This window comes from Oenanthe melanoleuca, chromosome 2, assembly GCF_029582105.1.
Source record: "Oenanthe melanoleuca isolate GR-GAL-2019-014 chromosome 2, OMel1.0, whole genome shotgun sequence".
NCBI classification, from domain to species: domain Eukaryota; kingdom Metazoa; phylum Chordata; class Aves; order Passeriformes; family Muscicapidae; genus Oenanthe; species Oenanthe melanoleuca.
Window position 1 is genome coordinate 116,833,496 of NC_079335.1, and position 60,948 is coordinate 116,894,443.

At 39.0% G+C, this 60,948-nt stretch overlaps 3 protein-coding genes across 5 annotated transcripts; all 3 read left to right on the top strand.

Annotated features, from left to right (window-relative positions):
* The first annotated feature begins 15,571 nt into the window (after positions 1-15,571).
* Positions 15,572-17,866, top strand: NPVF (neuropeptide VF precursor). Its single transcript, XM_056482857.1, has 2 exons — positions 15,572-15,712; positions 17,441-17,866. Exons 1-2 carry the CDS (start codon positions 15,572-15,574, stop codon positions 17,864-17,866), a joined length of 567 nt encoding a protein of 188 aa, XP_056338832.1.
* A 7,505-nt stretch (positions 17,867-25,371) lies between these two features.
* SPMIP4 (sperm microtubule inner protein 4) lies at positions 25,372-44,316 on the top strand. The gene is given in 12 exon segments (XM_056482858.1): positions 25,372-25,578; positions 37,242-37,270; positions 38,366-38,399; positions 38,401-38,554; positions 39,916-39,935; positions 41,076-41,154; positions 41,157-41,249; positions 41,471-41,601; positions 43,506-43,618; positions 43,871-43,918; positions 44,072-44,246; positions 44,248-44,316. Coding segments are annotated over 12 exon segments (1,152 nt in total).
* An 8,288-nt stretch (positions 44,317-52,604) lies between these two features.
* LOC130250318 (cytochrome c) lies at positions 52,605-55,113 on the top strand. Of its 3 annotated transcripts, none has more exons than XM_056485864.1 (3): positions 52,605-52,770; positions 53,539-53,715; positions 53,863-55,113. In XM_056485864.1, the coding sequence occupies exons 2-3, from the start codon at positions 53,547-53,549 to the stop codon at positions 54,006-54,008; spliced, it is 315 nt and encodes a 104-aa protein (XP_056341839.1). In that variant the 5' UTR covers positions 52,605-52,770; positions 53,539-53,546; the 3' UTR covers positions 54,009-55,113. The 3 variants fall into 3 exon arrangements, with proteins under 3 accessions (XP_056341839.1, XP_056341840.1, XP_056341841.1); XM_056485865.1 differs by having other exon boundaries at positions 52,621-52,714; XM_056485866.1 differs by having other exon boundaries at positions 52,658-52,766.
* The last annotated feature ends 5,835 nt before the right edge of the window (positions 55,114-60,948 follow it).

Sequence of the window (60,948 nt, forward strand, 5' to 3'; positions counted from 1 at the left end):
AGCTAACCACTACTGGAAAGCAGGGTTTTGGCAGGGATATTTTGTGTGTTATAACATGGTTTTAAATTTATGAAAAAGTACAAACACAGTTTCGAAGTAGAATTTGGTTTTAATATTTGTGTACCTGCTTTTATTTCCACTGAAATTAATAGCAACCTGCCACTGACTTCAGTGGAGGAGGGTCTGAGGTCTTTATTCCATAGCAGCTCCAGGAGTAAAATCCAAGGAATTCATTTTAGCTATTATATTTTGGAAGGCTGACAACAGCTGCATGAAGAACTGAACCTGAATCTCCCAGGGAGACAAGTAACACTTAAATCACAAAGCTATTCCCTTTGATATGCAAGCTGTATTATAAAATTAATCTTTTGTAGCAATTAATTAGAGCAGTTATAAGGAAAGTCATGCAGTCTGAGACTCACATTTATTGCTCAGTGTGGCCTTGTTTGTTTAGTCAGATTCCCTTAAGCCATTAATAGAGCTTTATGTTAATTTCCTTAATGCTTCTGATCAGCATGTTCAGAGTTACAACTCCACTAGGGCTTCACAGATTATCCCAACATACAGTACAAGTAAACAATAGAAGCTACTTCCCTCTGCATGTCATTCTCCATGGATACCCTAATGAGATTACATCTATGCCAGTCCAAAATGTTAGCAGTAAGTAAATGGAACTCCTTGGGCTGTGACTGAACTTTCTGACACATTCAGCCCTGAAGAGGTTAAAAATAAAAACCTGCCTGGGTTTGTTGCTGAAATTGTGAATAAGTAAAGGAAGCAAGTACATTCTTCAGCCAGATTTCTTTTCTCCAAAGGTATTTATCTGGAAATGCTTGAAAAGCTGGGTAAAGCAGAGCCCCAATTTTCTTGAAAGGAAGTGAGATAAGAGTAAATCTTGAAAATGCCAGACGTAAATGCCGAACTGGAATTTATTCAAATGCCTTTCATGTCTAATGCATAAAGCCTGGTTATTCCATCAGTCACTTTGAATCAACCCTAGGTGCTTAAACATGTGAAAAACCCTAAGCTCATGTAGGAGATTTTATGTATATAACTTAACAACTGGCCCAAATTTCTCATTGGTTTCAGATTTCAGTAGTGATATGGAAACAGCCCGGCACTTGTCTCAGGATGCCAGAGAATAATCACTACATTTGTTACACTTCCCTAAAGAAGTCAGCCAATGGAAAAATTGCACATTACTTTGCTAAAAATAAATTATTGCACCCCTTAAACACAATCAAAGAAACAAAAATCCCCAGTCCAAAATGAGTGGCTGCTTAATGCACTTGGTTATGTGTGTTTTCTTCTTCCCACTCTAGAGCAGCCTCTCACAGCTGCAAGATTGGAGTAATGATTCTTGTGCCCTTCATTTGCAACCATGACTTCTGAAAGTGGCAGTCTGTGGCTGTTTCAAAAAGCCAGGAACCCCTGGAGCAGCATGGGCATGGCTGTCCAAAGGCTGCAGATCTCAGAGAGACCAGGTGCTCCATCCCACGGAGGCAGAAGCTGCTGGTGCTCAGACTATGGCAGGCCAAGCCCTCTGAGCTACAGAGACACAGGGTCAGGGATCCCAGCATGGACTAAGTGACCTTCTCACCTAAAGAGCCACCAGCAGATCTGTATGTCTCTCCTTTTCTCCTCAAAACCTGCAAGCCACCCACATCTAAACAATCTCGTTGTCCACTGATGCATTTGTCACAGTTACAGTGTGGGCATGTCAGCATCACTCGTGAAAAGAGTTTTTATCCTGAAATGTCTTCACTAAGCACAGGATTAGCTCTTTTAACAGTCTTCTGTCTTGGCCCTGATTAGAAAAAACAATCATAAGTCTGTGGCTCAATTTGTATGCTGCCTTCACTTCCTGTTTACAATGGTGAGTTGGATTTTTTTAATCAATGTAAAAAATCTTTTTTTACCTAATTTAATTTTTCTTCCTTTTTTCCCTGCAAACCTGAGCTCCCTACTTAAACCTTATCCTCTGCAGATATCCATGTTCACTGTAGTTCAAAGGCATCACCTTCCTATCAACTTTTAGAAACAGTCTGCACTAAAAAAAAAATAACTGTGGGATGTAGAAGCGGCTATTGAGCAGTGCATTGAACTCTGAGATCTTTGCTCTGGAGATGAACCTGAAGAAAAAAAATGAGACATATATTCAGAAACAAATGGATATGTGCATGTCAGTGGTATATCAGTTTCTAATCAATATTAAACCTCTAACTGCCAAGATCAATAACAGCTGCAGGGTCATAGCTGTCACATAGTTTCTCAAACATATCAGCTAATAATGATTTTTGCTTTGTGTTTTTTATGCCTGGTGGATGAGGAATCTCTACTTTCATCTTTAATATTTTCAATATTGAAATTCATATTATGTTCTCATGATCAGGTATCAGGACCTGAGTAAGCTTCCCCTCTAGCTTAACAGACAATAAACACACCACAAAGATCCTCCACTCTTTCCAAAATATAGTTCTGGAATGTTGAGGTAATTTGGAGTCAGAGACTTTTCAGTACTGCTATGGTCAATAGCTTTTGGTTTGTCTGCCAGCCCCCTAAACAAAGCTGCAACAGCTCAGCATGATACTTAAATGGGAATTATTCTTTATTACATTGCTTGCTGTACCTTAAAGAATAGCTGGCAATTGTCACAGCCCAGAGATCCTCAGGAATATGACAGCTGCATGTTCTGATAGTATTTGGGTGAGTCACCTGTGATTTTTCATAAGGGGATGTTCACTCCCACCATCTCACAGACCATTGAAGAAGTTTCATTTTTCTGGTGAAGCTGGAGCTTTGTTATAGTTGCAAAGGTAAAGAAGTGAGTAGGGCCTAAGCAAAAGCATAATAAAATTAATGAGATTAATAGTTGTTGTAGGAAAAAAAAATGACATATTTTGGTTACATATATTTTCAAATATCACGTTTAACTGGATAATTGTAATTGTTAGACTGAGAGAAAAAGCTCCATTGGAAAAAGGATGGATTACAAAGCATCAAGTTTTTCATCTGTAGAAAGCTGAACTATCTACCTAAGAAATTCTGAGTGCTCCTTAGCTATAATATTAATGCTCTGTTATTGTAATTATTAGTGTTCTTTTCCTTTTTAGTTGTAATATTTCTGGAAGTCTAGGTATGGGAACATGGAGTTGCACCCTGAGGGAGAAGTGACAGGGGGTTTTGTAGTGCCCCTGAATCAGAAGAGGAAATCAATTTTATGCATTTCTTTCCTGTCTCCTCTCTAATTCCAGTAAGAATGTGGCTGTGTGTCCATTCACTGTGAACAGTCCACCTTAACACAGTGAAAAAGCCCCATACAGTAAGAGCTCTTTGCCAAGTTATTACCCTCAATGCCAAATGCTACACAGTGGAGAAGATAAGATCTTTATTCTGCTATGTCCTATCATGAAGGAAGGGCACAGATTTTGTTTCAATTTTGGATTTTAAAATAAGCAGTTTCTTTGGAGAATAATACTTTGTTATGCACAATAGTCAACTCATTTACATATGGTAGGAGTTATGATGCTTGCTTCTATTGTTTCAATAATAAATATATTACAGGATGATCAAATAACAAATACATTACAGACATGATCACCCCCAAAAGCAATCAAGTTATTAAAAATTTAAGAGCTCAATTTTTAATGTGATCCCTCTCTTCTCCTCTCCTATCTGTGAGTTTGTGTGAAAATCAAAGGTTACAGGAATGTCTGTAAGACATTGTTTTTGTTCAATTTCACAAGTGTTTTGCTTTGTTGGCATTCAGTGGTTTTACAAGAGAAAATAATGAAAGCACATAAAACCTGTAACCATTCCCAGTGGGGCAGAAGTCAAACAAGAGAAAGCTGATGTCTTTGAGCTGACTGAGCCACAATAGACAGGTCTTAACACAGAAAAGAATTCCACAGACTGTGTTAAGGACTGTCAAACCTACCTCACTAACACCAATTAACTGGGAGATATGGGGATCTTAGAGTTTGGATCAAAGCCTTTCTTGTCCAGATGAAAGATCACATCAGCTTTGAAAGAAAGCTACAGATGTCTATGGGAAAAAAAAAAAATCTCTCTTCCATTCAGCTTGTTTTTCAGTGAATTTTGAATTGCTTTGTCAAGAAGAACAAAATAACATCCCAGCTGGAGAATGTGTCAGATGTTTCATTGAAAAACAATGTGAAGTCAGGAAGGTGGTAGCCAGCTTAGAGGGACTGTTTGATCCTTTCCCAAGACTGTGTTGCTTTTGAGGAAAAGCAGTATTAAATCATTCTCTCTAATCAGTTCTTGATTTAAAAACAAGCAATTAAAAAAAAAAAAATCCCAGAAACAAAACCAGCTAACTGTGCTCTCCTGCTTCATACAAGGATGTCATGGCATCAGCACATAGTGCATGATACAGCAAACCACATCCAGGAATAGTGACCTCACTGTGCTGTCACTTACTAAAAAGGTTACAGTGGTTATCAACCAGATTGGCTTAATAGTGTTCCATAAAAAGTTATGTGAATAGTAAATTCAAATGTATTTGATGCATTAGTGGATCAGAAAAGCTTACTGGAAAACAGCATCTGACACCATGTTCATTGCCTCATTCATTTTAGAGAGCGTAGAGGTGAGCTGATAGCTTTAGAGATTATTAATATAGACCAGTGCTTCATTGCTAGCAAGGAACAGACATTTTAGTGAGCATAAAAGAAACACAGTCAAACCTACCATGGACTGTTTTGGGGACAGAAAGTGCACAGATAGTGTCAGTGGACATTTTGCAGGGTAGGGGTGCAGTGTGGACTCATCAGTTCCTCTCAAGTGCTTGTGGTTTAACTCTGACAACACAGTAAAGAGATGTGAGATCCTTTGTGGTACAAGTGGATCAGCAGGCTCAAGTTATTTCAGCATTTTTTGGGAAGGATCTTCAGGCATTTCAGTGCTTCTATAGAGCACTTAAAATGCAAGACATCAAGATTAAACTGTTGGAGCAAACTGAATGGATCCAAGCCTAGGCATTGACATGAGAAATTTTTATACTTAGGAAAAGGTGCCCAACAGCTGTAGTCTGCTAGAACAAATTCTGCTGTGCTGTACAAGTTACATTTTTGTCAGAAATAGTTTTTCCTCTGTCTGTTGACTCTGGGAAATATTTAGACTTTCTTTATATTTACCACAAAAATGGGTTTATACAAAACTAAGGAAAATAAGTACTCCAAGTTTTGGTGAAGTATGGATTGAATTCAGGGATCCTTTTCTCAGTTTTTTCTCTCTGAGAGGAACAAAAGGTCAGCATTCCCTCTCAGACTTGGAATTCACCTGTGTGAAGCAGTCTTGTTCAGACAGACATACTGAATACTGCAGAATGGAAAGCACAAAATGGCTTAAAATATGAGATCTAAATTTATGGCTCCTTTGACCTGTGTGAGAATTAAATATCTGGATCAGAAATGTGCAGAACAAAATCCTGATTTTCTATTTATTTTGAAAAGAAACAAGCTTTCAGGTACTGTGAGCACTTGCTTATGCAGTGGTACTGCTGCTCATTTTTGCTTTGATTTAAAACTACAGGAGCAGAAGCAAAAATATTCCGGCCTTTTAAATACCAATAAAATGTGGGGATTATCTTATAAATAAAAAAAGTCCATATTAAAAAAAAAAGTCTTGGAAATAGCCATATAAATATTCTGCTGTAAACAAACCAGTTGACTGAGCAAAAGAAATTTATAAATTTAGGGGAGAAAAGCAGCAGAAAACAATGAGCATTCAGTCCCTTTGGAAACCAAAGTGGATAAATAGGTTTAGTCATTTCTGTCCCAAGAGAGTCTCAAAGCATGCATTTTTTTTCAATGCAAAGTGCAAAGAATTGCATTGCATTTTGAATTCCATTTTAAAACTAATTAAAGGTTTGATTGTGCTACTTTCTCTGTGTTGGAATGCACTTCAGTACATACTCAGCTTAAGGCATGTGCTCAAGGAGAGCTATTCAAGCACTTAACATCATTAGCTATGATTTCAAGTGCTCTGCTGTATATGTATAGATATAATGTATAGTACTCATCTTGCAAGTGAACGACAAAAATTAATGTCATCTAGGCAATTAATGAAATGGATTTACTCCAGATGTAGGTTGCTATATTTCAGAGCAGCCTCCTTCCATTTAATATAAATATTGAGTTTATGTAAGTCAGATATGCAATGTTGCATGGAAGATTTCAGATTTTGCTCACAGAGGCCCCAAAACAGCATCATAAAAATATATTTAGAGGCCAGCTTAACTAATGGGGATATTTAAAATCTGTTTTGATATTCTTTCCTGTCCAGGTTATATTTTTGTTTGCTACTATATTTTAGGTTAATGTCATTTGCAATAACTGTTTACTAAGTATTTTGATTGCAAAAAAAAAGATTTTAAAAAGCAAGTGACAATTTTGATTCCAATTTACCAGGAAGGCTTTCTTTCTTCATACTTCCCAATCATATGCCTAAAAAGCTCTCTTAAATAAATATCTCATGCCCCCATGTGGTTAAATGGAAACACTACTGAATAAAACCGTTGGCGTGGCTTTTCTCTTTATTTGCACACAGCAACATGTGCCCAAAGGAAGAGGGTGGCCAAACTGTGTAAAAGCCTAATTTAGATATTTTACTGATAGTGAACATCTGCAAATAAACAAAATACAGAAAATTCTGAGCTGCTTTAGGAACAACCATGGACTAACCTATGATAGATTAAAAATGCCTCACCTGAAATTGCAGCATGTATTGCATTGACCTGCAATATGCTTGGTGCTTGGAGGGCACCAACCATAACCTGGGTATAAATTAGACTTCTTAATGTCTAGATATCTTAGGTTTTTATCTATAGTTTAATTAAAAATATGCCCTGAAAACAGCAGCTGATATTCTAAATCTGTAGATTCAGTGTCAAGGACATGGATGTGTGAGCCTTTTCTCAAACGTCCAGTCTTAGGAGTCTTGGCAAAGCAGATATCATGATAGATGTTTTAATATGCTTCTTCACATCCCAGACTAAAGAAAAAGAATTATTAACAGATGTCACATCCAGCACTTTGTTGTTTACAACAAAAAGAAACAAAGGAGTCGCCACATGTAGCCGGTTTTATGACACAATGGTAATTTTCAAGATTAGAATTAGTGGTAATTCAGTATTTGTAATGAAACACATTGTCAATAATTCATATTCATCCAAAATCACAGTCCTGCAGATGTCTGTTATACACCCATTACTCTGCTTGTGGAGACAGGTTCAGTTCCTTTTGGCCTCAGACATACCATAAAATCACTGAGAGTTGTACTGAAAGATGTTAATAGAGACACTGAGTTTTTCTAAATGCCAAGGTCAGTTCTTCCATCAAAATCAAAAGCTTCAGGGCATCCCCTACCTCTGTCTTCAAACACTTGACTCTCCTAAGCAGCTCCCCAGAACTGTTGCCAAGTTTGTGATGCCTTCTCTCTCAGTACTCAGTGTACAATGGGTAGATTGGGCAACTGTGCTGATTGTTAAATGCTTCTATTTATTGATGTGCACTAAGTACTTGGCACCATTACCTGTGGAGCAGAACACGGCTGTGACGCTACAGCAGACAAGCATATGACACTTAAATTACCTGCCTACTGTGCCCATCCCCTTTTGCTGTGACTGCCTCCCTTCCACACTCACAGCTAATCAAATTAACAGTTAGGTCCATCTGTTCTGGACCAAATCCCATGGCATGATGCTAGGGTGGGATCAAGCCCAAGAACTGTTTCTTCCTCAGTCCTGTGGTGATCCACACTGACCTCCCCTCAGCCTTGTATTATCTTGTGCAAGAGGCTGGTGGGATGAGCTTTAATTGAGAAATTAATATACAGCAGGGGGGCAAGGAAGAGAAAGGACAATATGGGAAAGTAGGAGTCCTGCAGCTGTTTGTCATACAGAGATGTGAAATTCGTAGTCATTACCCTCTCCTGCATCTAGACAAATAGTTGCTAAATTAAACAATCTTTAATGAGATAGAGAGGCTGAAAAGGAGCTTTGTTCCTCTGTGCCCAGCCTGTCAGCCTGCTTCTAAAGAAAAATTTTAACTTTTTATTCAAAAACAAATGCAGGAGTATAAGGGACTATGTGGTAGGACTAGGTGACCATTACCAACTTCTCCAGTGATGTACTGTTGTAAACAGGAAAATAAGCAGCTCACTACTGTAAAAAGTTACAGGGCTGTAATTCCACCAGGGGATTGTGGTGAAATCATAAACTATCAGAGCAGAGCTCAAGTGGCCTTATACAGTCACCACAGTGCAGCAATGGAATTACAGCCCTATAACTCAAAATTTACTTAGTTCCCATACTCAAGAGAAAGGAACTGAGCTTTGGGCCGACATCCTGCACAGAATGTCCAGATTTACTCTTCTTCTCCTATGCTTTCTTTCTCTTATTCTTTTACTGCCCTGGCACCACACACAGCTCTAGCACTTCCCTTACAGTGCAGCAATCACCTCCAAAACTCCTTTGCTTTTGGGACTAAAACTCCTTGGTTTTGTCTTTTAAAAAAATCATTGCAAGGTTCAGGAAACTGAGTAGCAAATGATCTGTCTTGGCATTTGATAAGGATTTCAAGGAACAAAATTCCAATAAAAGTTTCTGATGCCCAAGCTAATTTGTCAGGAATTTAAGAGTGACACTTCCAGGCCATTGTCAGCCCATCCCAGAAACGCTGGACACCTCTGATAACTCCTAGGACAAATAAATGTTTTTGATTCATAAAGGCTTACAGTGCTCTGAGTCACATGGTGTGTCTTTAGTGTTTCCTTCACAGGGCAAGGAGTTGGACTTGGTGGTCCTGATGGGTCCCCAACTCATCAGATTATATAATAAGTTAGGGACCCCTAACTGTGTAACAGATTTGAAGTGTTCTCCTTCAAAACAGAGTGAGGGTGAACACAGATTTTTCAGTACACACGGGCCCCAAACTAGCCCAGCAATTAAACCTGAGCAATCCTGATGTTTTCCTCTAGATCCTTTTATTTGAAAATGTCATGTCCCTTCTAGAGTTCTAGATTCAGGTTCTAGATTTGTCCTCTCAGCTCTTTTTTTTTTTTTCATTATTTATTTCTTCTTGGCTTTCCTCATTCAACTGCCCTGATATATCACAGATGAGCTGTACAACAGCCAGTGCACAGATTCCAATACTGACTTGCACCTTACAATTCCCAGGCTTCCCATTAGAAGAAGATCCCATAGTCACACCATAAGGATCAGATCTTCACAAGAATCTGTCCTCTGAATTTCAGATGAAGAGGGAAGCACAATTACCAAATAAATAAATAAATAAATAAATAAATAGGGAGAGAAAATAGAGGAGAAAATTGACACTTTTTTTTTTTTTCAAAAGCCATAAAAATTTCAGTGCTAAAGCAGCCAAACTCTCCAGCAATATCCAGTACAAGTGTCAAAGAAAGCTGCACAAATTGGGCAGCAATGGCCCTGGCAGAAGGCTTGCTCAAATAAGCTGGACCTGCTTCTCCACCTTTGTCAGTAAAATGCTTGCAGTCTTTTTCTTACTCCACAAAACATAGGTGTTTTCCATTAATTTTTTTCCTCTCCTAAATTGTATACATTTTTTCCTAAAGTGAAAATCAGTCCCTGCAACCCCCAATTCAGCTAACATATAATTTACTCTTCAAAGTCCTGTGTTTGTATACAAGGCACAGGGGAACTATTAAAAAAGCATAATATTTCTAAGAAAAAAACCCAACAGTCTGAAAAAGGAGTGAACAAGGAATGAAGGTATTTGTATCTATAACTACTCAAGTCCCAAACTGAAAAAGTGAAGGGGAAACATGGAATAATGAATCTACTAGGAGTCCCTTGGTTAGTTGTTAACTTGGATAAAATCTACTAATGATTTTTTTAAGTCCTGAAGGAGTTCTTAAGGCATAATTTAATGTTGTATTTTTTCTCATGCACTTTCCATTGCTGCCTGTGGACTCTATATTTAATCAGATTTCTTTTTCTTGTAAGACTTTATGAAGTCTTGCTTGATTTGCAGCCAACCAAAGCACTTTTAATAATGTATGGTAAAAGGGTTTAATTTTTAATAGACAAGAATGGGCAAGAGTGCTACAAGCTACAGTAGATTGGTATGTATGGTATTACACTCTGCAGAGTAGTTAGGAAAAAGGAGCATATTTATATCTCAAATGTTATTGAAAACATGTTTATTTTATTACTAGCACAAATGTATAATTGAAGAACCTGTCTAATCTGGAATTATTGTTCACACCTTATTTACCAAGAAGACAAAGTCATTTTCAGCTTGTTACCATAACAGCTCAAGCCTCTCATTGTTTTCCTGTTTCTCATGCTGTCCTGCTGCTCCAAAAGCTCAAGCAAAAATAAAAATTAAAATGCAAAGTTACACATCTGTAGTCTGGATTCAGGGAGTCAAGGGGAAAATATCTTCTAACAATGGCAATTAATTCAGAGGGGTTAACCTAAAAATAAAATTGTTTGTATCTTGATATTTGTATGCATTTGTGCTTTGTTTACTACTATCCATCTAACATGAAAGCTCAGAGATACATATAGGGGGAAATGTGGTTTAAAACTAAAGGTCTGATTCTGCAGATCAGAGAGGGCTGTTTCATAAATGTTATTTTTCCATACAGTACACAAAGAATGGAGCTTTCATAGTAGAATAAGTTCTCCTATTCTTTCAGTGGAGTAGGTTCTCCTGTTCTGCAAAACCCCAAAAGGTGAGCTAATGTCTCATTAATAAAGACCAAAATTGCCACTGTGTCCATAGTAAATTTGTAGATGTTGAGGCTTTATACTTGTGATATTTCTTGATTTGGCATTGGTTTTCTAATGAAATGGGGCAAGTCCGTTCCTTAGTGCATAAGTGTGTGTCTGTCAGTCACCCCTGATAACTTTCAAGTCTGGAAGGCAAGTTCAGTTGAATTTGGCAGGGAAAAAATCTCTCTGAAATAACAGGCATAGCAAGAGAGGCTAGAGACACTGCTCACAGAGAGATCCTACAGTAAGGTCAATCCTTACTGGACCTCAGAGATTGCCCACTGTCATTTAATATTCAAACAGTAAATTATGGGAAAGCAAGCTTCACTGATTCCCCTGGTCACTGAGATATTTATTGTCAGTATAAGAAGGATACCAGGCCTGTATGTGCATACAGAGTCAGGGTGCTGAGTGAAGTGGAAGTATATTTATCTGCTTGGAGTCATATACATTCCAGGCAAATACTCCTTGTATTGTTCACAGAACTGAAGCACAACACAGCAAAGCCAACACAACCCCCTGTATGCCATAGGAGCAGGTGAAAAATGAATAGAATTGCTTGCCAATGAAAAGAGTTACAAATTTTTAAATCTTCTTAAATCTACAAAATGAGCCATAGGATAGGTCATAATGGCAAAATGAATCTATTATGAATGATTTATCATTATGGAAATTCACAGATGCTTATTGGTGTCATGAGTCATATAACATGCAATTTTCACACAATATGTTGTTAATAATGGATAAGAATTTATCAGTATATTCTCATATGAAAAAAGAGCAATATTAAAACTTGTTCTTTCTCCAGAATCAAATAATTGTGCATGGAGTTGCTTATGAAATTGAACTACTTTTGCCATTACTACTAATTATATATTAATGTCAAAATTTTAAAGTAGATATCCATCAACTTGTCACAGATCAGATCCACCTTACTCTTATACCACTAAGCCAAAATGCTCCTACCTATGTGCTACCTACATTAAATGAAGGGAAGACCAGAAGCAAACACTGCCTTGCCCTAGTCTCTAGTATGCACCAGTGGGAAAACTCTAAATTGTCACTGCCTGTGAGCCTTGTTTCACATATAGATGGCACAGCTCATTCCTGTTGAACCGGGGAATTTTCAAAACAGAGTTCCCGTTGTGTTAAAGTCCTATGAATAGCTTGGCTGATGAGTAATGTAAATGGCAAGAAAAAACAAGTATAGGACCAGAGACTAAGAACTCAAAAATCATTTTCAACAATACCCAGAGCTGTTTCCCCTCCATGTGCCTTAATCAGACCCTTTGTGGATCAAGCAGAAACAATTAAAAAATAAACAGCCCACTTCTACAACACAATGTGTCACCAACAAATCTGTCTTCTCTCTGCAAATAAATAATTTTAATAAACCCTGACAAGATGCCTCAGCTGCCTCAGCTGGAAGTCAGCTGGGCCAGCTTATGCTGCTACTGAAGTCATGATCACAGTGATGAAGAGCACTCATGTTATCCATTCTGGTACTTGAGCAGCAGGGTCTGACAAGTCCTTCCTCTGGAAGGTAATGAACAATCACTGTAATTTCTTGACTTGAAATTTCCAAGGAGTTCCTGCTGTAGAGCCATCAAAGGCAAATTGATTCATTAGAAAGTACAAGGGCACACAACTCCCTGACTGCCTGGCCTACAAAACACTTGAAAATTTCACTTTATTTTGATTAGCAAATCAACATACATAGGAGACAAGCTGAATGTCAAGAAAGCCTGATTTGGTTTGGACAACAGCAATACATTTTCTTTTCTGTCCAGGGAAAGTACAATTTGTATTTATGCCAAACAATGTAAGAGAGAATTTTTGAATCTTGCAAATACCATTTAATTTAGTAAGCAAATATCTTCACAGAGTTAATTGCAAGATCATTGATCAAGAGAGGTTCATAAAGCAGCAGCTAGATAAGGAAGGCCCAGTGGTAAATGACCAAATTAGATAGATATGAGAGTATGAATTCCATTCTTTATTGCTATTCTATGTCTTTATTGTTACCATAAAGTAAAGGAGCTTGGAAAATCTGTCTATTCCCACAGATTGAAGCCCCCTGACATGAGGCTCCACAGAGTCAGGAATCTACATTCAGCCCTTGGTGGAGAGAGACAATTGCTGCCCCTGACCTGACTAAGAGGACATGGGCTCTTTCTAGAGGTCATCACTGACATTTTATTCCCTCTGTTTTCCAAAGAATTTGGTTCAGATTTGCAAACACCAACATTTTACTAGATTTCTGGTACCAGCAAATTACTAGAATTCCATTTCCCTGCCATGAATATTATTTAAAAACAGAAGATAAGTCACCAGCTCTGAGAAGAGGGCTCATACCAAGGCATCCTGAGGACAGATGCATCATCATGCATTCTTTCTTCCTGCATGCATGGTTTCTGTGTGCTCATACAAGCCCTCTTCATGAATCACTACAGGTACAGTATCTTTTCCCTCCTTCTCTACCACTCTAAAGCACCTTGCAGAACAGTCTCAGAGAATGCAAGGGGAGCCACTGCCCCTTGAGACTATACAGAGCTGTGCTTACTCCCATCACATGAGCCAGAAAAGTGATCTTGCAGCCCAGAAAGCCAACCATGAGCTGGGCTGCATCAAAACAAGTGTGGCCAGAAGGTGAGGGAGGTGAGTCTGCTCCTCTACTCCACTCTCATGAGATTCCACCTGAATAATGAATTATGGCATCCAGCTCTGGGCCCACTGACACAATAAGGACATGGTCCTGTTGGAGTGGGTCCAGAGGAGGGCAGTGAAGATGATCATAGGGCTGGAGAACCTTTCCTATGAAGACAGGCTGAGAGAGTTGGGGTTGTTCAGCCTGGAGAAAGGAAGGCTCCTTAAGCACCTTTCAGTACCTCAAGGGAGCCTACAAGAAAGCTGGAGACTCTTTATAGGGGCATGGAGTGAAAGGACAAGGGGGAATAGCTTTAAACTTAAAGAGAGTGGATTTGGATTAGATATAGAGAAAAAATTCTTCACTATGAAGGTGGTGAGGCACTGGAACAGGTTGCCAGGAAAAGCTGTGGATGTGGATGGCCAGCTTGGATGAGGCTCAGAACAACCTGATCTAGGGGAAAGCACCCCTGACTATGGCATGGGGAGCTGGAACTAGATGATCTTTAAGGTCCCTTCCAACTCAAAACACATCCATGATTCTATAGTCTTTTTTGCTGGCAGCCAGAGCCAGAATGATTGTACACCACAAAGATACAAGGATTACAAAAATGTAAATGTAAAAAATGTAAATGTACAACAGCAAAGGAAAGTGGCACACAAAAGCCAGTGAATGATTAAAATACACTCTTTTCTCACAGGAGCTCCTAATTATCTTACTGATACAATTCTCATCTATTTTAGCAATTTAATGGTCTCTGTCACATAAAAAATGAGCAGAATCTTTGACATCCTCTCCTCCTGGGGAAGTTCATCCAAGAGATACTGTCCCCTTTTCACTTCCAGCTCTGTCAATGGGATTTCCTTCTGAAGGCTGCTCATGGCTTTCAGGATCTCAGTTTCAGGGAATCTAAGGTAGAAATGACTGCATGCATGCACCCATCAAAACAGCCAACTTAATTAAAAAATGAGTTTACTTGCAAATCCTTCAGCTTCACTGTGCAGCAAAGACAGTAACATACTGTCAACAGATAAACAGTCCATGCTATCCCTGCTGCCCACAGCATAAAACATGTTCTTATGGGACAACACTGCTAGTGCTGTGATGGAATGGACATTTTACAACTCTGGTGTTGAATTGCAAAGTGACATGCCTAGAGTCCAGTTTTCAGTGTGAGCACTTAATGCAAGCAATCAGATTTCCTCCATATGGGGCTGATTTTAAGCACTGATTTAAATCAGTTCAAGAATTTAGGAATAACAAATGGAAGAACAACACAATATGCTTTTTTTCTAATATTAGGCTGGCTCACCAGCCTGTCTAGCCACCAATTCAATGTGTGCTTTAAGGGTAGTTTTAATCTGCATCCTGAATCTCCTTCTGGGACAGAACACTCATGGGCAGTCCAGTGCTTTCACTGTGATCAGCTAAGTGGCAGATGCCTTTTTAGAAACTACTGTTGGAAATTTGGCCTGAAAAATAGAGATGTAACAGAATCTTTGGAATTTTTAAAAATTCACCTTTTGGGCAGGGTTTTAAAAACATGTGCCTAATCCATTTTGAATGTAAATTTTAGAGTATAGACACCATATATGTCAATAGATCACATGGATGCACAACATCTCTTAGGATCTGATCAGCAGCTCTAATACACAGTGCTTGATTTCAATGGGACAAATGTTCCTAGGTGTACATAAGTATAAACAAGCATTCTGTGGTCCAAAAGGATTGTTTTAAAAGAAGAGTGCTTACATGGGGAAAGCTTCCTTTCATAGTCCTTCTGAGAACACCAATAAAAAGAAAGAAACAAGGTGATTTTGTCTACGATGATGAAGCATTGTGGCTATTGTATATCCCTACTGTTGTGGCTCTCAAAATCAGCTAATTAAGACATACTTCACCAGAAGAAAATATTTGTAAAGTCAGCGTGTCCCTAACAAGAAGTTATGTTGTCTAAAAGAAATTCCCAACATTCTTCAAATATATTCAAATTACTTCCCTAATTAATACTGGGAATTGGAGCTTTAGAGACTGATGTCATGGTGAAAAAAAAAAATTGTTTTGTTTTCTGATTATATAAAAAGATGGCAGTTTTATTTTCTGTACAGATTCTGAGCTCTCTAAGTAAGCTTAACTGGAGAAAAATGAAAGTAATTTCAACCAAGAAGTTTATTCTGTTTGCTTTAGCTACAGTGGTTTTTCTCACACCAAACAGCATGTGCCTAAATGAAGCAATGAAGTCCAGGCTGCAGAGCAGAGAGGACAGTGATGATAAATATTATGAGGTAAGATCTGTATTACTATGACATTGCTGGGGGGAACTGTGGGTCAGATCCTGAGCACCCTGGATGTTTTGGCACAGGCTGTCCTAAACTCATCCCACAGCATTCAGCATTACAGCACTAGCAGTAAGAAAAAAGCTTGTTGAAAGAATTTTCAAGAAATTCATTTGCTTAAACACACATGCTGTGTAAATCAACTCATGTTTCATTTTCTTGCAGTACAGCTTTGTGATTAGGCTGTGACTTTTTCTGAAATGCTTCTTACTTACACAGTCAGTCCTCAATTAACATTCCTGTCAGGCATTTTATGCACATAATATAACAGATAGATTTTTAATCCAAAATTAATAAAGGCATGCTTGTAATACTCAAAGAATAATGATAAACAGAGAACATTTTAAATCTAATATAGTTAATGGTCTTAAAATTTTACTCTGGAAATTGCCTATAAAAATTTTCTTTGCAGGGTTGCACATTTATTATGTCTCAATAGGTGCCAGATGAGATTTGCACACTTCATCTGTATTATTTTTCATGTCTTCCCTGCAAATACTCCTTAGGAAATGGGAGCCAACCTCTCTTTTTGACTTATCATCATGGGTATAAGAAACATCCTTCAAAAGAAAGTACAATTTCAATTATGCTAGTCAAATCCTCTGAACTTTAGCTCACTTTTGTATACTTCCAGGAGCAGTGTGCAGGTGCAATCAGAGGGATAGTTTATTTGAAATTTCAATCATGAAGTATGAACTAGAATGGCTCGTTCCTGTTCTCTGCCAGTAACTGGAGAAGTTCACAGGAAAGGCAAATAGGGATGAGGAAGTGAAATTAGGATTAGTAGCATCTGTGCCTTTAACTGAAATTTAAATCTGTGTTTGTACATATTTGCTGTGAAGTGCTGGAAACTTATTCTTGTCACAAAAGAAAGTGATTTTCAATATCCTGAGGGAAGAACACTGCTCTGTAAGAAGGCTCATATTGATAAAGCTATTTTTCAGGCAATAGCTGCCCTTTACATCATGAGACAGGTAATATACTAGGCTCAGTTCTTCACTGTATGACAGCATAGATATAGAAAGTACATTTTGTGCCAGTTGCACAAAAATTAGGAGCACAAAAACTTCCATAGAATCTTGTGTACTAGAGGAGGACTAAAACAATTTAAAGCTCGGGGCAACAGATTTCCATTCCTTCCCTGTCTGTCAGCCTGGATGGATATTGGGTCCAAAGCACCACCCAATGCTGAGGAGGAAATATGAGCTACACCTTCTAGTAGCTTGTTCCATCCTCCTGTTCATCCAGACCAGATGAGGAAGAGTCTGGGTCTGTGTGAAGTCACTAAATATGTTCAGCATCTTCCCCTCCCAACAGCTAATGCTGTCCTGCCTTGACTGATTGCACAGGTACTGACACCTGTGTCCAGAAATATTTCCTACTGACACCATTTGAGCTGAACCATTTGCTGATACTAATATGGAAATATGCCCTTGTGGTCAGAGTTCTGAAAAGGTAAGCAGGACAATGTCAGCATATTAAGTAATCCATATGAAGGAGCTTACCTTACAATGCAGTTCAGCAAATGGAACTAAAAAAAAATTACATATTCAAATAAATAAGACCATTACCCAGCAGCTTTTTAAGGAGGTATGAAATTGAATACTTTGTGTGATTGGTAGCTGGAGTAGTTCCCTATAAAATGATTGTATCCTTTTTAAAATTATTTTTGTTTAGATTAAAGAAGATATTTTGGAAGAAAAGCAGAGGAGTCTCGATTTTGATGAAATGGAAGAATGGGGATCAAAAGATATGATTAAAATGAACCCTTTTACAGGAAGCAAGATGCCAAATTCAGTTGCTAATTTACCTCTTAGATTTGGAAGAAATTATCCAGAAGAAAGAAGCATTAAACCATTTGCTAATTTGCCCCTGAGATTTGGAAGAGCTTTTGGAGAGAACATACCTAATCGTGCTCCAAAGGAATCACACAGGCTTGGGAGATCTCCACTGGTTAAAGGTTCCAGTCAATCACTTCTAAATTTGCCACAGAGATTTGGGAAGTCACTGGCTGTCAATCTGCCTCAAGACATTCAGGAATCTGAACCAGGTATTGCTGCACAAGTGTTCAAGCCACATATTAAAATGTATATTAAATCATAGGTTAGTAATGATTAAATACAGCCAGAATTCCTTTAGGAATATCCCTAAGCATTTCAATATGAGTTCAATTTGCCAAAAGAATGATTGCATTTCATCAAATCAAAAAGTCTCCTCAAAGGTAGTAAAGAATCTTTTTATAAAGCCTTTTCTAATGAGAAGGTGCCAAATAGCCAAATCTGAAAATGTTCATCTGACAGGATTAGATTTGATGATTTTTTAGATCAGGTTTCACTCTGAAAAGCTATGGCTTTGGTGAAGAAGGTTCAGAATCATTAAAATATCCCATTTCAGTACTATAAAATTACAAACTTACCTAAAAATTACTGTTCCATTTTCCAAATTAATGCAAATTAGAGTTTAAAAAAAGACAAAATTCTAAACTTAATAGCAGCATTCTGAAAATTATTTTTTCTCATCTGATCCTGGGGTTTTTTTCATATTTTCTTACTGAGACAATGCTTGAGATTGTGATTTTTCATTCCATGTTACAATGAAAAAAATTATATGACATCTCAGAATTTCTTTCAGGATAGAAAAACTATTTCCTGCTATTACTAAGAATAATTTAAACCAGCTCTTCAGTAACAGTCCTTCTTATCATAGCTGCTGCCTTACTGGAACTGCCCATTTTTCTTGTAACCAAGTTTCTGTTGGCTACCCCTGACCTCCATCTGACATATGCATAAAACAGAAGTTCAGGCCAGAAAAGATAACAGATATATTAGAAGCCAAGGTGCTCCCTCATTTAATTTGATTCCTTCCATTCCTTTCTCACTGTCTCACCTAATTGTAACAGCTTTTGTTTTATTTGTCTGGTATTTCTAGGGATATGAATTCTAACAGTTACATCAATACTGGAATGAAATTATGAAGATGGAATCTGAAAGACTTGGAAAAGCTGCAATGCGTTTTCAAAACTCAAGGTCATGAAAAGGAAATGTGTGAATTGAAATGCAAACCTGCCTTTGTGTATGCATAAAGCATTGTTTCTGTACAAACTCTTGACATATAAGACAATGATAATTGTAGTGATTGTTGTAGTAGTTTCCTTCAGTGGCAGTGTAGTGTAAATTCTATTTATTTCTGTGCTACTTATGTCCTGTTGGTTGTAAAACCAAATTATGGAACAATGGCTGTGTAATTTAAAGCATTTTAAGCAGAATTAAAAGAAGCATAAAATTAATAAAGATGCATGGTTCAAATAAAAAGAAGCCTACAATATGAATAACAATCAGAAGCAGGATAAAAACTGCTGTTAACCTTTGTGTCATAAGCAGCTAAAAAAAATCAAGTGTTGGGAAAACACTTTTCCTGCTTTTCATGGGTCATCTTAGACATAAATCTGAAAGGCAACTTGTCTCTCTGGCATCTGGCTCCTACACCTCTTCTTCTGCTCGCCAGCTAGTCCAGCTTTAAATTGACAATAGAATCACACACACATGGGTACCTTCATCAGCAGCCCTTTGGTCCCATCAAGAAGGGGTTCTGCTCTTTCTTACTGTCCTGTTGCCTCCTCTTCCTCAAGGTTTAGGTATCTGAGAGTTTATTACTTCTCCTGTCTCTTGTCTTAGCCTTTAGGCTGAAAAACCAGTAACCAGATAATCTTCCATTCCACATATCTTTAGAAGAACCTGGGAAAAAACCCTATCAAACTGATCAGATAAATTCATAGATGGGACAGAGGCTGAGTTGCCATTCCTCCACAAAGTTGATGAGGCTACAGGAAACACAACATTCACCTGTGCCTGGTGAATCTGATTCAATCCAAAGGAATCAGATTATAGTCCTGAGAATATCTATTCTCTCTACTCACTCATACCTGAAATAACAAAGAGATAGGAAATTCTAAACAGATAAAAACAGATAAAAAATGAGATTACACTTTCTGAATTTAAGAGTCCCAAATCAATCTTTGGGTTTTTCTCTGAGCCTCAGAAAACACTTTACCTAGCAAGTGCTGTTGAAGGCCTATTTTGCAGTGTAGGACTTGTGTACAGCAAGTCCATGCTGAAGGACACTGGTCAATGAATTATGTGTGGGGCAAGTAAAAGATCCAGGCTATGAAGCAGAAGCCTTGCCATTGCCTACCACCAGAACAGGTGACATTCATTCTTCAGTCAGGAAAACCAGGATCTTTAAGTGATTTACAGTCAAATGGACAGCAGAAGGAAATGCCCTGAACTTTGAGCTGGGGTTCTGGTCCTGCAAAACTCACTGCACATCATGTGAACCAAAAGCAAACAAGATTTGTGAGAAACCCTGAGCAGCAATAGAAGCTGTCTTTTTAAGGCACATATCACCTAGCAACAGGGAAGGGGTGCACATCAACTGGCATTAATGATAGCTGCTGTGGGAGGAAAGCAGAAGCCCAAACAGTGCCCCAGCAGCAGGTACAATTAAGTTGTCCTCTCATTGCAAGCTTCATAGCATGGGTACAGGAGATGGCTACTGATTTATTTTCCCTCAGCAGAGGAACTGCTAGGTGAAAAGTACATAAAGTAGGAATTATGCTATACTGTGCAAAATTTCTGTTTGGCTTGAGAGCACATGAGCCAAGAAAACAATCACTGGATAGTGCAACAGGAGGAGAAGGGGGACAACAGGCAACATACATTGCTCTAACTATCACTCACTGGATTATTTATTATCCACATACAGGTATTATTCATGAATTGGGGAAAAGCAAGGAAAGGACACAAATAAATCAATTGACAGGCTACTGAGGTTTCCTGGCAGGAATTCTTGTAGGGTTCAGGAGCTCCCAGCCTTCCTTGCCATACAGGTAATATTTATGCCTATTATTAAACTCCCCATGCAAAAAACACCAGGCTTATTTTAGGTTCTGACTTAAGCTTATAGAGAAGACAGCTGACAATGTACTGATTAATTTCTAAGTCCAAAGGCTCATCATGGGGTTGATTTCAATATATCATTTAGACAGATTTAGTGGAGTGTAAAGTGACACTCTTGGTTTACCCTTAGAAGAGTAAATGCTCTTTGCATTTTCTTTAAAATATGACAACTGGGCTATCCTTAGTCATGACAACCACTAGAAATTTCCAAACTTTGAGCAAGACATTTTAAAATGTTTAAATAATAGAAACTGGAGCTAAACTTCACATGCTGCATGCTGTAGCACAAATGCATAAACATGCAACAATGCAAGATGAGTGTTGTAGGGCACAGAGAGCCATGAAGATATCTTTGCAAATACCACATTTGTGCATATACAGGTTAACAAATAATAAATAAAAAGTGGTTCAAAACCAGAGGAAAGTATTAGGAATACTGTAAACCAAAACTTTCCTTGGGTTTTGACCCTTAGTTCCTCAAGGCACTCCACCTCACATGAAAAAAAACATTAAATTTGTTTGCATCACTGCAGTTCAAAGTGCATCCTATATCTCTGAGAAGCTTTATATCAAAGTTATCAGTTGAAATCAGATTTACAATTTGTGGAGATGCTTGTGGTGGGCTAATCCAGGGTGGACACAAGGAGCCTACCAAAACCACCATATCACTTCCATCTTCAGCTGGACAGTTAAGAAACTAATTTAACAAAAGTCTCATGGGTGAAGATAAGGAAGATCACTCCCAAATTCTCTACCTGTACCTCCTCCACCTCTGCAGTGCAGGGAATGGGGATTAGGGATTGGGGTCAGTTAATCAAGTAATGTTTCTGCCATCCCTTCCCCCTCAGGACTCCTCACATTCTTCCTCTGCTCCAACATGGAATCCCTCTTCTTGGAGACACTCCTCCATGGGTTTTCCAGTGTGAGTCCTTTCCACAGGCTGCACATCTTCCCAAATATCCACAGTGTGAGTGCCTCCCACGGGGTGCTGTCCACAGGAGCAGACTGTCCAGTGTTGGTCCCCTGCAGGCTCACAGTCCTGCCTGCAAACCCTCTCCAGTGCAGCCTTCCTACATGGGAAGTCTTCCTACAGCCTTCCTACTACAGCCTTCCTACACAGCCTCCTCCTGGCATCCACTTGCTCTGCTGTGGGGTTCTCCATGGGGTGTAGGGGGACAGCCTGCCTCATCTGGGTCTGCAGGATGCAGGGGGATCTCTGCTCCAAAGCCTGGAGCACTTCCTATTTGGATGAATTAGTGAAGGAGAACAGAGGGGAACTTTTAAAAATCATCACTTCTCTTAACTGCTTAACTCTGTGGGTACTTAAAATACATCCAGATTTTGGGGCAATAAAAGTGCTTGGAATTTATTCTATGGCAAATGTAGAGAAATTTATTTGTAAAAGAATGGAGATAAACTTTCTTTGAACTCTGCTGTTGAAGAGAGCGGCTCAAGAAAAACATAAAAGCACATGTTTGGTACTGAGCTTGTCTTTGAGTGTAGTTACCATTTTGACTAAGTACCTTCTTGCCTTTAGAGACCATCATCAATCCTGAGAGGGGCAGGTTTGCCTGTCCCTCAAGACACATTTCAAACAAAATTGTACAGCCCTATTCAGCAGCTGATTTCTTTTGGCAGCTATGAAAGAAAAGTCAGAAGTTTAATTTAGGTTCCTGTGAAGAAATTAAATATCAGTGGAGGTATTCCAGAGGAGCCTCTGTTGTAGTTATACTGGGATCACATATGGTTTATGGAATCTTGAAAGAAGTGTTAACCCAGGTGATTCTGTATTGCTCTTGATGTGTCAGTCTGCAGAAAGAGCAGGGGAGAGGAAAAGAGCAGACAGTTTTCAGAAGCTTCTTCCTGTGTCTGCTCAGCCACCACTGCATGCTTCTGCAAATTCTGTATTTCAAAACATTTCCTACTAAATATGTTCTTGCACATATTTATACAGCATACAATTTTATGAATCTGGGGAGGCTGGAGGATTTCCTCATCTCAAATGTGTAACTAGAGATAAATTCTTTCTAGGTCTTATTTGCCTCTGCTTCTAAGTGCAGATGGTGCAGAGTTTGGTCCTGGCACACCATGTGCAGTAGTGATTTTCTTAGTTACCCCAGAAATCACCAAGATGTGGATACACAAACTTGGGCTGACTGAAAAGGAGCACATAGGTGAAAGTTTGCAGGTGATGTATAAAGTCAAGGGATTATCCCCCATTTTCCAACATGTAACAGAAAAATATTCTCATTTGTTAGTATTATTTGACAGTGAATAATCGATTCTTTTTTTTTTTTAATAATACTTTTGTCTTAAATCTCTATTGCATTATATGCTCTTATATGTGTGCTACAAAATTTCTTGTGCAGACCCTCAGCATCTAATAAGCACAAGAGAAATCACTGTGCATGCATATGTAACTATTCTGTCTCCAGACACCTGGCTATCAGAAAATGTGATAACTGAAACAATTCAACCCTCTATAAGCCTGTAGGGGACAGGACTATTCATACATGGGATATATGATATATGATCTTTCTAAAATACAAATTGACCTTGTGGTCTGATCCTGCCAACATGTGATAAATTTTAAGTAACTCCAGTAGAATCAGTGGATTGATTGATTGACATGACATGGAAACTGAGTGCAATTTAATTTATAAATAAGTTAAAGATTCACTGAAGTTGAGAAGAAGCTGCTGCATGGAATTATAGAACATTTTTCATGTGAACAGACCAAAAGTGGGGCACAGGCCCTAAAACTAAAATAATTTCAGCCACTAGAAAATAAACACTGTTTAACTGCTTCTTGTAACATCCAAGTCACGGCTTCATATTCTGAGCTATGACATCAACTAGAAGAATTTTATGTAATTAATTTGATAATCTAAATAATCAACTATTATATTGAAATTAAAGATATAAATAAATACATTTTATATAGGAAAGCTGACTCAGAGATACAAAACTTATGTCTGTTCTCTAAAGTAAAAGCAATTTGCAATTATTGAAATGCGATTCGAGTCTGGAATTCTCGTCGATGTAAAACTGCAAAATCGCCCGTGGCCACGAGAGGGCAGAAATAACATTCCTTGCAAAGCCTGATTTTGGAGAGAATCGTGTATTCCCTAAATACACGGGAAGTAAATTAGCATGACAAACTCCTGGAGGAGTTAGGAAAATAAAAACCACAGCATTAACTTTGCAAAATCTATCTCATGGACTTTAACCCTTAAGAAGTCTGGTCATCCCAACTTTCTGTCTTTTAATAATCATTCCTATAACAAATAAGTTCTTAAGAAAATTAGTGACATTTGTCACAGAGCCTGAAGAGGTGATTTCTTGCAGTGTGTATTAATCTGTCTATCACTGCTTTCTAACTTTTGCCTTTTAACACCAGCTTAAGGATAAGAATATATATAATTTCTCACTTCAATAAACAGCTTGCTTTTGCTCTTTTTGGATCTGAATGCAACTGTAGCCCTCACAATCTTGTGGCTATCAAAATCCGTGAGAATTCCAGAGAATGATGTCTCTGTCTTAGTCACAGAAATGCTCATATCCCTCTATTTTTTTCCACCAAAATTATGTGGGAAAAGAAAAAGAATTAGATAAATTACTTTTCTCCCTATTCAGCTGAACTGGACTCACCTTTTCTTGACCCACTACTCTGTAGGTAATGTAGCCTTCTTCACTTAGAAATGATGTTTCAATTTTTGGTTTCCACTGGCTCTGTCCCATTTCACCATCTGAAGCTTATTGAGTTTCAACATGGAGGGGCAATTGGCAAGTCTTCATCTTTTCTGCATTAGTCAAAGGGAAGATCATATATATACTACAGCTAAACACAAATTGGTATTTTACCTGTCTGTGAGAGCCATCAAGGGATTTTTATTCCCTGGGGGCAGAATATTTTGCTTGAGAAGGTGGATTATGCTTTCAGTTCCTTGTTGTAAAGCTCCCTCGTCTCTTTTCCCCAGCAAAAGGAACAATTTTCTTTATCCCACTCTCCATATAACTGCAGGAGCATGGGAACAACCTTGGACAGGCTTGAGTGTGGGATTATAGGAGCAAGCAATCAGCAGGGCAGTGGAGTAAGAGAGGAAAGCAGTGGGCAAACTCTCAAGGAAAAACCATAGAGAGGTAGAAATGGAATAACAACCAGGAGAACTCACTGCAGAACATTTTTTATATGCTTAAGTAGATAGCTGGAGTAGTAAAGTTGTCAGGCTTGTCATTTTCATTTTTAAGACTGGGTTGTATTCACTTTTTCTTAGGTTTCCTGAATATACTGGGAAGAATTCTTGAATGATTATACTTCTTAACACCTCATTTCTGCTTTGACTTCTGCCCTTCACAGCATTTTAGAAGCAGAACTGGTTGTGACAAGTTTATTCTCTATATTCTTCATGATACAAGATGGGGCCAAAAGCACAAGAGTGTTTTAGAGCTGGCTGATGTCTTGAGGCCACTCTAAACCTTGAACAATCATGGCAACTGGGAGACATGTCTGAGGAGTGCAAGAAAGCAAAGGGCATTTGTATCTTTGAGAAGGGCAGGAACAAGGAGCCACAGAACTACAGGCTGGTCTGTAGTTTCCAGCCCTAAGAGCCACTCATCCTGGAAACCACTTCCAGGCACATGAAGGACAAGATGACCAGGAGCATGGACTCACCATGGAAAAGTAAAAGTAGCATCAACCTGATGATATTCTACAATGAAATGACAGACATGGTCAGGACAATGGATATTGTTGACTTAAGTCAGGCTTTTGACACTGTTCCCCATAAGATCCATACACAGATGATGAATTATGGCCTGAATGAGAATGAAAACTGGCTGAACTGCTGGGCCCAGAGGGTGACAATCAGTGCTACAAGGTCAAATTGGAGACCAATAATGAGCAATGTACCCCAGGAATCAATACTGGGGGACAGAACTGCTCAATGTTGTCATAATTATCTGGGTGATGGGGCAGGGTGGATCCTCAGCAAGTTAGCTGATGAGAGAAAATTGTGAGGGTCATGATGCCAACCAACCAAAGGGATCTGAACAGGCTGGAGAAATGGACTGAGTTCAATTCAACAACTGAGTTCAGTTCTGAGTGCAATTCAGCAACTCATGCATTTCAACAAAGGTAAAAGTATTCATGTAAGGAGGAAGAGCCCCATGCTGCCAGGAGGACCAGCACATGGAAAAGCAGCTTTGCAGAAAGGACTGGGGGTGCTGGTGGACACCAAGTTGGACAGGGCCAACAAACTGCCTTTACTAGAAGGAAGGCAAACAGTATCCAGGAGTGCATGAGGAGGAGCAGACGGCAGTTTGAGGGAAGTGGTCCTTCCACTCTACTCAGCACTATGGGGCCAAATCTGGAGTACTGTGTCCAGTTCAGGACTCCCCAGAACAAAGGAGATGGAGCTGTGGAGCAAGTCCAGTGAAAGGCCACTAAGCTAACTAAGGGTCTAGAACATTTCTCATATGATGAAAGGCTGAGCAGGAACTGTGCAACCTGGAGAAGAAAAGCCTCAGGGAGGATCTCATCAACATGCACAAACACCTGAAGGGAGGTTGCAAAAGAAGATGGAGCCAGCCTTTTTCTCCCAGTCAGCATACATTCTATAATAACAGCTGAGGTAGTTTATTCCCATTTTATCTTAAAACCACAATTCTAATTCTTCCACAGTCTGTTTTTGGAAGGAAATAACAGACATTTTTCAACAGCTGAGTAATTAATGAAATGAAGGAAAATATTCTGCTGAGCCTTTCCAAACATTCAGCTCTAGAGTAAGATGGAGCATGAAAAAGACATACTGAAATTATTTCTTTTCAGAATATATTAAACTTGTGAACTCTGGAAATCACGGATACAGCTGTATCACTTGCACATGGCACAAACATTAAAGCTTAGTTCACTTTAATATGATGGCCAAGCCATCCAGGTTAAAAACAAATCTGTGGTTCAAAATCATAATAAACCAATTACTGGCTCGACTGGTTATTATTACTACAATAGTGCATTTAATAGGCATTCAGAAAAGCTATTTATGTATTATCACCTGCCAAAATACATGATCCCAGCTTTTTTCACACTGCTTTTTCAAGAAAAGTAGGACCTCCAGCTAGTTCTGCTCTCACTGGTGAAAAAAAAACAACAGAAAGAGCACTCTTCAAATGCATCCATTTATTTTGATACCAGTTCAAGCCAAACAAAAAACACATTGAGAGAAAATAAAAGGTCAGCAGAAGAAAGTAAAACAGATCAAAATCTATCACCATGTCTGCCAAACATAGGAAGGCAAAAACATCCAGCAAGCCAACTAACCAGAATCAGACTCCACCAGTGGTGGCCAGCTCCAGCTGCTTTGAAGGATGGTGTGAACATCCCACACAAGACCTTAGCAAAGAATATTGGCATCTCCAAGAATAGGAATAAAAATTGGCACTTCACAGAAGTCTTGCTGCTGTGCTGCCTGCCTTACTTGAAATCCACTAGGCTCAGCCAATTTGTCAAGAATTGAACCAACATCCACATGACTTCACTCAATTCTTCCCAAGTGAATTTTCTGTAACAAACTTGGTTTGTGGCTGTATTTATTGCTTTATCCAGGAGAGGTAAAACTGCACATGACCTAGGTGTGTCTTGGATCCCAGGTCCCAGGTGTGCTCTAACATCCTTTCACCCCATAAAACAGTTCAACACCTGCTGACAGCACCAGCTGCCTTATCCCATGTACTACTCCAGAAGATTCCCAAGACCCTCTTGCTGTGAGGTCAAATACCACCAGAACACAAACCAATGCATAGTGACAGTGCAGTGCACTGAATAAGAAGGTGAACTTAGTTCACAGTTCAGCCTTACACAGTTTCTTATTAATGCTTTTCTTCCAAAGAGATAGACAATGAAGGTTGGGAAGAGAGGGGCTGATCTCCAAATAATGTCTCCTGTGATGCAATATTATTTCTTTATTTTAGGGTTCTGTAAGCACAATATTTGTTACATTTAGAAATCATTTTTTACTTAGGTATCATTTTTCAAAATAATCATGTAACATTTTCCTATACCTTCCTACTTCCTCCCACTGGATTCTTTTCCTCAGCAAAGCCTCCCAGTTAGATAAATCATTCTCTTCACCAAGGATTTCTGGAAGTTCTGGGGCTGAAATGTGTGGCTCCTGCTTTGGAGAGATGTCATCCTGGAAAGTACTGATTTCCTTTGTGTGTGATTTCCCCTGGATCAATAAGGACTTGTGACTTTGGTCAGTGAGCTAAAATCCCTTTGGAGTCTTCTGCCAAGGAATTGGGCCAGTTTGCCAGGGAACAGAACTGGACAGACAGTGTGGGCCCCTCTGCATCATTGGACTGTGTCCAGAGAGCACCTGGCCCTTGGAGGTTTTGGACTAGTGCAGGGATATGGGACATACATGTTCAGAACCCTTTTGAAGAGGGAGTGTGGATTATTGTGAATCAGTGGTCCTGGTGCTGGTATGCTGGGTAAGACTGCAGATGGGTTTAAGTCTGTATGTGCCCTGTGGATTTGAAGCTGAGTGCAGTCAAATCATGATCTGATTCTATGGATGATGGTTGAATGCTAGGAGACTGATGAAATTGAAGGCATAGATCCCTGCCTCAGTGGGCAGCTGCTGGCATGGAGTTGCAAAAACCATGAAACATGGTACCTCCCTATATGTGCAACAGGCAGGGACAAAAAATCTACTAGTCACAGGCTCCATCTGTATTTCTGGCAGCGAGAAATAAATTTCTGAGAAAGGCTAAGAAAGCTGGATAGAAAGGAAATTCCACTGGGGTTTTGAACAATGTGGACTCAGAACTGCATTGCATTAGAGAACCACAGCAGGTCTGCTGAAAGCAAAGCCTGATTTCGGTTTCTTGCCCACTTGCAGATTATGGATCAACAACTCAGAACATTTTTCTCATTGCAAGCCAGTTGTACATGAATCTGAGTCATCAGTATGATTCCCATATTGTTCATATAGATACCATAGCAGACATACCCAATACTCTATAAACTGCCAGCATGATAGAATTAGTTTAGGCTTTTCCATTTGAATATGCTATATCAACTTATTTTTCTTCAAAAACATATGGCTGAAACTCCCAGACATCCTGGTAGAATAACATATTTCAAATATTTTCACATTAGTTCCCTGTTTTAATAAGGCAAAGCAAAATCTTTTGCATTTTACTAACATATGCCAGAGAAGAAGAGAACTTGTTTAAAATATCCTTTTTATCAAAGCTTTGCCAAAGTCAGGATAGCAAACATGTACTATAGATGACTATAAATTGGTCCTTTCTCCTTGAGATTTTTCTCAGTCTCTTCTTCCCATTGTAAGGTCCATACCCAAAAGCTAGCAGATCATTAAGTGCAGAGCAACACAGAAGTCCTAAAAGTACAACTCAAAATGTAAGGAGGTAAAAAAAGGTCTCAGCCTTCTTCAGGAGCCATTGGTTTTTAGTCAAAAGGAGTCTTGTCACAGTGTGTGGATAGCAGAGTGAATTTTGTCATCTAATAAGTTGATGGTGTTTTTTTGAGAAGACTCTTTGTCACTGTGAACCAAAGCTTCCTCTGATAGAAAGTAAAAGCCCTGGTGCTTTGGTCTTGCACAAGAGAGCAGCTCAAAGCACAGGCAACTTGTTTAGATATAAATGCCTACATTAAGTTCTGGAGAGCTCAGGGGTTTATACTGACCCAATGCAGCTCCTCTCTTCACAAACAACTGATGAACCAGCATTGAAACACAAATTTGTTCAAGTGAAAGGTGGACTGAAGCATTTCCCCTAAGCACAGATGTGGAGACAAAAACCATGGCAATTAACTTTCTATTAAAAGTATCATGGGTTTAATATCCTTTTCAGAGTGGGACTGGAACTTTACAGTGAAACTGAATTGACCAAGTGAGACTTCTGTGCAAGTCCAAACTTCCTGCTCATACTTGAAAGCTTATTTCCAGCTTCTGTTCATCATTAACACAAAGCAGTAGTATCACACCTCTTTAATCTGCTTCCTTTAATTTTGTTTTTATGTTTGTTTTATTTTGTCACCTGGTACAAATAACCAGTAGCAGTAGTAAAAGCTACCATGGTTTCTTGTTGACACTTACCAGAATGAGGCAGAACTCAATTTCAAATTTCTTGCTTGTCCAATTCTCTCAAAAGTACTTGTAAAGGAATATTATTCCATTAGAAGAATTTTATATTAATTTACTGTTACTGAAAGCATTTTCTCATGGTTATGTTTTTCTGGCAAAACACTTTTTTGTTTTTGCTTTGATGAAACAGAGCATCTTCTACTTTGTGCAATAGTCTGTCAGATCCCCAGGAAATATGTTCATTACAGCTGAGAAGAGGACTGCTAAAATAAATTACTCGGTGGCTTTAGCATTCAATATCTCCTGAAATAGTTTTCATAAAGAATAAAATGAACACATATATTGCATTTCTAATTTGGAAAAAATGAGCATATTTCACAAATCAATCACCGATATTTATCATGGTATCTACTCCTGTTTTAAACCTTTTTTTTTTTTTTTCCTAGATTACAGTCTGACCTATAATTACTGAAATAAACTTTTAAATTAAAATTTAAAATTAAAGGAAGCTCGCATTTGGCTTTGGTAATCATCAATATGTAATCAAGAAGTTTCAGGAACCAATGTGTTTTTACTGTATTTTACAGGCTCAATTATACTATTAGCTGGAGGGCAGGATATGGTAGAATTCCTGCAATTTTTAAAGGTCTGGAAAGCTGAACTTCCATGGTGCTTGGCATTAATGACAATTTATTATTTTTTAAATCTGAATTTGTATTTTTTCCATACATAACAGATTACAGAGTGAGCCTCAAGTCCTCCAATGTTCTTTCATGTGAAATTTTATCTCTATTGCTAGCAAAATCAGGTCTTAATTTCCATATTTTTGGCAGCCTTCTGGTTTACTACTATTGATAAATTCTTTCATTATTTGTAATGTCTCCTATCCAACATCTGAATTCCAGTCAGAATACTTTGATATTATTGGGTTATCCCACTTGTCAAACTGTGTCTTGATGCCTCCCACTTACATATCTGGCCTGAGGCAGATTTTTGTGTTATTCCTTGCATTGCAGGAATTTGGTGCATTTCCATCTGCACTCTTTTAACTATTAATAAGTTTGGATGTTTACTGAATTATAGACCTGGTCTAAATTTTAATGGAAATCTAGGAAAGAATCACGTTAGCTAAACAGGATACCCAGAGAAAGGAAAAATTAGGCAATGCAACAGCAAAGCACCTTTCAGATAACAACTATGTTAGACCCAACTCTGAAACAGGAACTTTAAATGCACATAGCAAGGTTGTAACATCCTTTTCTCTGTGAACATGAAAATCTGTATTGCAACACAGATAATAAATTACATTTTCTGCTACTGTAAACACACACATGAAGTCACCAATCCTGAATAGAACACGGCTGCATGAGAAAGTAGATGAGTCACAGCAACTACAGGACCCATCTCAGAAAACCAATGTAACAATCAGAAAGGGAGAAAAGGTTAGCAAGCTACCTTATAAACCTATTTTAATGTCATTAATTTGCTGTTTGTTTTGGAGCTAACTCTCAGAGTAAAATGTTACTGCAGGAGAGTTGTTCAAAGCATACACAAGTGCTGAAGGTGCTGCTCTGGGGCAGAGCAGCCTTTCATTCATGCTAAGTTTCTGTAAAACACAGAAAACAGGCAAGCAACAAAGCTACAGTAACCCAAATAGCAACAGTTTCACTGATCTCAAAATATACCAGGGAGACAGGCTAGACATTAATTAAAATCTTAGTCTTGTGTAAATAATTACAGAGTAAAAAGCTGAAGTGGGCAAGATTCAAATGAAGTCTTTTTGTGTTTGTGCCTCTGAGAATACTGGCACAAATTTCAGTGGTGAAAGTATAAGAAACCTAAATAAATGTGCTTATAATAGAATTTGTAAATAAGACTTCAGGAAGTATCCACAGTGAGAATTAATTAAACTGTAAGGCTTCTTCTAATGCCAGGAAAATCTTACTGATTATGGCTGATCTTTCCACCTGCATTTCCACCGTTTTCACACTCCCATTTGCTCTCTGTTGTTGGTTTTGTTTTGTTTGTTTTTTTTGTTTTTTTTTTTCCCCACAGTGTGGAGCTGTTTTCAGATTCTTGTCAGTGAAAAGCACCATGCAATTTGGATTCTGTGAGCACTTTGGAATCAGAAGGAGCTGAAAGTGATTCTCAGAGTGTAGAAATAACTTGTTTTAGGGTAAAAAGTTGGAGCCTGTACCTATTTGGGGCATTTTCATAGCTCCTGTTGAGCCCTAGGTGTGTGTGGTAAGGAACTGTAAGAGCCAGGCTTTCACAGGGGGAAATGCTCAGCATATTCAGGAACTTTAAAGTCAGGCATGGATGCTCAGCACTTCTCAAAATCCAGCCCTGCATGATGTAGGTTTTGAAACACAGGATTATTTCCACACTGGCAGCATCTGTGAGTTTTGATATTAGCAGTCCCCTGAGAAACCAAGACAAAACCATACCAATTTATTTGGATTTTTATAAATGTATGTGTTTTCTTTGCACAGAGGCCCTCCTACTGAATAACACCATGATGTCACTCAGCTGGCAAAAAAAAAAAAAAAAAGGGGATATGTGTATGAATGGTGAACAGTAAGTTTAAATTTTCAGTTGATCACATTGTGAAGTTAGTGAATATAGCAGCAAACTGAATATTCATTCTACTTTAATGATATGAAGTGCAGCTATGATTTAAAGTTCTGTAAAAATGGATTATCTAGTAACAAAGGACAAACACAGTTGGGAAGGAAATTCAGAATACAGCTTTGGGCCACTTCAGTTCAAGCAGCTCTTCAACATGGATCTCTGAGTTTGCTTTATGGTTGGTTGCCTATATTTATAACTAGTAATACTCAAAATATTAGCCCTGCTACTTGTTAGAATCCAGATAAAACTGAAGTAACTGAAGTATTCATGACCCCATATGTATTTCAGTCCATTTTTCTCATACATATTTATATATATGTATTTTTGGAGGAGGCCTGTCAGGGATCATTTTCCTCATTGGTGCTGTTCAAGAGGTATTTGTGTCAATTTGGGTGCTGTGGAAGTTTTGCAATCCAACATTTTGCCACTTGATGGCACCAGCAAAACACTCGAGCAAGGTAGTTTGAAGCATAGATGTAAATTCTTCAAAAGAGAAAATAAACAACCTCTTATATCAACATTGATAAGTGTATTAGAAACCTGAAAATAATTCTGTGATGATTTCCCATTAATTTTACAGGGCTGTGAGGTGCAGTCATCATGACAGCTGCTCACCAGAAGGGATCATCCAGGACACAGGCTGAGGAAGAAATCACAGCACCTTTCTAGGAATTTTCTTCCTTAACAGGAAGCAACCAGTGACTGCTGTGACCCTATGCCCTTCTACCAGCTATATAAGGAGGAAGGAGATGGTACAGGAGTAGGTCAAATTCTGCCCCTGTACACACTGAAAAGTACACAGCCTTGGACTCTGAATGTTTGATCAACAGATCATTAAAATGCTTTCTCCTTTATTATGCACTCACATCTTAACCTGAAATATGCTGGGTCTCTAAAAACATTTTCATTTGTCCTAATTTAAGCATTTTCTTTCCCTATAATGTTCTATTTTCTTGGTCTTAAAATGACTTCAAATTGAAGGAAAGAATATATCCTTTAAAACAAAAAGAGAAACACACGCACACAAAAGTCTTTCACATTCATACTCCAAGGTCTTTCAGATCAAATCTTCTTCCTGCCATCAGGAACTATTAAATGGTGACAGCCACATGGAACCTTTCCTGAAAAATACACTCTGAGTGGTGCTAAGCAGACCTACCTGGGAGCTATTAACACTCAGTTTATTTACCTTATAGCCTGCAAGGGCTCCTTTGAGCCATTACTGTCTTTTGCAGGAAATTAATTACAAGGTATTTGCAGTAACTCTTTACACTTTCATGGACCAACAATGCCCTTGCTTTAAGGATGAACACTATCCTTGTGCAGTTTTGCACACTGGAATCAATCACTGACTGGGTGCAGATGTGCTTTGCTAAGTTCTGTGGCAGTGGGTCACACACATATGCCCTCCCATCCTGGAGATAAGTAGTTGCCTCCTCACTTCTATAGGTGTAATGGGTCCTCATGTACACATCTAACCACAAAAATTGTGAAAGACATCGAAAAACAATTTTCAGCCACTGCCAAGAGCCATAGTTACCCACACACACATCAGGCTACAGCACTGGCAGCTGTCCTGCCACTGACAAGCCACACCAATAAGGTTTCCAGTGGATTTAGTGACAGCATAAAATGAATGAAAATTGTTAGGGTTTTTTGTTTTGTTTTTGTTTTTTGTTTTTTGGGGTTTTTTTTAATTGTTGTTATTGTTTTTGTGGGGTTTTGTTTGTTTTTGGTTGTTTTGGGTTTTTTGTTTGGGGTTTTTTTGCCTTGTGGGTTTTAACATGATTTTGCTGTTTATCACACCACAAAGTATTTACATTCCTCTGGCTGTCTCCCAGCTCCTTGACCCACAGTGGCTCCCAAATCTGCAGACTCCTGACCAAGCAGGTTTTAAGGTTAGGCAAGATAAGTGATTGCCTCCCTTTGCAAGAATAAAAAGCTGCATAGAAAGTAAATTTACACTTTTGAAAGAATTTCTTCTCCAGTGTAATTTCCTTTCTGTTAAAATTGGCAAAAGTGATACATTTGATTCTCTTAATCATTTACAGAATACATGGGAAAGTAACAGGAAAGAGAAGCAAAATGTTCTCTGGCTTGAGCTAGAAAAGAAGGTGAAGGTCATGAGGCTCCCCATCCCTTTCAGGCCAAAACCACACTTGAGAAATAAAACAGACCTTTAGAGGCTTCTAGCATGTGTCAGAAAGTAGGAAAGCAGTACCAAGTGGGAGACCCTCATGAAGGTGACATGGGTTGTAATGTGTCTCTTACTGCTATTACTGAGCAAGGGCATCTCTCCACTTAATGCTCTGACATCATGAGGGAAGCTGCAGAACTGCAGCAGAAGCCAGAGTGTCCTTAAGGATACTCTCTCTCATGTGAAAATTGCTTTATGCCTATTTTATCCCTCCACCACAAGCCTAGACTTCTTTTCAACAGACAAACTCCATATGCTCTATGGACTGAACACAAAGAGGCAGATGATATAATAGTGAGCAACTGTTTCTTGTGTGATACTGGAGACTCCAGCAAAAGCCTAACAGAACTCCAGTGAAAACAGTGCCAAATTTTTAAAAACTGCTAATATCTTACTTCCTTTCCAGAAAAAGCTTCACCTTTCTTCTTTCTCTTCTGCCTTCCACTCTGGGTGGTTTCAGGCTTCATTAAGCAGTACGAGTTTTAAAAATATAACAAATATTCTAAACAACCATCTACCCTTAAAATTCAAAACTTTGCTGGCTGTTACAACCTGAGCTCAGAAACCTTCTCTAAATCATGGCAGTCAGGAAAATACATGTTCATCCTTATTTTATTGCTGCCTTAAGTTTAGATGTTACAATGAAAAGTGATCTACAATGGTAGTTAAGTCGTTCTGCCATGCCAGAGCTCAAAGCAGATAAACTGTCCTTATTTATGTGTATGTCTATCTGCAATATATCCAATTATTGCAGTGAAAAATGCAGCAAGTCACATTGTAGCACAACAAAACAGAAACTGAAAATACTTCTTAGTATTTCTTTTCAATTCATATTCTGTTACAGTAATACAACTGTAAGAGAATGCAAATTGAAAAGAAATACTAAGATGTATTCTACATCTCTACAGCACTGGTAGATATACATCAGTTCTAACAGTAGAAATGGGAAATCAATTAGAATTATCCATGGAATAAACTTTCAAAGATTGCTAGTCTGCAAGTATGGTATTTCTATAAGGGCTCCCCATTATTAACACAGAGGCAAAGTTTGAATCAGAGTCCCAGTTCATTATAAATGTAACAATATAAAAATAGTTTCCAAAATTCAACACTTTAAGTCCCGTTCCCTTTGTAGCATAACACATTAAAAGTAGATCTTTTGTTCAGCTCAGCTGAGGAATGAGTTTCTCTGGCACAGCAATTTGTGAGATATCACAGCTCATGTTGATTGCAGTGAGTCCCAGAGCATCACAGCACAGATTTCACAATGAAGTGCATGACTTCTGTATCTTGTATCAGAATGTGTGAATAACATTGATCTGGCAGTTGAAGTTTATCTTTAAAACACCCATGTTAGTATGGAAAGAAACAAGCACACAACTGTATTTAAACTTGTATGAAGGGACTTATTTCCTCTTAACTCTGCAACACCTATCTGTATATAGACCAATTCAGTGATGGAGTGGCCAGGTTGCACCCTGAGTCACAGATGACTTGAAGAGAGGGTGCAGCTGCCATGTCACAGATGTCAGTAACCAGGCTACTGAACCAACCCCAACCACGGGAGGAAGAGAGCTCCCACAGGAACTGCTAAGGCTGGGATGATGGAATCCCTGCAGGGATGCTCTATGTCCTCAAGCTGAGCAAGGGGAGGAGCCCTGAGAAGTTACCATCATCTCCTGCTTGGAAATGGATCTGGGACATCCCTCTTCTCACTGCAGAAAACAAGAGGTTTTAGCAATATGCAGATTTTGGTATACAGCTTTTGAGGAGAGCAGAAACATTGTGTGAAAATGTACAAATAATAAAGCTTTTAAAAGGGCTCTCATCTGACAGCATCTCCTGCCCATTTACCTTTATTTACAATAAAGACCCTTTGAAGCAAGGCCTTTCTTATGGAATACACAAGATTTTGGAGCTGTAGGTTAGCCACTCAGATTAGCCCAGTAATACTTACTTCAAGAATTGTTGTTTTTTTTATTATACCACAAAGAACCATTAAGCAAATCAATTGCTTTTTCAACCTTAGATATTTTTATGACTTGGTAAAATTGCCAAGAGACTCTTATCTAGGTTTAGTGATTAAATTCTTGGCCTTTAAAGTTAGTGTTTTATTTTGCTTTCCTTTAAAAAAATAAGCCTCAAAGGTAAAATATAATAATATGTTAGCATGGTATGAATAGGTAATTTTTCTGCAAGCATATACAGGGTATGCTTTTTGTTTTGCATCACTGATAAAAGGAATTTTTTTTAATTTATTTTTGTACTAATAGTACATACCAATGTTAACTGATATAGAGCTTATTACACAAAAATCTTAAGAAGATAGATTTTTTTCCCTTCACTCTGTTTTAAAAAGACATCCCACACATCACATGCTCCTGATGTCATTTCAGTCTTTGGCACCTGACTACACAAAATATTCCTCATGTAATGAGTGGTACCAGTAAGAACACTGCCTGCACTGCTCACACATTGATTTGTCCCTGATGTATATTGACTGCACTGATCCAGATAAAGTGTGGGAGATGCAAATGAGACTAGGTCACTTCAGGTAAGCTATTACATTTCTTCCCTAATATAAGCTTCCCAAACCACCAGACACTTTGGCTAGGTACATATTTGTATCTTATCTCTTCTTAATGAAATGAAAGGGCAAGTTGTTCCTCTCACACCCATGATTGCCCAGTGCAGGTTCCTTGGCAATAACACCAGCAACACTATGAGCCACAAAAATCTCTCTCTTGAATGGAGCATGCAATGATTAGGTTTAGAAGATTAGCAGTGTTTACTTAGCACACACTCTCTCCTAACAAATACTGATCTTGCTGACTTGCCTATGGGCTAATTGATTTCTCTTGGCTATGTTGTTCATGGCCTCTTTACCTAATGTGAATTAAAGTGTCTGAGAGCAACTATAAATCACAACTTCTCTCTCATAAAGCAGATTTATGAGGGGGAAGCCTCAGAAAAGTCCAGCTTGGTAAGATCTTGTTATGTCATGACAGACAGATCCAGGAACTGAACTAATCTGGCTCCTGTACAAAACTGTGACTTTGCTTTACAAAGCAACTGGGGGAAGGTTTTTGCTTTCAGTAAGCTGCTGTATGCAGCAGTGCTAAAGTTAAATGAATCCAAACAGAGTGCTAGTCTTTCTTACTGAAATAAACCACTGCTTTAACTTTCCTCAGATTTAATGATTCCCCAGATTTTATTAAGTATTAAATTACTCTATCTTTAAAAACTTATAGCTGAAAAGAACAGCCACAGGATCATTGGCACTTCATGAAATCCCAGTTGTCAGTATCCCATAAAATCTCCAGTTTAGCTTTATCCTCCTTCCTCACAGGAATAAATGTCATCTTAGAGAAAAATTTTGATTACACAAGCACAAACTCAGTTACTATTAATTGGTGCTGTACAAGAACCTTAAATTCCCTTAAGCCACATAAAAGTAAATGAGAATCAGTATGATTGATCATATAAAAAAGCTGCAAGGGCAGCATCATTGGGAATTCTCTGCAGGGTGCAAGCAAAAGGGGATTAAAAAACTAAGATATCACCTTTTTCATTCTCACATCTCTCCCTGTTCTTGCAGTGTTCCATTAAATCTAAAGCTCAATGAAATGTGAAATAAGGAAACCTTTCTTTTTTTCTGTCCTTATTTTTTCTTTCTGTTCTTCTTCCTGACAACTTAAACCAACCCAAGACCACTGTACCTACCATTTCCCCCCTCTCATTCACCTCTACCCTACACACATTTCTAAGTACACCATGTTCCCAAACTTCAGATCACCTGAGGGTTGACACACTGGGATCAATTCAAGCAGCCATCAACCTTTCCATTCCAGTTTCTCTAGGAAGACTTTTGACATGGTTGTTCTCAGAAGGACCAGAGGTAAGAGAGAATTCTGTTGGTTTACCCTTTATTCTTGAAAATTACTTAAAAACACTATGGTGGCCATAAGTCTTTTCTGATGAAGTTTAACAGAATCTGACTACACCAGTGGTTAAAATAAAGCCACATGTGCTGGTAGTTGCAGTCTCATGGAGGATGTCTCAGCAATGAGAATAAAAGCAACTCATGTTGCTTGTAGCAACCCTTGTAGCATCAGAAACCCACAGAGCTATTACCATAGCTGCCATTCCCACAAAAACACGATGGATCACTTAGTGTGTCTGATATCTTCTGCCAGAAAACTAATTTTCCAGAGTCCAAAATAGAGAAAGAAAAATGGAAAAAAAAAATCATCAGTGGGACCACAAAGTAGCATTTTTGGCCCAAAGTCATGCCTGCCACTTTCGTTGGGGTCAACAGAAATAACCATGAAATAAGAGTGAATTATTTAAAACACTTTTTCACTATGCAAATAGTAGAACCAGATCCAGAAAGAAAAAACAATTCTTCCTATTCCTTATGAAGTCTGAGATGAAACCATAGACATTCACTATTTGCAGAATATTATGTAAGCCATCATGAGGTGTTTGTTTTTAACCCCATTTTACCCTAAGAGTGATTTACATAAAATATTGGAGGAAAAGGGCATGAAATTATTGTTCTTAATTGACAGGTACTTTGTTTCATAAGACTTCAAAGATCACCTGTGTGAACTGATGAAGAGCACTTGGTAGCTACTGATCATACAGGGTTAGGGGGAATTTGGGACAGGAGAAAGCCAGCACCTCTGTGTGCCATGGCAGTGCTTGTCAGGAAAGGTTTGGCAGTAACTGTTTGAAACAGAAAAAGCACAGGCTGGAATGGATAAGAAGCTTTTCAGGAAAGTAAAAGCTGATAATGTTAAGTGGGAGGTCAATTTGCATCAATTAGCTGCCATTCCCAGTCATCAGTACAATGCTGTACTGTTATTTATATAATTGGGTACATGAGTGATTTTTAGTGAAGTATTTGTCCATCCAAAGCCAAAATCCTTCCACAGAATATGAAATATTAACAGAATATGAAAGGAGTAGTTATTTTTAGTCAGTTTTTGTTGATCAGTCATCAATTTTACAAACTCTAATCATATTTGGAGGTGGACTTACAAAACCTATTTCTGCAAAACAGGAGGACCATAGTGACCAAAATCTATTTCCAGTAAAGTTTAACAGGTTCAGAATTATCAGCTAAGGGGACAGTTACCATGAGCACTTAGGAAATACTTTAATTTCATTTGCTGTTCCCCCCATATGTTTTGACTTTCTCAAGAGTGGGACACTCAAATTCTCATGACTGAAGAGGAAATTCCTGTTTAAATACAGATAACCCAGACTACAGCCAGGTGGTTTTTACCAACAGATGGTTGTGCTTAAAAGCTTTGTGTCTTTTCCACATCTCCAATTCACAAAACTCCTAGTATCTATTATGTAATTAATGCTGACAGCATCATTGTGAGGTAAATAAGGAAACAAGAGGAAGAAAGAGTGGAGAGAGAAAAAGTGGTGACACAAACAGGGTTGGAAACTAATTCCACTGCAGTTTCATTCTTACAAGACATCTAGAAACACTTAGTTATTCCTGATGGTGACATTAGGAGCTCAGAACGAGCTTCACAATTCATTAATCTTTAGTGTCTGCTGTTTCTCTTGGTAAAAACCATGCACAGAAAATGCAATGAGAATCTTCCCTGAAGGTGTGTGAATCAGCCCAGAGCTCCTGAAATTGGCAATGGGAAGATGGCCTTCTGCAAAGGCAGCTTTTTTCTGAATAAGATTGATCTCTCAGCTGCTTCTCATCACCTCTTTGCCTGAGACAATTAGATTTCCAGACCTAGTGGTGCAATGATCATGTAGAGTACTTCCATGAAGACTCCATCACACATCACTGGGTTAACTGATGCTGAGTAAATAGCTGATCTGGTCTAATCCTGCTGATTTTGTACCAAAAGAGTGAGGATGAGTTCTGTTTGCACATCCACCAGGTCAGTTTCCAAAGGCAAAAGTGACATTAACAGCAGCTCACAGAAAGCACCTCTCCCACCAGCACAGCTGTTTTTATAGTGAGCACTCATCTGCAGCTAAAAATGCAGATCCATCTGTCATTCTGATCAATGTAGACAGACTGTTTACAGATGTGGCAATGGAAACAATAAGAGGCTGTTCATTTTAAGGCAGTTTATAATCATGACTACAAAAGAAAGCTTACATAGCTTTCCCTGCCTACCATATGTGACTACCATGGAGAACATGATTCCAAGTTATTTGACCTGAGTTCAGCATAACTACATATCTGTTGACTTCCACTTGAGTACTAATACTGCAGAAAATACATTTTTCCACCAGATTTTACTTTCATTAGCATTTGCTAAACAGATAACTGAGGGAGAGGAGGAAGACCACATGTTTATTTCAAGTCTTTAAAATAGTATTTTTCATAGAGAGCACATTTTTTGTTTATACTTTATGTACTTCTTATCCTTCAGCTTTCCAAATTTGTCAAAGAAAATGGTCAAATATATTATCCAAATCCACCAAATACAACTATCCCCAGCCCCATTTTAAACAGCTCAAATATAACTTTTTTCCAAGAATAACCAATATGCTACAAAACACTGAAAGGGCGCTGGAGATCACAACATATAGCCAGGTCTTCACAGGTAAGCAATTTTTGTTAAATTAATTTAGTTGGGATAGCAATGTGAGACCACAAATTGTTAGCCCCTAAATTTCTCAAAGACATTGATTTTTTTTTTTTTTGCCATTTAGTAACAAAGGGCACAAACTGTAAATTATCTGGGGCTTTCCAGGGGGATTGTGGATTAGTTCTGATTTTCCTAACCCATAAAAATGTGTGACAATAAAACATGTCTCTGTTTAGGAAGAGTTCCAATACACTGCCTTATCCTGGGTAATTACATAAAAGCAGTTTGCAAATTGACTGAAGAACTAGGTGAAGACACAGAACTAATAAATACTGCATCTACTAAGAATCTCATGCTTTCACCACAAGTAATACTGGCAAGAGTATTATCAGATTCAGCTGGCAGAATTAAGCCTTCTCTTTGATAGTACTTAAGCACAGGGCAAAGCTCACTCTAAAGCAGAGGCAAAAGTTCAGAATACTAAATCTGTCCTGACACAGCTGGTTGACAGAACTTCTGTAATGGATTAATGGCTTCTTCAGGGTTAGAAGGAGGGGAAGTTACTATGATTATCTGCTTAGTTTTTATTTTACTATTTTAAGTTGGCACCAACACACAACAGCAATTCAAAAGACCTTTTGCCTTGAGCAGTATGTGTAACAGTGTCCATAAAATGAGTTGGCAGCTTTCATGTGAATGGGGCAGCACTGCAGAAACTGAAATGTATTGGCTACATGTTCAGCTGCTATGAATCAGGGCAGGCTGGCTGAACTCACCAATCTACTGTCCTTAACCACAGAAGTTTAAGTTTGGCAGAGTTTCTATGATTTATACTCCATTTGCATGAGAGATTTGCCTTTCTTCCTCCAGGGTGCATCAATAACATCAGCAGATTCTATTTTAATGCCAAGATTTATTCTTAAGGATGTATAAAACTATATTGAAAATCTCTGTGTTTGTTGTCTTCAACACTTTTTATATTCTCTGTGACTTGTATAAAAGTGAAAAGATATTATCTGCTTTAAATGCTACTCATGCAAGCAGAGCATAATATGGTATATAAGCAGAGCAGATCAAGTTGAGAGTTGAGTTGTGCTAATGCATCATTACTTGTGATGGCTTTATATACACAGCTCTGATTGATTGCAACTCTAAGCAATTGTAACTGACTAAGCAATTCTGCAGGTAAAACAGAAGGAACACATTCCTGGCTTTATAGCACTTCCAGATTCAAACTCCATTGACTTACATAAAGCAGGGCAACTAACTAAAGTGTTTTCATTTTCTTAGTTATAGTCTGAAATGGCCCTGGATAAGAAGTCCCCAATTGTCCTGCTTTTCTTCTACTGGATTAAAACAAATACAAGAAAGGAAATCCCTTCTGATTTACATTTTACATTTTCTGATGCATTTATAAATTTCTGATAATTGAATCTCTGTATCTGAAATGGAAAAGTTGTCTAACATTTTTTTCAGTGTGATGAAGAAAAAAAAATTTTGCTTTATGATAATGGGCACTTAAAAGAACACTTTCAGCAACTGTTTGTCTCTGGAAATGAAAATCCAGACCATCACCTTACATAATTCAAAACTGAGCAGTTTTATTGCTCTTTGGCTTCCAAGTATGGCAGAGGCCCACCCTGGGCCATTCTGATTTACCTGAACACTCACCCACTTCAAGCATACATATGCTGAATATCAAACACTGAGATTGTTCAGCACAGTAACTGCTGGAGTTCATGATTTGGCTACGGGACTCAAATGTACTTTATGTTTGAACAGTTCCTTTGGCTCTGCACCATTATCTGAAGCTTCAACAATGCAAATGATTCATAAAGGTTAACAGTATGTGAGCAGTGGATCAAACTGTAATTCACAAAGCCAAAAAGTCACACGCAAGTGAGCCTCCTAAAAACCACCTGCAACTGCTCCTAAAAGAAGTTTAAAACATGCTAATTCAAGTCACCACTTATACTATCATTCATATGAGAAGACAGATGATTGTAGAAGAAAGAAGAAAGCACAAGACATCTACACCCATTTTTATCTTATGCACTAGAGTGGAACAGAATATTTTATTTTCCAAAGCATAAAGAGTGACTCTGAGCTCTCTATATGACAGGGGCAGTAGTGAAGGTCTGGGCTGCTTCTCTTTGACTGAGTGACCTCTAACTGTGCCTTTGCACTAGACACAGTCAATGTTCTGCTAAAACAAGCAGTCCCTGCTAAAAGACATAGATGGCAGTATAAATCTTGCTTCTTTCTTCATAGAGAAACATTTCTGCAGGTCTGTCACAAGTGAGACCCCCTGAAGGGTGCTCTGCATGCTTACTTCAAGGTGAACATCCCCATGAATCAATTCTGCAAGAACAGTACTCCTTCAGGTGCCTTCACCTGTACTCAGCATTCCCACTGTTGTACCAGCTATTAAGGTGCAATGCTGAAATAAAAGGAGCAGCCAGCCTAGGTCAGCAGTGCAGAGTGACAGAAAGCACAGACCAGAAAAGGGGTGTGACCCAACAGCAGGACACTCTGTCTCAGTCATGCTACCAGAAAGTTCCCTATCTTGATCCAAGCCCAACAATAAACAAGCTTCTGAAAATCACCAATATGTTGCAAAAAGAAGCACTGTAGAGGCAGCAGCTTTCAGGAAGGCCCAAATTTGAATCCCTTCCAAAATCTGCATGTTCACTTTCCTACAAAGACTTCAAGCCCAGATTTTTGGAACAACACACAATATGGGAAAACCCACTTAGCCTAAATAAGCCAAGCTTGCCACTGGATGTAAAGCATGAGGAAAGGGGAATTTTGTTGCATAGACTCTGGCATCAAGAAACATGTCTGCCTGCTTGGAAACCAGAGGATGGGCCAAGGGAGATAACACTGCCTGGATGGATCCTTAGCTGTGAAGCTCCTCAGCACCAGACAGCACTGATGGAGCTGCAACATTCCTTCTCCAAGACAGCAGCACAAAAACATTTACATGATTCCGTAAAAGGAGAGAGAAAAAATCCTCACAGATACTACTACTGAGAGAAAGAGACACAAGAATTATGGTTTCAATGCTTTTTTATTTCTTTAACTGGCACATTGTTTTAAAAATGGAGTAACAAATAAAATGAACTTTAATACAAATTGTCTGGCCTTTCCCAGAGAATCATAATAAATCCAAACAGTAAAGAGAAGAGCAATTAAAGTAGCCCAGGATATGTGCAGATTATTTGAGAATACTAGAAGAGCTTCAGCTAGAGGCTGTGAAAACTATCCTAGAGAAACACATTAGAGGAATAAACACTGGTTTGGAAAGAGTTGGTTCATTAGAAGTCAAATGGATTAATAAATGAGCATTACAGTCTGACTGGGAATAAACTTGGGTGGGTAAGACAAGATGATTTTTAATGTTCACAGCAGGGAGCTTCAGGAATAGCTGAGGAGAGGATCAGAAAGGCTGGTTTCATTTATGCACAGCACTGCCATGCACACACAGGGATAAACATGGTTCTTATGAGCTATGGAGTCTCTTTGTGCACAGCACATTCTCCACGCTCTCAGGTGACTGTGGCCTCTCCAAACACATATTCCTAGGTCAGACTTGTGTTTCAGACTCTTCTCTCTCTTTTTTCACTCCTTGTCTAAGACAGGAATGTTTCAGATAACTGGAAAGGCCACAAAGACTGTATTTAAACTGAAGGGAAGTCTGGTAGAGGAAGACTGGGATTTAGTATTCCCTCCAGGGATCTGAAGAACCTTTAGGATGAAGCATTACTGAAAACATGTAATGTGTTATTAGGAGTCAGGCCTAGATGGCTGAAAGTGATCAATAGTAGCCAGGGATTAATAATGAGCATTAACTTGGGAGTTATTAAAAAAACCTAAGACCAAGAGAAAAGGAAAGAATAGCTCTGCTGCCATGTTGTGGTCACAGAGCTGTTTTAGATTCCTGAGAAGTGTGAACAAAAATCAACTAAACAAATACAATATATTTAAATATATTGAATAATTTTTGTAAAGATTTTTGAAAATATGGAAGCAGCAAAGGAAAGTTTTGTGGAAAGCTATCTCATAATAGAATGCAAAGAATACACTTAAATTGCTATTTTCTGTGTGCTGACAGATTTTTGATGCTGCTACACAGATTTCAGGAACGTAATATTGGAACAGCTTTTTCAGGAACAGCTCATGCTGGTTCAATGCCTATCTTAAGAAGCTGCAGCCAAGTGGGGATTAGAGAAGCAGAAACAGCACACAGACATTCATCAGGGTTTTTTTTTAACTCTTAATTAAATGAGGGATTATTCAGTTGTTTCCTAGAGAGAACTTAAAGAGGGAGCAAAACACCACTGTGTTTTTCATTGAGAATTTTTTCATTGCATTCTTCTAAGCTGTCCCATCAAGGAATCAGATGTATTTCCTTCTCCCTTCAAGCAAATCACCAGAGTTCAGGAGACTGGCAGAATCATACCCTGAATACATGGCTCAAACAGAACCCTGCTTCCAGCAAGTCCTTATCCATTGAACTTTCCCTTTCAAAAAAGAGATACCAGCAAAGAATCATGGCACAAATCCCCTATGACTTTATTCATGTGTGAGATCTTCTGGAGGTCAGTCAGGACACAGTGCCCCAGCAGTGCACTATTTTCTGTGCAATTATTCAGAGTACAAAGGGCTCCAAGGCTACCTTGATATAACTAAAATGACATGAGTTAAGAGACCTTATTTTCCATTAGAAGAGGATACTCACTTTCTATCCCACCTTTATACATTTCAGAAACAATGAGACTTTAGTTGTTAAAACAGAGGTGATTTATGCATTTATTAGGACACAATAACAGTACACGAGATCTAAATCTAGAGGATTTAGTACAAAAATAACTGAGCAGCATAATAACAAAAAAGTGAAGTATGAAGAAAGTGCAAAGAACTGCTGAACACAACTCAGCCATAAATGGATTTTTAGATGGTTGTTACCTCCTTGAGGAATTATTTTTAAATAATTCCCCTGCGTTTTGCTCTGCTTTGAGTACAATTCTGTACAGCAGAAAAGGCAGAATATTATGTTATTTGGATATCTTGCAATAGTTAAGTTTGGTTCAGCACACTTCCTAAGCAACAAAAAGCAAGAAGTCTAGGAATAGGATAAACGCAAAAAGATTGACATAATTTTTAAAAAGCCTTATAGATGTGTCCTAACAGCATAAGAAAAACATCTCCCACACTAACAGTTTGGATTAAGTGTTCTCAGAGCTCTGAAACTCCATGCCTTAGGATTACAAACTCATCCTGGGTTGTTTTTTGTGTCTGCAAAACATCCAGCATTCATCATTGTCAGAAACAGTACTAAACCCCTAATCTGGTCTGACAGAACACTTGACACATACCTGAAGTCAGATGTAAAAAGAAGCAATGAAGTTGGGCTAGTAAAATCTGATTCTAAAACTACCAAGTGATTTACTTGGTGACCAAACTCATGAAAACTTGACACAACAGGCAGCATCTCTCCACACACCCCATGTGTTTTACCACCTGCAGGAGTGACTTGCTCTCAGCAAAGAAGAGTGTGAAAAAGACAATCCATGAACGTGCTGTCTCAGGACTTGGTCAGGCTTCACATTCAACAGATCCTCCTGCTGCTCTACACAGAGCTCTGCAGAGAACTGAGCTTACACTTACAAGAATTAACCCTGCCAAAGCACAAGAGTTTCATTTGGTGGGAGAGTGGAGAGAAATTTGCTGGTTTACAGCCTTATCCCTAATTATGTTACAAAAGGTTTCTCCTTTCAAAATTCTAAGGTAGGCATTGTAGCATGTTTCTTGTCAGATGCAATCAGACTTTCACACAATGTTCAAGGACATGTATTATACCTCTATTATTTTAAGCTTTCTAGTAAATTGTGGCAGACTCCACAATAGCATGAGACTAGCTCTAAAGTTAAAAACATAATGGACTTGATAAAATAATATCCTTTCATTTGCCTTTCAGTTCTTGAATCCCTAAAGTTAATTTTGAAGGTCTTTTCCAAAAGAAACATAGTTATGTCTTCAAGAAAAGCTGAACTTCTGAAAAATTGCTGGGTCCTGAATCTTTCAAATGTGAATGACCTTCTTGGTTAACTTAATTAACTTTGTCCTTGAACTAAAAAAGTTCTTGGTTTTTTTTTTTTTGGGGTTTTTTTTTCCCCTAAATTACTATTTGAATCACCTCTCTTTTTAACCTACTTTCACTATGGGAACTGGATTATACAGATTCAGAATGATTTTCCTGATAGTACAACAGAAGTTGATGCAGTCCCACCCTAGGACAAGTCTTGCATTTAGTCCTTCCTTGCTATTTCATGCTTCAGTGCAAATTACCCCAACTTCATGCACTTATTTTTTATAGTCACTACTCCTCTGTACACATTCAAAGATGCCTCTGTTGTGTTGTCTCAAACCATCAGCTGGTTACAGAGAAGTTGTATCCCATACATTACAGAGAAGTTGTACCCCATACTTCTTATCTTATTCTGAGGTCCAAAGTTACTTGTCTGTGAGCCCACAGATAACAAGGCATCTAACAGTTTGCAGGCAGCCACTGGGGCAAGTGCTTGAGCAGGGCAACCCCATATCTCCACACAGTGAAGGCAGTCATGAGTCAATGTTCTCAGTCTGAGGTCTGTGTTCTTTGAAGTTGACAATGAGTGACTCTGAAACCTGGATCTCCTTATCTACCCAAATCCCCAACAAGCCAGATGAATGACTGAGACTTCTACCTACCCCAGTCCTGGGGACACTTTATCATACAATAAATTATGTCTAAAGTAAGTATAAAGCATGCATTGGCTGCTGAATAAATCTTCATGCCTGAGGCATAAAACCACAGCATCAAAGAACGGTCAAAGTACTTTGCTATTTTCACACCTGTTAAAGTCATCAGTAAATTTATCACTTGGAAAGCCATGGCATTATAATGGTTGTGCAATTGATTCAGCTAGGAAAGCTTGGCAATCTCCCAGCTGCCCACACTGCTTTGTACTCTGGCTGGATTAGCTGCTGTCTCTACCTGTGCCTCCCGTATTTTTTTCTGCAGTTCACTGTGATGCTGAGCAGCATTGCCTCACCCTGTGCCCAAGTGGAACCTACAACATCCTGGCCAAGCAATTCTTAGTGCCAAGTAGTTGCTTTCACAGTTTCACAAAACTCACTCTCCAAAAACACAGGAACAGCAGATACAGAACGAATTCCAAGTTCTGCCATCCTCTGCTAAGATCAAATCCTTCAATGGCCACTCTATACATTGGCTGTGGAAAACATTTTTATGTAACACTCTCAAATAATCTGTCACTGTAACATAGGAATGTGACAATACAGCAGCATTTCTTTTAAATGTGGTAATAGTTTTGTCCTTTTCAATACTGGCAATTAAGCATTGAATGCAATCCAGATTACTCAAATCAATGTAACACTTGTCATTAAAAAAAAAAACAAACCAAACCACAACATTGTCAGAAACAACTGCACAAAGAATAAATACACTGCCACTTAGTAAGAAACTACTAAAAGCAGTCCTTAAAATAAAACCAAGAATTGTTTGGTAAAATATTACACAAAGTAGAAGGTAGGCCAATATTTATCTTAAGAAGGAATACAGTCACCTTTAGAAGCTGCAGCATCTCAGAGACTGCCCTTGCAACTGCTCAGAGCAGTAGCAAAATTGGCTTCTCTGTCTTAGACTGCATAAACTACAAGAAGCAGTAAAGATTAGAGGCTCACCATTCACCAGGTATCTTTATTTCCTTTTCAGTCTCCAACTTTGTTCCCTACCTGTCTTTCCCGAGAATAGCCTGTTAAAGATATAATAAACATAAGGACAGCAGTATATTCCAAATGACAGGACTTGTACCACAAAAGTGTTAAAAAGTAACCCTAACCCATACATTTGCCACTGCAGAATATTCCTTTCTGAAGGACAGAAGCATAAAAAACTTTTCAAGCCCAGCCCAGAATAACTCTTTCTTCTCCATAAACTGGGCTTTTTAAAACCCAGGAAGAGATACATCTTTCTCCCAAACAATTTCAAAGGCAAAGATAAAATCAGAAGAAAAAAACAACCAACCAAACAAACAAAAAAACAAACAGGTTTTCTGAACTGCTTCAGTACAATTAAGAAATCATCATGGTGCAAATTAGTCAGCACTGCTTGTGTAAGCTTTATGAGTCAGGTCATAACTCTCACTGTTTCTTGAAACCAGCTCACACAACAATGACTCCAGTGCAAATCACATACTCCCCAGTGCTGGCACAGTTTGCTGATAACCAGCAACAGCTCAGGATTGTCCTACTTCAACATGGTAAGGGGCTGAAAACATGCCAAGGTGCTCAACTGCTCAGGGATGACATGATGATTTCTGCAAGAAATGGGTTCTAAGTTATTTGTCAAAGATCAAATCAGAAGTTTAGCACAGAGATGAGAAAAAAAATCACATATTTTCCTGAGTTTCAGTCTAGGTCCATAATGCAAGGGTATCTTTTTTCTTTTATTTGCAGTGTACCTCTTAAAGAGATCTGGATGCCTCTTTTGACATGTTTTGTTTATTATTGTTTATTATTTGTTTATTATTGGACTTGACACATTTGGTTTGTTTTTCCTTCCTTTGGGAAAGAACTACATAGGCGTTACACACAGAATTCTAATTGCAAAATAACTGTAGTTCCAGTGTGTAATGGCCTGAGCTAGTAATAAGGAAAAGGTATTCCAGGTGTAACCACAGCAAATAACTGAAAGACTATAAAATATGAGCCTTCTAGGCAAACCACACCAAGGCAAATAGTCTAATGAATGTTAATGCATGTAAAGTATAGAGCACTGAAATGCACCCCGAGTCATTTTAGTTTACTCCAGCAATTCAAACCCACAAAGCCAGAAAAGTCCTGCCTTTGTCTTCAGTGCTGCCTCTGGAAGTCACTCACCATACTCTGCCCTGCACAGGAAGATATATGTAGGATTTCTTATATATGTTGCAGATGCCACATTTAGCAGAGAAGGCAAAAACTTCTGTCTTATTACAGAGCATTTAAAAAAGCAAACACTAGGCACCTTGAACAACACCCTTTCCTGCACCTTCTACTCAACTTACAGATCAGTTCTTACCACTGTGTTGCTCCAGATTCACCCTTAGTAATGCCCAAACAGGCTCAAACAGATATGAGAAACCCTCTCCATTCAAGATACCTCTTTTTACTGGTGAAAACACATCCCCTAGCCCACAACCTCGTTATATCAGGCAGAACCTCTGCCTCCACTAATAACACAGTATGGAAACCCACTAGTACTCTGTATCATTTACACCTTCAGGAAAGGGTATTGCATTATGACTGCAGACATCTGCATGGTCAGGTGTAAGGCTGAGAAGATAACAGCTCATTTTACAGACTGATTTAAGTATACTAATCTTTAGCACTGTAAAGCTCAAAGGTTGAGTATTTTCCCAGAAAGCATTATTTCTTTACTTCAGAAGTTTAATAAAAAGCAATCCCATTGTCTTGAATTAAGCTGCAGGTCTTCAAACAGAGCTCCTTGGAAAAAAAACGAATTAAAACATTGCTATAATGACCCTCCACACGCATCAGAAAGGTTAACTGTGTCACACAACATGCAATTCTCAGAATGGAGCTCTACACATATTTAAAAGGAAAAATGCAACAGAAATTAAGAGAGCTACAGATGCTTGAAGTTTGTATTCTGTGAAGAAAGGGAGAACCTCTGAACAGATGTCAGTGGGCATCAGTCCACATCAAGTGCTTAAAGAAGCTTAAGAATTTACACTGCTGTGATTTTTTAGAACAGCTTAAAAGGTGCTTTCAGCTTCCTCCTTTAAAGACAGGACACACCCATGGTTTTATCACGAGTCTTCTGATATTAAGTTACATCTGGCCCTTGGAATCATTTAAGACACAGAAGCCTTACTACATGAAACTTAGTCCTTACAATTGTGACAAAAAGTCTAAATGTGAGAGTGAAAGGCACCCTGAAGGTTCAAAACCAAATGAAAAATAAAAGAAACAGAGGATGCCTTTAGTTTTTAAAATAATATTTTTTCACCTCATAATGATGGAAGTTTGACATGATTTGTGATTTGAGGTGGGCAACAACAGCAGAATTCAAGATGCTGAATTAAAGTGGCTTCATTGCATGTGTTTCCTCACTCTTAATGAAGTTCATGGATTTACACGTATATCATAAGCAAAACAGTTTTATTGTGGCCAGTGAACTGTTGGTAAGATCACAGCATAAATTGTTAAAAGTTTAATTATGCATTTTTTGTATATACCTTGTGATGAAGTGTTAGAAACTGCACAAAATCTGTGTGTCGTGTTTCTAGAAACCACAAACTTTGGAAGGCAATGCACTGTCTGAACTAGGGAGTAATGATTTCTGGATGATCTTGTGAATTATCTGCAGAATTCTGCCATCAGAGGAAACCTTGATATATTTTATTCCTCACACCTTTCTGCTTCATGTTGACACTTCACATGAGCCCTGCTCCATGGGCAATTACAGGGGCACACCTATACCAGTTTCAGCACAGCACAGAAGCACACACGGGTAAAAAATGTTTTTCAAATGCCAGACAGTGGAAAATTCTGATAGTTTTAATGTCCACAGTTAAAGCAAACAGTTCAACTCCTGGGAGTCAGTGTGGAGAAAAGGAAATCAGGGAAGGCCTTATTGCTATTTATACAGCTCCTGAAAGGAGGCTGTAGCAGATAAGGGACAGCCTCTTCTCCCAGCCAACAGGAGGAGAGCCCAGTCTTAAACTGCACCAGGGGAGGTTCAGGTTGGACATCAGGAAGAATTTCTTCATGGGAAGAGTGATTAGACATTAGAATGGGCTGAGGAGGGAGGTGGTGGAGTTGCCGTCCTTGGAGGTGTTTAAGACTGGACATGGCACTAAGTGCCATGGTTTATATGACAGGGTGGAGCTCATTCCATAGAACTGACTCGACGATCGGAGGTGTTTCCCGCCCTCCCCGATGCTGCAACTCTCTAATTGCGCCCTTTGCTCCCGCCCTCACGGCCCGACCGCCACGGCGGGACCAGCGTGACGCCGCCACACGTCACTGCCCGGGCCCCGCCCACCGCCTCGGCCACGCGCTGAGGGCGCCGCGCGACCCTCGCTTCCCCTTGCGCTGTGCGCGTGCGCGCGCAGTCCCCGCGCTCCGCTGCTGCTCGCCCCCTCCGCGCCATCGTGACGTCTGACGTCACTCCGCCGGGATTGGAGGAGAGAGGCCAAGGGAGGAAGGAAGTCCAGGGGCCCGCTGGTCGCAACCTACCCCACTGTCCCCCGGCGGCGTGACGTCACTGACTGCAGCCAATCAGAGCTCCAGCAGCCGGCCCGTGATTGGCTGTCAGGGCGGAAGGCGGGCCGCGGAGGTTGGTTGCGGCGGTGCCGGGTTACATAGGGCGGAGTACAGCGTGTCCTTGGGCGCAGACGGAGCGGGAGGTGCCGGCAGCGCGGTCACGGTGTCTGAGGGCGCAGCGGGGCAGCCGGGCAGGCAGGTGCGGGTGGGCGGCGGGGCCCCGCGGGGTGGTGACGGCTGGCAGGGGCGTGGGGCGAGCGGGCGCTGTTCTCGGCCGTCCTCAGCGCCGTTCCCGCCCGTCGGGGCCGCGGCCTGAGGCGCCGGCCGGGGTGCGGCGGAAGGTCACCGCGGGGCCGGCGGCCCCACCGCGGGCGGGAGCCTGAGGGGAAGCTCCAGGCCGGGCCGGGTGGCGGTGGAGCCGGAGCCGGGCGGTGCGGGCGCCCTTGGGCTCCCGCCTCCTCACGCGTGGCTGCTGCGGGACCCCTGGGGTCATCCCGGGTCACGGTGGCACCGGCTGCCCTCTGCCCTCCCGCCCTGCCCGGGTGCGTGGCCTGTGCGCTTTTCCAGCTGCGGAGGAAAGGGCTGCCAGGAGTCCTGTGCTTTCACACGAGGTCGTTCACGACTAGGAAACTCATGTTACAGCTGTACGAGTTCTGTTAAATTTGTTGTTCAGAAATTATCGTCGCATCCTTTAAATGCTGTGGGGCAATTCGTTTGTCCGAGGGAAGGTTTTTCCTGCCCTTCAGGCATATTTATCACCTTGATAGCTTTTAGGTAGTCTCGTGATTCCATATTAATCTTCAAGCCCAGGAGCTATAGTTTGTGAATAGACAGTGTGCCAGAGAATTGCCAGGGTCACACACTGCATATGTTAGTTCTGTAAACCAGCAGGACACTTTTTAAAGTTTTAGCTCAGTCAGTGACCTTGAGGTTTCGCTGCTGACCTCTATGTGTGTTCTTGGTCTAGTGCTGACAATGGGAGACGTTGAGAAGGGCAAGAAGATCTTTGTCCAGAAGTGCTCCCAGTGCCACACGGTTGAAAAGGGAGGCAAGCATAAGACTGGACCCAACCTGTTTGGCCTATTTGGACGCAAGACTGGACAAGCTGAGGGTTTCTCTTACACGGATGCTAATAAGAACAAAGGTAAACTTAAAGCTGCCCTTAGGGGACAAAAATACTCAGTTCTTGGTGATTGTTTTTAAAACCTGCCATAAATTAAGCTGAGGACAAGAATATAAACGTTTACTATTTTGAAATTAACTGTTTGTTTGTTTTTTAACTTTCTTTTAGGTATCACTTGGGGTGAGGATACTCTGATGGAGTATTTGGAGAATCCAAAGAAGTATATTCCTGGAACAAAGATGATTTTTGCGGGTATTAAGAAGAAGGGCGAGAGAGCAGACTTAATAGCATACCTCAAAGTTGCCACAAAGTAAAAGTTATCTGCTGCCTTATTTATTTCACAAAGGAGATGGCAATGGAAATGTCTGTGATGAGATTGGTTTTTAAACTTTCTATTTTTACATGTACTGTGTCTAACCTTAAAATCTGTCTCACCCATCAGATAACTTTGCTCACGGTGGGTCACTGGAGTACACGCTTGTTTGGCAGCCATTAACTTAACAAAGAATATGTAATTGGGTTTAGTTGTCCTCAATCATAAAAATTAAAAAAAAATAAATAAACATTTCCTGCCTCTTCATTGTTTAAAAAAAGCAAGTCAATAATCAAATGAGTAATTGTCAGCAGCATAATAGCTTTGACAGCTCAGCTCTTTAACATCAAAAAATAGGGTGGTTTTTGGCATTTTCTGCCATATATCTTCTGTTACATTAACAACAAAACAAAGGCTATAAAAAAAAACCCAATCCCAATATTTTTCTAAATTTAATCAGTGCTAGGTGTTGCAATATGTATAAATCTGTTTAAAGCTTGTGATAAAAATGCATTTCATCTGATTTAAGTACTGTTTGTGAACTGACAGTTGTGCCCAGCCACTTATCTTTTATCTAGGGGAAGCATGTTACCTAATTCATCCAGTCTTTGACAGCTGCATGCACCTATAGAGTATAACCCCCCTTCAGAAATATCTCCAGTTTTGACGTGTTCTTGATGCCATTTGCTCAGTATATCTCCTGAGAACAGCCATTTTTCGTGTAAGAGAAAAACATCCTGTTCTGGGAATGCGAGTGCTAATGGCCAGGCTGAGAGTTATTTAATCTTCTTAATTAAACAGAAACATCCACCTAGAATCCATTGTTACAGGCAGTTTCAGATGAAGGGGTGCAGGGATGAATGTGCTGGTAGACTAAAAGACAAGACAAATCCAAGCTGTCTTCCTCTGTGCCTGGCTGTAGCCACCGTCATTACTTCTGAAGGTTCTGTTTCGCACATTGTAAAGCAGTATTTTTAATGTTTTAACTGCATTTTTTTCATATCAAATTGTTCAGAAGAATGTATTTACTGTGTACCAACAGTAAGGCATAATTTGGAGTAATCAATATTGTAAATTAAAAAAAATTAAAAGTTTTGCTTGCTGTATGTGTATGAGATTAAGTGAAAAACAGTGGGAATGCAGAGCAAAGTTGGATGTCTAAATTTACATCATTAGGAAAGGAGACCAATAAAAAAACTCCATGTGGAAAAAGATAAATTCTAATTGAGTTGATGGGGGAAGTGTAAATGTAGCAAAGTTAGTATTTTGGACCAGAGCCAGCAAAGCTCTTTCAGGGATATGCTGTTTAACAGCATTTTCTGCTGTGCTTCCTGAGTGAGATGGGAGAAAACTCAAGATAACTCAAAAAGCTGTAGCTGTGCTGCAAGGTGGGCTGCATTTGATTTGTATGATGTACTTAATAATAGGATTGCAAAGGGCTTTACTCAGAGTAAAGAAGTGAAAAGAACTAAGATTGCTTACAATGGTCTCAGTGATTGCTACCATATGCGTTGTGATTATTTTTTCTTTCCAGACTAACCTGCAAACAGCATTTCTTGCAATTGCAGATACAGTATTAACCAATAGCAGGTTTTTTTTCTACTAAAATCTTTTTACAAGAAAACTTAAATTATTGTAGTTTATTGCTGTTCCAGTTTTTGTAAGTCATGTTTGTCATAGCACTTTTATGACTATTCAGAACTGAGGTTTTTTTCCATGCCAAAGTCCTGGTAGAGAAGTTGTAGATACAGAACGTAGCTGTACCCAGCTCTGCAATCTTCTGAGATGATGGTGAAGAGAGAAAGTTATGCCAGGAGAGAGTTGTGACACTTTGTTCTGTTAGCACCTTTGTGAAAGAAGACTGTGATCTCCAAGATCCTCTTCTTTGCAACTTATTTCTTCTCTAGATCAAGTAGGGAAGAGGATTTTTCAGTAAAGTGCGATAATTCTGCACAGATTTTGATTTGCAACAACTTACCCATCAGAAAAATGTGAGGAGGAAGCAGAGCTTTCCTTTGCCCAGAGTAAGCAGGGAACACAATTTAGCTTAGCCCTTCTATCTCTACAAAGACAAATGTTACTTCTACATAACACTGAAAACATTTAACATTAGTTCTAGACTCAGCATGCATCCTTGATAACGTTAGACCATTCAGACTTAAATTTTCATCTTTCTCTGTATACAGCCCTAGACAGCAATGGCTTAAAAGTTTTGTAGTAGGTAACTAGCAGCCATTTGTCACTGGAGAAACACAATGCTATAGTGTTTTTACTAATGGATAAGCAAAGAATATTGGAAGGGAAGGAGGTTAGATTATCACTTGAGGTAGTGTTAATGCAAGGGTTTGGGTGGGTTCTTTGCAGGGTGGGAAGGGGGCATCATGATCAGTTACATAATTAAGCTTTAGTTCTTTGTTTCCTAGTTTGTATTATGGAGTAGAGGAGTGGGGTTTGCCTTTGTTTTATGAAGTACCAAGTTTAGTGGTTTTCATCCTGACAGTGATACCAGTCTAGACACTTGGTATTTCAGTAGCTCCTTTACAGTTCCCAATTAGGAAATCAAAGCACCACTGCCAAACATTGCACCATCCTGTAAAAATTATGTTTGGCTACTAGTTCACAGCGTTGATGGGGCATGCCTTTGAAACTGATCTTCTGATATTTTCACATGTAGTTACGCAAATGAATGAAGATAGTTAATGGCTGAAAAAAAGGTGAAATCCAAAAGCACACCTTTTCTCAGTATGACTTCCAAATAAGTAGGATACTTACAAAATTACAGAACTTATTAGTTGTACATACAATTGAAATTTAGTGATACAGAAACTTTCTTGTTTATTTAGAGTCTTAACAATTCAAGTGTAACTACTCTACAACCAGCCTGGGAAGGTTCCATTTGTTGCTGCCTGTACAACTGTAAATAATAGCTTCAGATAAAGATCTTAATTTTGATAGATTTAGTCTTTATGGGATAATGTAATACTTTCCTTTTTTTGGTATAAAATATAGCATCAGTTTCTAAAAGACATGTAGTCCACTATCCTCCTTGTTCACAGGGGAGAACAAAACTAGGTAATGATTAGATATTCTAGTCTCTCATGTATATTAAAATCTATTGAAATGCACACATTTACCTCTACAGTAAGCCTTGTCATTTGCCATTTATCCAAAACACGTCCTAAAACCTCATCCAGGGCTAAAGGCAATAGAAGTCTGTTTTACTGCATACTGGATGAGTTAAACTATTTCAAATTGATGTCCTGAAAACCAGGTTACTCTGGAAGGTGAGCAGCCCAGAGTTAGCAGTAGGACATGTTAACCCTGGGAAAGAGGATGAAATCCTGTCTCTTCCCAGTACTGCAATTGCTGAGTCAGGACTCCAGGTAGTCATCACTGAGTTCATGATTTAGAGCTTGCATGTAAGTACTTGAATGCTTTTTTCCAGGATTGTTCTTGTCACCTGAAATACCAAAAATGCAATGGTCACCTTTTGAATGATTGCTTTCTGCTTAGAGGTCAGTGTCACAGGAGGTAAAAAAAGTGTAACACCATTCATATTCACGTGCTCAGTTTCCAGAAGGCTGCAATAACCAACATACTCAACCTGGGTGCTGGAAAGAAGATGCTTTATACCTCTGTTGAAGCTGTCATTATGCAAAAGGAAAGCCAAAAAGATAATCAGCAAAAGAGGAACTAACTATAGCTCAGTGTTTAAAACACATACCTGGGAGCAGGGGAGGTGTGTTCCCTCCAGGTTATTTAAGCATTTAATTTTAGTCAGCCTTGGACAAAAATAAACCTGTCGGTGGAGATCAGAAGTCATTACTGCTGGTTTTACATCTCATTGAAAGCTGTTCAATGCAGCTTCCTTATGTAATGTGAGCCACTGCTTTTTCAGTTTCAAAATCACCCACTCTCCAGATCTGTTTTTCCTTTCCTCTGTGTGTTAAAGCATATTTTTGTGTGTAAGTCTGTGCTGTTCCTGTCTTACCCCCCTACCAGTCTTCTGATCATAAGCACTCAAATGAAAAGCTGTTAGCAGAAATACTAAGCTGTATTCTCACCCTTACAATAATTCATAGAAATTGACTTCTGATTGCCCCATTTAGTTGTGAGTGTCTGATGACAATTTCTTTTTAAGATCTCCCACAGTTCTTAAGACTTGGGACATTGCCTTTCATCGGTGTTTTTTAATTCTAAATTTTTAAGAGCTAACTAAAGCAGGTAGTTTTATGTGGCTTTTTTTTTATGTCTCTGGTTTTTTTAGTATGAGATACAGGAAGATTATATGAGCATTCCCTGATCTATAGTCCTTCCAGATAAGAAGAAAGATGCATATACACTGCATTATAAAAATATCAAGGTTTTCACCTAAATGGCATAAGTACCATCAATTATCTAGATTTCATTTCAGAAATGTTCCTACCTTGACTGTAACCAGCCTTTCCGTGGAAGTATGTCTCATATTTCTACTTCCACTGTTGATTTTTTGTATGGAGAATGGAGAGGAAAGGAAATCAGATTTCTCCGTACCTTGCCATGTTTCCTATAAGGCTCTGTCATTTTATTTCCGGTTATTCAGTCAGTTTATTTGCTATTGATCCGAGAATCACTGAATAATTTCAGTTGAAAAAGGCCTCCAAGATGTCGAGTCCAACCTGTGATTGATCACCACCTTGTCAGGTGGACCATGGCACTAAGTGCAAACAATGTCCCGTTGTTCTTGAGCACCTGCAGTGAGGGTGGCTGCCAGCTCCTTGGGCAGTCCATTCCAATGCTTAACAACGCTCTCCTTGAAGAAATTCATCCTGATGTCCAGCCTGAACCTGCCCTGGAACAGCTTAAGGCTGTGTCCTCCTGTCACTGGTTGCCTGGGAGAAGAGGCTGACCCTCACTTGGCTAGAGCCAAGTGGTTGTAGAGAGTGACAAGGTCTCCCCTGAACCTCCTTTTCTCCAGGCTGAACACTCCCAACCCCAGCTCCCTCAGATTTCCTTGTAGGACTTGTTCTCCAGACCTTTCACCAGCTTTGTTGCCCTTCTCTGGACTCACTCCAGCACCTCAATGTTTTCCCATAGTGAGGGGCCCAGAGCTGGACACAGAACTTGTGGTGCAGCTTCTGCAGTGCCAAGCAGAGGGACAATAACTTCTCTGAATATTTGAACTGTATTCCTTGCAGTGGTATTTTTACCAAAAAAAGTATCACATTTTCAATTCCAAATTTTTGCCATTGTGAATAATTTTAATTCTAATTCTTATGTACAAATTGTCACTGGTTAGCTTGCTCATCTGGTCTTTCTCTTCTTCATTTCATGTGTTACTGCTACAATTTATACTTTTCATGTCTGAACTGCATGCAGCTTCTTGTACTTTACTATTCAAATGCAGTCTTTAGACAACTCTAAAATGCACATCTCAAACTCTAATGTGGACTCAAGGTAAAGACTTGAAGAATCCTTCTACATTGTTTCAATTTTTTTATTTTTTTGCTTTAAATTCACTGAAAAAGGTTCTGTTTCAACTAGATACCTAAGAAAGTCTTTCATGTGATCCTCAGGCATGCTTCCAAAAAACAGTGATGGAAGTGCTGAAAAATGTCTTTAACTGGCTGCACTTGATCAGTTTCTTGCTGGCACTCAATGAACAGGAGAGGGAGCCAACGTACAAAAAAGCTGCAGAAGAGTTGTAACACGTGCTTGAAGGTAATTTTTAAAAAACCTCAGTTTGAAAGAAGAATTTCATTTGTACACAAAGCAGGTTTAATGCAAGTGCTCAGCAAAAACGCTGGAGGTGATTATCCAGATGAATACAGTGATATGTCTGCAATAAGTCTGTGGTATTCTGAAGTCTTAAACCAAATCATGTTTTATATTTCATCAGGCGTGCTCAAGTTTGAAATAGTCTGTATTAAATTTCAGCCTATTCAAATGGTAAAAGATTCAGCTAGAAAGCAAAATGTTTCTTTCTGACTGTTCAAAAGAATCTTAAATCAAAGGTAGCAATCTCTAATGAGTGATCTGGCTTTGTTCCTACTGTGGAGCTCACTTTGAAATGGATATACAAGTAATATAGTTTCTCCACCAGCAGTTAGGCAGAAACATTGTGACTTTTGTTAGCAAAAATGCACTTTTAAATCTGTTTTTAATACTGCTTTATGGATGGTGCTGGGTAATAATCTCAAATTACCCTGAAAACAATGATGTTTTACAATATATGTGTATGTAAATACTAGCATTGATACTATATAAAATCCTAGGAAAACTAGGATTTGTAACATTTACTTAGAATTTTACTTAGCTGGGATATTTCTTATGAGGATATCAATGTTAATTTAACTATCAGTATGGATTTTCCTGATCATTAAGCCTTGCAACTCTCCAAAAAACCATGCTGCCTTTTGTCCTGTCAGTTCATGGTCAATGTGTATGTTACAAGTTAAGCTTGTTTTGCAGTGCCTAACTCCACCAGGAGCAGTCGGATCAGACATTAAAAATTTAGCTCATATATGTGTTTGCTCTCACTCTGAATTCTCAGAATGATGACATCTCTGTCTGTACCAGCATCCAGTGACACATCAGAAAAAACTCCCCAAAGAGAGATGCAATCAAAGGCAGAGCTTTGCAGATGAAAGATACTTCCACATCAGAAAATCTATCAAAAACGTAGGGTAGTCTTCTACTGGAAATGAACTGGATCATAAGATAGAAATCAAGATGACACAAATGAAGCAAAGAAAGGGGAAGCAAAGTGGAAATTAAACAAGGTTAGTACAGGGTGGCATATGTTCAACAGGGACAAAGAATGCACCTGTGATTTCACCTATTGCCGAATTAAGGGAAAAGCAGTGGAAACCCAGAAGCAACAAAACCCAAACTTTTATATCTTCAGTTGAAGGTTTAGAGAGAGTGGGTGTGTGTGTTCAGTGAGTATCTCTTTGGTTGGG

Excerpts from the sequence above, each read along its gene's own strand:
- NPVF (XM_056482857.1), top strand. The coding sequence starts at position 15,572 with ATGAAAGTAATTTCAACCAAGAAGTTTATTCTGTTTGCTTTAGCTACA. Across the intron at positions 15,713-17,440 it reads GTGATGATAAATATTATGAG|ATTAAAGAAGATATTTTGGA; the intron begins GTAAGATCTGTA and ends ATTTTTGTTTAG.
- LOC130250318 (XM_056485864.1), top strand. The coding sequence starts at position 53,547 with ATGGGAGACGTTGAGAAGGGCAAGAAGATCTTTGTCCAGAAGTGCTCC. Across the intron at positions 53,716-53,862 it reads GGATGCTAATAAGAACAAAG|GTATCACTTGGGGTGAGGAT; the intron begins GTAAACTTAAAG and ends ACTTTCTTTTAG.